Source organism: Haemaphysalis longicornis, unplaced genomic scaffold (genome assembly GCF_048455015.1).
Source record: "Haemaphysalis longicornis isolate Haplotype H1 unplaced genomic scaffold, Haemaphysalis longicornis Haplotype H1 scaffold_2, whole genome shotgun sequence".
NCBI classification, from domain to species: Eukaryota; Metazoa; Arthropoda; class Arachnida; order Ixodida; family Ixodidae; genus Haemaphysalis; species Haemaphysalis longicornis.
The window spans coordinates 287,795,556-287,866,552 of NW_027526295.1; the positions used below are offsets into that span (position 1 = coordinate 287,795,556).

At 48.9% G+C, this 70,997-nt stretch overlaps 3 protein-coding genes across 3 annotated transcripts; 1 reads left to right on the forward strand and 2 right to left on the reverse strand.

Moving 5' to 3' along the window:
* Window positions 1–11,765: 11,765 nt before the first annotated feature.
* Window positions 11,766–15,763, reverse strand: LOC144170828 (uncharacterized). The gene has a single exon (XM_077700845.1). It carries the CDS (start codon window positions 15,559–15,561, stop codon window positions 15,139–15,141), a length of 423 nt encoding a protein of 140 aa, XP_077556971.1. The 5' UTR covers window positions 15,562–15,763; the 3' UTR covers window positions 11,766–15,138.
* Window positions 15,764–15,930: 167 nt separating this feature from the next.
* Window positions 15,931–45,752, forward strand: LOC144170826 (uncharacterized). The gene is made up of 7 exons (XM_077700843.1): window positions 15,931–16,216; window positions 19,831–20,069; window positions 20,764–20,886; window positions 22,014–22,624; window positions 29,276–29,540; window positions 33,540–33,629; window positions 41,506–45,752. The coding sequence occupies exons 2-7, from the start codon at window positions 19,910–19,912 to the stop codon at window positions 41,583–41,585; spliced, it is 1,329 nt and encodes a 442-aa protein (XP_077556969.1). The 5' UTR covers window positions 15,931–16,216; window positions 19,831–19,909; the 3' UTR covers window positions 41,586–45,752.
* A 1,712-nt stretch (window positions 45,753–47,464) lies between these two features.
* LOC144170827 (ATP synthase subunit b, mitochondrial-like) lies at window positions 47,465–48,465 on the reverse strand. The gene has a single exon (XM_077700844.1). It carries the CDS (start codon window positions 48,354–48,356, stop codon window positions 47,553–47,555), a length of 804 nt encoding a protein of 267 aa, XP_077556970.1. The 5' UTR covers window positions 48,357–48,465; the 3' UTR covers window positions 47,465–47,552.
* Between the last annotated feature and the right edge of the window lie 22,532 nt (window positions 48,466–70,997).

Below are 70,997 nucleotides of genomic sequence, written 5' to 3' on the forward strand. Positions count from 1 at the left end.
CAAAGTCACCGCCCAGCAGTGATTAACTTGGTATGCTCCCACAGCGATAACATCCGGAAGCAGTCCCAAAAGAACGAGCGCGCCTAGGAAGTCTTCGACGCGGTATGGCTTTGCGCTCGGGTCAGCGTGCAGAAAGACCGTATTTACATCTGTTAAACCTGTTGGCAATGGACCTTTTTCCAGTACCGGTCCCTCTAGCGGCCGCCATGGCGAACTAAAAATGGCAGTAAGGCGCACCCCCAAGAAAGTTTGGCTTTCGGAGAACTCGTGCACAAAATATCCTGGTCCTGCAGCCCCTCCCGCACTGACCCGTCACCCGCACGTTTCACATGAATGTCACGGTAGCAGGCAAACGTTCTCGTGACTAATCTGCTGTGTTTGACGCGCCCCGCCTTCCCCCCCTTTTCTTTTTTTTTCATTTTTGTAACCCCCTCACTGGCAGCCATGTGCTGGCAGCGTGGTCAGTCTCAAGCGTTTTCACCCCTTTTCTTAGAAGCCATTATTGCATGCACGTACGAACCCACCACGAGGAGTCCAAAGAGAGAGAAAAAAAAAGAAAACGTGGGGGCCGCTCCCTAAGCAGGAAACCGAGGGGCGCGCTTTTGTTTATTTTGCCCGAGGCGCCTGCCAAGAATGGCGGACCGGCAGCCCGCGCATGCGCAGATCGCTACTGGAAAAAGGTCCATTGTGGCAGAACGACTTGCTATTCCTGGGATGCAGAAGCCTAATTCCTGTTACCGCGGCCCACCTGGGCCGCCAAAACCGCCCCTCGAACGGAGCACGACATTCTGCATCCCCACGCAAGCGCAGCCGGAGGAAGAATAACCCAAGCAGCAGAAATTGCCAAGCCCAAGCATGGCAAATCATCAGTGGCCAATGTGTCCGAGCTTGGCAATACCTCGGCCGCCAATATTGGCTGGTGTTTGGGAAAGGTGACAAGCCAACAATTGGCCAAGCCCTGGAAGGCCAATATTGGACAACGCTTGGCAAAGTATCTTGCCATGATAATGCCAATGGGTGGACCCCACGCCATTTTCATGCACATTTTTGGCTTTGTGGCCAGTCCTTATGGCCAATGCTTATTTTATGAGTTGCCTCGCGGCCCGATTTCTGCTTTATACATGCCATTATACAGGAAATTATTTAACGAGTGCGCATTAAATAAATAATGCGCACTCGTTAAATAATTTCCTGTACAATGGCATGTATAAAACAGAAATGGGACCGCGAGGCACAATAAGCGAACTGCATCAACTTTGCGAAGCAATTATACATACGTGACTTGCCAAAAACAATTCAGCAACACAACACACCGGGTCTCTCTGTGTAGCTTTTTTATTATGCACATCAAATATACGAGAAACCTGGCTTAACAGTGGCAAGAATACGAACACAAACACAACAGTCGAGAAAAAATTTTAAAAAGCGCTGCTCATGAAGCGCGAACCGATTATCATTCGTTTAACTGCTTGAGATGCCTACAAAACAGAAGCATTCAGGTAAATGAAAACAGGAAGCTCATTCCCCGTAATTCGCCGACGTGCCAAGATCACAATATGTTGTTGAACAGCACTATTGTAGAATAGCCCAGTTTGGAAAGCTTGTCACTGCTGCATCCGCCACTTGTCCACGGGAAACACTTGTGCGTCGTAGCGCCTGTAATAAATAAAAAAAAAAAGTTCACTATAATGGTCAATTCACGCTGATTACTAAATACAGCACCTATACAAGCCTTACCACATGCCCGTGTCAAAATATTCAGCCTAAAGTTCTACCTTGTTAACACTCGCTATGAAACATAAAACGTACTGCACTTCATTTTTCAATACTGCGTTTTACGGGAGCAGTTACTTGGCTCGTTCTTGAGACAACAGTCCAGAATTTCACCGAAAATGGGCTTCACTCGTATTGCAGTCGCGCAAGGTAATATAAAAAGTCCAGTAGACAAAGCAACACGCCAGCGGTTCCGTGAAATTTAGTTGTGCCTTCGCTCACTTCTGCCCCGTCAGACGCGCAAGACGCGAACGGAACCGACGGAGAAGCCCAGCGGTAGTGTAATTACTTTGTCGCTCGACAATACCTTTACGTTGCTCAAGAAAATAATGAAACGAAATCTTCATTAATAGCTAGAGTTTAATTAGGCCAGCTTAATACATCCGCAACTCTTATACTGCACACGAGTCTTGCTTCAACGCTTGCTGAACGTCGTGAACCTGCAGTGGGAGCACGGCTGCTTGTTCGGAAAACACAAAGCCGGAAAAAGGATAGCTAGAACTGGCGTCACACAATCCGCCTCTTTCACAACCCCACTGCGCATGCGCAATCCCCTAGCGGCCAAGTCCCTAAGCAGTCCAGTAGGGGCAGCAGACGACATTCCCCACAGCTCCCGCACAAGCGGGAAGCGGTCGTGGTTGTATTTACATCGTTTGATTTTTTGTGTGTGCTCGTTGTGCGCGGAACAATGCCCACAAATTGTGCTGCGTTCCGCTGTAACTCGGAGTGCCGAAAAGGGAACGGTGTCGGCTTCTATCGCTTCCCGTCGGCCGCACGCGATCGGCTACGGCGGTTTGCGTCGCTCGCGTCGGCTCGGGTGATGGAAACTTAGGCTTAGCATCCTGGCTGATATTTGATCGCTGCTATCTGTGCAACTGCGAATTACAATCCGCAACACAACTTTTCACTACACTATCATCCCCTTTCTCGCATGTGGAACTCTAAGTTATAACTGCCGTTTGAGTGATCGGTGACCGAAACATCTGCGTAGCCTGTTTCGATGCTTCCGCGCAGGTATCGCCATCTCTCGGCCGCTCGGCGTACCGCGCGCCGCGGCGACCGGTCAACGTAGGCTTGCATCGCGGCAGATATATCTGATCGCCGCTTTTAAAATAAGCCCTGATAACAATCCCTAGCACAATTTTTCACCACACTAATACCTACTTTCTCGCATGTGGAACTTTTTAGCGATCAGATTGATTCAGAAGAGCAGCGACAAGCGCGGTTGCTACCGTGGTCTGCGCCGGTTCGAGCCGCTGAGTGTGCCGAGCTGGCAGGCGCGGCCGGCGTGTGCGCGGACTGTTTCCGAAGGCAGAAAACGATTCACGATTGCTTGCTTTATCCATTTCTTGCGAACAAACGCGCAGTATCCACAAATTAAGCTCAGCGATCTTCGTAGTTGACCATGGAGCAAAAACAGTGGGCGGAGCAACGCCGACGACGTATCTCATGCGCGCATCGGGCCGTCTCAAATTCACGCGTACGCCTAGTCGTGGCGACAGTCGTAACGATCAGTCGCATGCGAATCGCGTGTACCAATCGTACATGTGTCCAGCGCTTAAAGGCATTTTACGAACTGCCGGCCTTTGTTGAGCTGGCGATCGCACTTCATGCCAGACGACTCCAAGTACTGCTCGCTCTGCTGCTCGGACGGCACACGGATCTGTCCGAGATTTCTCTGCCAGCCCTCATTCAGGGATAAGAAGCCGCCTGGTATTATGTGATGACCAGGGGTTGTCATCTTAAGGCGTTATAACACCAACACAGAAGAAAAACTTCGGCTGCTCCTCGCCGTAATGTGGGTTGCCGTAACGAGAACGCAGCCGGAGGAAACGCCGGCAAACCCTACAGCTTCAACTTCCGCTAGGCACGCTAGGTGGCAGCACACCGCAATGAAAGAGGCGGATTGGAAGCACATGTATGTGACCACTTTTTTCTTCGCAAGAACCAACAACACTAAGCAGCACTCGCGAGCGCCAGTTATAAACGACAGCTGAAGTTTTGGCGGGAACGAGTGCGAGCACTCCCGCACCGCGAAAAAATGAAATGGTGACTTACGTTTTCAGCGGCGGCCGTAGCAGGCAAACGATGTTATTACACCAGTCAGGTATACTTCACACAGCCACCGACACCAAAACGCACCTCACAGACACGTACAGGAGTACTACCGCAGTTTCAATGCCACAAAAGAGACGGAGCCGTCGGTGCAGCGCCCGTCCACGGGCCCCGCCGCGGGTTCAAAGAACGCGCAAAGGCACAACGCTGAAGTAGTTCGACGTTCACCGTTGCGTTAGGACACACAAATGACCAATTCCTACTGAACGTTTAACACTCTCTCTCACGCTGTTTTGAATAAGCTGCACTTTAGTTTAAGTACGCTTTGTATCGTGGCACGGTGCTGTGGCTCTTTAGGTAACTACTTTTTGCTGCGTTTTGGCGGTTTTGGCCTGTTCACCGCGCTCTAACCGCCGCGGGCAACGACCGCAGTGCTGCCCTCGAGTGGTGCTGCTTGCGCGCCGGGTGCGCATGTACACACGCAAAATAACGCACACGAGTGCTCTACAGTGAGACTTCATGCAACAATATGCAAGGCTGTCGGCATTTACACCTGCCAATACTTTTTATATAAATGTGCTACTTGACACAAGCTTGAAAATGATTTGGAACTACTTTTTTTGTTGTGCGCTGCGCGTGAAAACAAATTCAAAAACACGCAAACTTCAGTAATATTTTGAGTGAACTTGAGTGGTCATTCAACTAACAAGAACATGCCAAGACGTGCGCAAAGGCACTCATAAATACCTGCGTCACATATAGGCTACTACTCTTCATAAAATTTTATGATCAAAAATTACGTCTGAATGAGCGCGCTGTCCAGTGTGATTTTTTGCGCACCGGCCAATGCGTGTCCTCAAGGCCGGTCGTATAGCGCTCGTTGTCCACGAATGGCTTTTGCGTACAGGCCGGCGTCTGGCCAAGCTATCGGCTGTCCAGTGTGATTTTTTGCGCACCGGCCAATGCGTGTCCTCAAGGCCGGTCGTATAGCGCTCGTTGTCCACGAATGGCTTTTGCGTACAGGCCGGCGTCTGGCCAAGCTATCGGAAGCCAAAGGGAAGCCAAGGGGCGTCCAATGATTGGCTATCGGCCAATGCTGCTTGGGAAGCTATGCCAACACGTGCAGACGGGGAGACAGACAGTGGTTTGGATTTAGCGTCTGGGGAGGCAGAGGGCGCTTTGTGGAGGCGACACGTGAAACAAGAGTGAGGGGAAAGCAGTGAGAGAGATGACGCGTTTTTTCTGCATTTTTTTTTGGAAATGAAGAGTGTTACACGGTTTGCCATTTTCCGCATTTCTTTCATATTTTCCTTGTTTTTTTTTAGTTTTCAAAATTCTGCTTGAACAAATACTTCCATTTTTCGATATTAACGATTGCAGGTGGAACTTCCGCGAAATCAGCATTATGGTGCAAGTGCAGGGCGTTTTTTCATTTTTTGTTTTTGAACTTTTGTTTTACCAATTATATCCAGAGGAACCCCGATAATACGACTTTCAAGGGACCGCGAGAAAGCGTCGCATGACCGGGGTGCGGGTAAATCGCGACAGGTGGGCCAAGAACTTGTTTAAATTACTATTTTTGTGCATTCTCGGGTAACATGCAAACCTTTGGCCGAAATCTCAAATTTAAAAAAAGAGCAACGCCTATGTTGCGCCCCCTCCCCTCCATACGTCCGAGATAGCCCGCCAGCCCCGCGCGTGTGAGATAAGGCCGACATGTTCGAGCAAATTGAGAGTGGAAAAGGCGAGGGTGAAACTGTCAAGGCCAAGCGAAACGAACGATAGTACAAGGCGGAGACACCCTTTTAACGGCGCCGTGCCGTCGCTATTAGATAAAAGTGGTGACATAGCTATTTTCGTTTCCAGCAAGATGCAGCAACAAGAAATTGATAAGATGATTCAAACTGCGCGAGTAAACCGTGTTGCGGAAAAAAATAATTGCGCGGTCTTCCTACAGTACTTGCTCCGGCGGCCAGCGATTGACCCAAAATGGCTTTGCCAACGTATACGTTTCTCTATCTTTGAAAGACAGTGATAAGCAGAGAGCGGAGATATAGGGAGAAAGAGCGTCGTCAAACGAAGCAGCTTGGATTGAGGGGGCGGAGAAAGCGGGTTTTCGGTCATCAGCATGGGGTTGCATCGGGTGTGTTCACGTTCGTCGGCGGCTCGACGGGAGCTTCAAACCCACGGTCCGCCTGCCACCTGAAGTTAGACTTCTCGCGGTTGGCGTACTGCTGCCGCGTGGGGCCGTCGCAGGTTAACTCCCGCTCGCGAATACCCGCCTGCTTGCGTCTGTTCAGTAAGCTGTCTGGTCCGCCTGAGGACCTTTGCACATCACGCAGCGTCAAACAGGAGTTAAAGGGACAGACAACCGATTTTTGTCGCTTATATGTTCTCTAGCTCATATGAAAGCCAGCGTTTTATATAGCCCGGTAACCATAAGCAATTTCTAAACAAACTGGCGGAAATAATTTTAATTTGGCAGCAAACTTCCTGAAAACGGAAGGGTAGCGGTTCGTAGTGTCGAAACTTGGAACTACAATATGTGTCCCTGTCACGTGACCTGCAAACCTAGCAGCTACTGTAACTGCTGAAACGTTTATTTACGTATTGAAAACATTTCAACACAAGTATTTGTATAAGGTTAAATTGTACATGTATTTTTTAGCATTATTTTAAAATTTTTTTAGACACGCCGCCGCCGCCGCTGGGTTGCTCTCAGTGTGGCTAACTGAGCCTCTATGCCCAGAATCAACGGCAGCGTTCAGTAAACAGACCCAGTGAAGGAGCTTTGATGATTCTGCCTGAGGCAGAGGCGTTTGTTCTGCCAAAATATTGGATTTCAGTTTCCAAATACGCCAACGGCAGCTTAAAAAAAAAAAAAAAAAACGTCGCGCCCGGAGAGAATCGAACTTCCCGCCTCCACTACGTGAAGCCAGATTCTACCTATCGTCTATCCCAACAGATGGCGCATTCGTGCAAAATAGACTGTTGCATTAAAAAAACACATACAGGAACAAGAAAGCCTGCGATTCAAACTTTTTTAGCTGGGAACAAGTTTTTAAATATTGTTTTTTATTTCGCAAACAGACAAAAGTATGTTGCCGAGCTACTCTATGTCATGGTTGCCAGCATTAGTTTTCGGAGGGACACATACGGCTCGTAGATAAAAAAATTCGATTTAAAAAGTTCTAGGGCGTTATCAGCAAAACCGTTTCTCGTCAAGGTGCTTTAAGTGATACCCTTTCATTTGGGATAGAGAATATATACTCGAAAAAAATCGGTTGTCTGTCCCTTTAGAATAAAGAAGGTCGGGACAAGGCCGTGAAGCGGTGCAAAATATGGGAAAACACAGGTTTATCCATACCAGGGTCCGTCGTATGAAGCGGACCCCGTGCACCCGAGCGTCATATCATCGGGGTTTTTAATGCATTGTTTATATGGGGAGTTTGCCGGGGCCGCGGTGATCCGTCGTAAGAAGCGGGTCGTCGAAGTCCGGGGGACGTATCAGCGGGGTTCCACTGTGAAACTTCTGCAGAATCTGCATTATTGTGGAAATGCAGGGCGTTACAAGGTTGGCCATTTTCCGCAATTTTTTTTTATATTTTCTCATTTCTTAGTTTTTGGAAATTCTATTCCACCAATTATCTCCATTTAGGCTATGTAACAATGACAGGTGGAACTGCCACGACATCTGCATTATTCTGAAAATGCAGGGAGTTACAGTTTGCCATTTTCCGAAATTTTTTGTCTCTTATTTCGAAGTTTTTCAAAATTTCGTTCGACCAATTATTTTCATTTATGCTATTATAATGATTGGAGGTGGAACTTCCACAAAATCTGCAGTGTTTTGGAACTTCAGAGTGCTACACGGGCCTGGCTGTGGGCGTACTCGACAAAGAATGCTACACATTAAAACATTAATTGCATATACTGCCAACATCACAGTTATCAAGAGATGCCACCTCGCAATACAACAGCGCTATCAAAGGTACACGTGTAATGCATGTGTCGTTATTTTTCTATACATTCTGCTAATTCCCTTGTACAGCTGGTAAAACACACGTCTGTAACACACAGCTTCCGTCCTTTCAGGCCTTGTATAAAGCTCCACTATGGGAGGGAAAGGGGGGGGGGGGGGGGGGTTGTCACTAACTTCCGACTACGATCCGCGCCACCTCCCCGACTGCAGCAGGCAGCGGCGACGCAAGGGCTGACGGAGAGAATGAGTACCGTTTATTGAGATTTATCAGAATTCGAGGCCACTTTCGCCCCGAGATCGGCCTGTAGGTGGCTACAGCCTCGCGCTGCTAGCGTGGATGCTCTGTTGAGTGCAAGCAGGCAAGTGCACATCATGGGCACGCGTCGTGTTTATTTCGCTCATGTTCATACGAAATCCCTAGACAAGCTTGTTATGCTGTAGTTCGGCTCCTCAAAGTTCAAGGTATTGCCCAAAAGCGACAATACACTTGAATTACTACGCTGGAAAGGCGGCGACCTGCTGGGAATCACTGAACAGCTGAAACACCGACAGAAAACCTGTATGCTGTGGTTCGTTGCAAGCACTTTTTCGAGAAAGACTTCAAACAATGAAGGAAAACAGAGATAAGGACAAATCAGGAAGCCCAAATCTTGGGAAATTCAGTTGATGCAAGCAGTTTCAGTCGCTTTCTTTGCTAACATATTGCATAACTGCATTCGTGAAATGCAATTGAAAAACTGCTCCCACATTCTTTAGAGGAGCTCGGAATATTTTGCTCCGTTCGAAAGCCAGCGTAAACTTTCTAATTTTTATGAGTGCAGAGATATAAATGCCCATATTCAAACGGACGTCTCTTGCATGCAGCATAGGTAAAGGGACACCAAAAGGTGGATACAAGTTGGCCTGTACCGATTGGTTACGGTGCTGAGAATCTAAATACACCATTCTCGCAACTAGCAGGCATTGAATAAGACAGGAAACGCGAGAAGTGTGAAAACGAGGGACGACGCCCCGTACGCTTTCGGGTACAACAGTTTATGGCGTCACAAAAGTGGTGAACGGTGAGAGATTATTGGATAAGCATCTTTAGCTGTCGGATGCACTGAAGTAGGATGCACTTAGGTGGTTGATTTTTCGTTTGCAAATATTTTTTCAGACACTAGCCCAACATCTGCTCGGTATAAATATGGCATAAATTTTGTAATAAGAACCAGCCTCTTGTGTCTTTACGCCTTTGTCGCTACAGAATGCTGGCAAGCGGCATTAGAACTTCCCATTAGTGCCCAATCAGGGATACTACCCACACTAAGCAACAGGTTCAAAACACCACTAGGACAAAGCACAATAGTTGCACTACGTTCCGTGGGCCTCCCCAAAAATGGATTAATTCTTGCATTACATTTACAAGTTGTCCCTAAAACATGTTTGCACACTCCTAGCACCAGCTACCAGAAGAAAAAAGAAAATGACAAAATTTGTTGTATCAGCAATTGAAGCAGAACCAATGTACAAGTGAACTGTGCCCCTCTTAGACGACGCCATAAAGGAACATAAATGAAACAAGTGGAGACAGTAAAAAGAGTCTCGTTGAAAGCAGTCCTGGCGCTTTGCTATAGACAACGTTATGACAAGTTCTTCCTTATCACCCCTTCTCTGGGGTCTAGTGTTGTCCCCTGCCATCTTTTTTGCAAGGGCTCTTTTGCTTATGTCCTTGCACAGCAGGCCATATCATCATTAGAAAAAACATAGAGATCTAAGGCTATGAAAAGCAATAAGAGTGACGTCGAACCTGCATATTGTGTGCCGAGTGGTATGTGCATACAGTGCAAAGACTGAAGCACACAGGGCAGAGTATGCGACGGCCCCCACAAAGCTCACCCTGGAACACACCAGCCTTCTGTTTTTCCCTGCAGAAGGTTGGTGCAACTGAGGTTGCCTTCATCACCACATGGTCAGAACACGGCTTCGCTGCTTTAAGACTTGCTCATTTATGGTAATTTCCATACAAAGCATCATGGGCAGCAAGTACAACACTGTGAACTTGACATAACACACGAAAGTTTTCACATTTGTGAAAACACAAATTAGGTGCACAGCACGTACAAGCGGTGCAGTCAGTTTTCCATCATGTTGATTATGACGGGGAAGTGAAATGACAGTTCCACTATCTGAAGTGGAGCAGAGGACTGTAAAAAGAGTCCGGCTGAAGCTGGATGCTTTGCGCACTGCCACCTGTACCTGAAAGGGCTAGCTAACGACACACTGCAGACACAGCAACCATGGTCATAAAATATAAGACCTTGCACACAGCATGGACACTTGCACACACTACTGCAAAAAATGCACCCAACCAGGTCTTCCCCCAGACCACCTGCAGACGCTTGCACCTGTTGCAATGAACCGCTTGGCAGGAGAAAGTGTTCACAGCTTCAGCACAGCTTGCGACGAGCACATTCTCATGCCCACACCTGTGATCCCCACAGTGACTTTCCGAAATGCTTTGTTGCTCAGCCTGAGGCCATAGAACACACGCGTCCACGGACTGCTTTGTGGCACAGCATCGCAGGCCGAGGAATCCGCTATTGTCTGGTCAGTTCCAGCGCACCTGGCATGCCGCAGAGGCTGCCATCTTTGCCGCCCTTCTTTTAACAGCGGAGCGCTGTTGGAGCTTGAGTTTGGTCTGATGGCGCACGTGAGAGTGAGCCTTGTGAGAAGTGTCCAGTGTCATCCCGGCATGCGCGTGGGGTTGCTCCACGTGAGAACAATGAGGGAGGAGACGCCGAGTTCACGAAGCTGGTTGCCACCGGTTCTAGGGCGTGCCATTGCGGTGCACTTTGGGAGAGATGCGAAAGTCTGCAGACAAAACGATCCAGGCCTGCCAGTCATGGAGAACTTTCAGCGGCAAGTTCGGAAATTCACGTGAGGTGCAACAGCTGTGTCTCCGACAAAGGAGAAGGGCCGCCAGCTCTCCAGCCTTGCACCCCTAGTGCAAGGTGTGCCAGCTTTTTCTCTTTGGCCACAGGTTGGGGTTCGCAGTAAGAACATTGCCAGGTAGACGACTTAGTTGTCTGCTCGGCTGCACCGCTGGTGTTGGAATGGTGCTCTCCTCCAGTCAAACACTGACAATGGCGGAACCCACGGAGATAACTGCAGGAATTTTAACCATTTACCCACACATGGGAAGCCTGCGGGGGATGTTGGGAAGGAAGTACAGAGGGTGACATGCAACATGGCATGCAACACAGATTAAATTTCTGTTTAGCAACTTCAAAATGTTCACCTTCAACACAGATTAAAATTGGCACTTTCCTTATTTGACAACAGCTCCTGCACTCAACATTAAGTTCAATAAGCCACCAATGCTGAGCTGTGTGTAGGTGCTACAACAGGGTAAGTTCAACGTAATAAAGTCTGGTACAGAGGGCAACACACTTGTCTATAACACAGGTTTGGTACTTATAGCCTTATTTTGCCTCGGCCGAAAAGCATTTGAAGAAAACTATTGTGTCATTCTGAAGTCTTGACCACATATTTTGGCCTTAACATTTTAAGTGCGAATGCACTTTATAAGCGACCCCAAACCATCCACCGCCGGCGGCGGCGGCGTCCGCAGTGCTCCTCTATATTTAAAAAAGAAACAGCATCCGGCGCCAGGTTTCGATCCGAGGACTATGCGGCCGCAGCGCGACGCTCTGCCGACCAAGCCACGGACGCGAGGCTGATATCAGTGTTAGTGACGCGCCTTATATCTTTAACGCATTCAAACTACGTCGTCAGCGGCGTGCGTTGGCGACTCAGCGGCGTTATAGCGGCTTGATAACTGCGTGGTGTACACGTGATACTACAAACCCGATGGAAGAGATGGAAGAGAAGGCGGCGAGGCGGTGGGCTGCGGGGGCCGAGCGCAAGCGGGCCGACAACCGTGCATTCGCACTTTCCCATTCTCCCCCTCGGGGAAATGCGGGGGAATTTTTTTTTTTGTGAAAAGTTTGAGTCCGCAGTTTTGAGAGGTGACTAGTTGAAGTCGGACTCAGTGTTATAGACAAGGGTGTTGCGCACTGTACTTTGACAAGGGTACCTGTGCTTAACCAAGCAGGAGTCCCAAACCAGGCATTCCGGCCTCCTTGGTGAAATGTGTGCCTGTCCACGTGTTTGGAAAACGTGACCGCCTATACACACACCCTCGCGGCTCTCGCACCAGTGCCATCTACTGGATCGCTTGAAACACTCCTCTTGTTCTCTTGAGCAACAGCTTATATGACGGCTACACTGTCCGGCATCAGTGGCACAAGAGTGGCACAACTGCCCAACTTTTGCCATGATTGGGGATTTTTTCTACTACAGAATGTTTTCTTAGGTCAATTCTCCGCAATTTTTTAGAGAATCCGGGTGGTTTGCTATCTTTCAGGTCGGTTTAGGTGCTGGGCGCAGCTTGATGACACGTTCACTTAGGTAGTTCTTCAATCTGAGCCATGGCGCGGGGGAGGTGCCTGCGTGGTGTGTCCAGGCGCTCATGTTTGTCACTTATGCAGCCCAACCTGCACCCCAGAGGACCCAAAGGATGCAAGGGCAAGACCCTTGCAATTTGATACACAATTTGCCATAATGCAGAAATGTATGAATGCCGCTTGCGACCTCCAAAACACATCAGATTAAGATGAGCGGAACAGGCTTTGAAATAGCTACAAAATGGCATCTCAAGTAAAAACAGTATTGCAGCCGCTTATTAAAACATAGTTTATGCCAGATTTTAATGGCTTAAATTGTTGCCTAGAAAAGAGCAAGTTAAAAGTTCAAATTGGGCTTTACGTGCTGAGGCTACACCTTGGATATGACCAAGGGCTACGGATTAAGACCCCCTCGGGATTTTTAACGTTTGTCAAGACCGTGTACATATTGGCTGTCTTGTTTAGTGGGAGGGAGACAGCAGAAATGAGATGGACACAGCTAGTATTTTCTGCACTGCTGTATGCAACCCCCCCCCCCCCCCCCCCTCTCGCTGAAATTTACGAACTCAGCATGGGTTATGCAAAGCTAACTCTGCCTATCCCTAAATAACGCCTAGCAACAATTACAGCCATGTCTCATTAATATGGTCAACCCGCAATATGGACAAAAGTTTTGGCGACCGGTTTCTCGCCATCCAATTTTGCCCCGTTAATGTAGAAACCTACAGTCCAGACTATGGATGGGTATTTTGGAGATGAGATGGGTACATTGACATTTTTGTCTGGTTATTATGGACACGGGGCATGGAAGACGGCATGGGACGTGGTGACGCCTCAAACAATGGTAACTGCTGGCGGCACGCAGGTATTCTCATCAACAGCCCTGCTATGGAAGACGATCCAATGGATGACCTTCCACCTTTGGTGCTTTGTGAAGCTCTTAGACAGGTTGGTGCAAGAAACCCAGCAGAAGAAGCATTGGCCTTCTTGGAAATAGAGGAAGAGACCAACGCCTGGGAGCTTGTGATAGACGAGCAGATCCTGGAGCTTGTCAGCGGATCCGCTCAACAGCCACATCAACTCCAAGAAATCTCTGCGCCGACAGAAACAGCCAATGAAGAACAAGACCAACCATTACTCGACGTGAAGCTCGCTGTGGCTTGGTTACGGCTATAGCATACCTTGAACAGGAGGGACACGCAGAACGCGCACACAAGTAGTCGACGTGGTGCGCTTTCTGGACACTACATTAGAACCGGAGGCATCAGTGCAAACCCACATCTTGCTTCTTTTGGCTGAATAAACCGTGTTCTTTCTGGAACGATTATTTGCTAATGTTTCTGTTTTTGACCTTGATTCGTTATTCTGGACAACTCACACTATGGACGATTTTTCTGGGGAATGGAGGCGTCCATATCAATGAGACATGACTGCATGTTTCTGTTGCGAGCCTTATGGGGCACTGACGTCTGTTCTTACCATGGTGATAAGCCATTTTACAATGCCCCTGGAAAAAAAAAAAAAAAACACCAAAACAGCTTAAATGTTATGGGAGTATGCCCATGGCATTCCTAATACTTTTTTACACGAAAATTTCCATCAATTCCTCTTGTAGAGTTTTTTTTGTTTCATCATTTTTTTCACTTCTCCCCCTACATGCTTTTTCCCTCGCATTTTCTGCACCCCTCATACAAGAAATTAAATCTTGCATACACCATTGATTCTTTTTAATGGCTTTAAATTTCAATGAGAGAATTGTACAAATGAAAAGTGTGCCTTCAAAATCAAACCAGTGATGTTTTAACAGCAGCTTATACAAGAGAGTTAAAACTAAAGTAACCATGTTGAGAAATACCACACTGTGAGGCACAGAAAATTGTGTGCACTATCCAGCAGTCCTTCACTGATTCACTTTCAATGCTCATTGACTCTCTGGTGCTCAAGCCATTGACAATTTATGCTTACTGCTGCTACGCAGTCGATACCATTGATGAGTTTGCCATTACAAGGCCGCACAAAATGTACCAAAAGCACAGACTGTGGTAAACATTTTCTTCTGTGCAGTGTACATAAGGCCTTTTTTGTGAAAAATGTTATGTCTTCTTGAAGGTTCATGCCTTGATGAACACAGGAATGTTTCAGTGCAACTTCTGCTAAAAAAGCTAATTCCCTACCACACACACATTTACCTAAATAAAAATGTCACTGCATGATCCCATTGAGTAATAGAATATCGCAACTTAATTTCAGCCTTTACGTTTATATCTGCTTGGCGTGGGCAAGATACTTGCTAACGATGTTGCTTCTGAATCTCAGCTGTGCTCACAAAAAGAACACAGTTGAATCATGTTGAACTGGGTTCTAAGCGGCAGTGCAGCAGAACCCAAGCAATATTCAGTTCAATGCACTGAAAGGGGTCATGCGACAGTAGTTTTGACTGCAATACTGGCCACTAAATTGCGCACTGTTCAAGCGTTGGCTCAGAATATTTACAGATATGAACTTATGAATGAAGAAAGCGGTGGTCAACACCTAACTGCGCGTTATAAAAAAGCAGGAAATGACACCGCGACAGACTCGAAACGTCTGACAGGCAAAACATCCATCCGGTAGGATATTTGACTGCACCAAAAAAGTATGGTACCGTCATGCAAAATAGCCTCAAAAATGTAAAAGCTACCACTGCTAACTAAAATCTTTGATACGAAGTAAAAGTAAAACAAACATATTATGTGAACACAAAAGCCTTCACACCAAGTGAATTTGTGACTATAAGATCTTGCTCAAACAATATGTGAACACAAAAGCCTCCAACCTTAGCTAAGTGACGGCTCAAACCCTGAGGAACATTCGCAATTGCATGCCCGCAGCGGAGTGAGCTCAAACGCTCGGTTTACGCAAAGGCGTGTACTTCATGCGCGCCTTCTTCACGACCGGCGCCGTCGGGGCGGCCGGTGGCGGAGCCTCGGAGCCCGGCCGTTTCTCCGCAGGCTTGCCGCCGTCTTGCCCGTCGTCGCCTCCCTTGGTCGCACTCGGCCCGGGGCTCGGGGCAGCCTTCTCTCTGGCTCTGTCGGCACCTTGAGGCCTCTTGGACTGCTTGTCCAGCAAGGACGAGATCACTTCAAGTTCAGACAGCGTCCTGTCAATCAGGCCGCAGAACATATTCACAAACTCCGGCGACTGGTTCTGGTTGCGAAGGGAGTCAATCGCGCTCGGCCACTGCTCCAGCGCGTACAAAGACTTGCGAAAGGAACTGTTTGTCAGTTGCTGCGATTGGGCAGCCGATGCTTCGCCTTCTGCCATTTTAACGGCGCCTACGTTCACTTGTCGACTATCACGACTCAAGCTACCATGACTTCTCTAACTGCAGTCTTTCCGGAACAACACCGTTGCCGCCGTTGCCACATTTGTATTTGTGCCTTTCACACAGGATATCCGTAATCCGTAAATCCATAAATCCGTAAGCTTACATGATGATGCGCATGTTGATTGGAGCATCCGAGCAGGGCGGAAGAAATGGCGTGCTTCTGCCATGAATTAAAAATTTTGTTAGTGAGTCACTTTAACTATATTTATAACTAAATAAATTGTTTTAGTTTAGTCTAAGGAAAGAAACACTGCGTTGAGCGCAAGTTTAAAAAAGTAGTCTGCATTTTTTGCTGAGTGATACGCGCCACGAGAGGGCTTATGATTGGCCTTCTGCTTCAGATTTTATTAATATTTATTATAAACAACTACGCCTCGCATATGTTTGCGCTGCTTGCCCGAAGTTTATAGCTTCTGTTCTACATCAAACAGTGCCGAAAACGAAATGCCAACGTTTGATCTGTTTAGGCGTCACACTGTGTGACCCAGCTTTAGTGGGTGTAAGCGGCCATTTTATATTCGGGGTGTTTTCCTTTTCTGCGGAAAGTTGGTCATCGCCGACTCATCGCGGCCAAAATGACATAACCTTTAGGTAAGTTCAGCTGGTACGTCAGTGTGTCAGTGTTTGAAGCTCATGTCTATGTGCGTCTTGAGAAGCTGCTTTTGGTGTGCGTACTGTGTTTGTAGCTTTTGCGTACGGACGGATTGGCTTCCGCACTGACCGCACACTGCCGCTTAGTCAGAATCGATGAATTCATGATCATCACGAGTTCGATTTAAGTCAGGCAAGTTGAAAAAAAAAACATATATATATAAGGCTCTGTTTGCTACTAGGCTACATTGTAGTTAGAAGAAAAGTGACGGATGGAAACTCAAACCAGAATAGCGGCCCCACTTGCCGGATGTAAATACGTGACATCTTTTCGTGCTTTTACTTCGCCCAAATTGTTCGGATAGCGTTAGGGCGCAAATGTTAATGTGCATACCACTGAGATGCGAGAAATTCAATCTAAGGTTAGAATATACAGCGCAAGAGTCGACGCTTATCTGAAGAAGCGTCGTCTAGTACCTGCCCTCAGTGCCCGATAACACGAATAATGCGTCCCCGGAGGATCGGTCTTGTTAACCGAGCTCTGCTTTCCTTCGCAGACATAGGTATCCTCGTACAAATGACGCTTCGACAGTGCGTGTTCATTCCAGCTAGTAGTCCTCCCTGCCGTTATCAGTGCCGAGTCAACGGCGGAAGTGGCAATGCCGCTGAGCAAACACTCCTGACGCAATCCTGTCCGTCCGTCCCCCTCGGGTCGCCTCGCCGTTGACGCCTCGCGCTCGTTCGCTGCTTCACTGCGAGCTGCCGTTCACTTCGCATTATTGCTGCAGCACACGTGTTGGGGACGCTAGCATGGTTGGCTTGCGCCACCTGCACAAGGAGTTTGCGCAACGCTGCGCCTGCTCCTATGCCTGCGAGGAAGACGGCCTTTCGCGAAACTCGACATGCTTCAGAACCAGAGGCTAAACTCGAATAAGCGGTGCAATTGTTTAATTTTCGACCGAACTGCTTTCTGTGGCTGCAGCTTCATTTTATAAAAAAACACATGACACGGAATACACTTCAGATCTGCGAACGGCCAAGCATGCTTATATGAAGCACGTTTAGCCCTAGCGTTGTTGCTTGCAGTGCACAGTTGACACGTGCTCTTGTGAAACCCATGGGGAAGTATGAGCCCTGTGTTCCTACATAATGAACTGCCGTTCGTGGAGCATCCGGCCGGAAGTGGTGCCCGCGCCGGCTCTGTGCCTCGTGCATGAACCTCTATTGGTGGCGTGTGTGTATGTAGCAAACACCTGGACTGAGCAAGGCATCTGCATACATTTTGGCAAGATGATCCCGCCTCTTCATCGCACTCCTATTTTTCCAAAGGCGCACTAGGGGCGCAACTGAAGGGATGTGGGGGATCGGGAAGAGACCTGGTCTTTATTGGGCTTGTGACAGAGAGCGAGGCCTTGTTTGTGGCAGGGCCGTACGTACTCCCCTGCAAGGGCTTTGAAGCAGCAGGGAGGCCACAGGATCAAGTGCATGAAGACGGAGGCCTCACCACGATGTATAGGGAAAAGAGGCTGTGCACGTAAGACGGGCACACTGCAACCTAAGCTCTGTGGTTTTCTTTTGAGACAGTCTGTTAGAGGACAGCTGCACTCAAAATTTCGGCCTCTTGAAAACCCGGTTTCCGTACAGTCTGCATAAAAAAATTGCAAGATATGGCAGCTCAAATACGTGCACAAATGGCCAGTGAAAATTGTCAATTTTGAAGCCAAAAGTGACAAGACTGTAGCCATTACAGCCAGGCCGAAGTAGCGGTGCAGCCAGCGAACGAGCAAACCTATGCGCAGCTGCTTTGCTCATGCAGCAGCCCGAGAAGAAGCACACCCAGACGAGCTCAACCGCTTCTGGCTGGTCAGAGGACTAAGCAGCAAGCCATCTGGAATGTCACTTCCACTTCATGGCTGCTTGTGTGAGCCGCTGGCAGGGGCACCATCATCTGCGGGTTTATTTTAAATGTTTCTAACTGAAGAACAGCAAAATTCACAGGCTGCCAATTATTTCCCATTTTTGATTTGGTGGTACGTACTGTACGTTCAAAATAAATTTCGCCGAGGTGAAATTTGAGTGCCGTTGGCCTTTTAAATAAACTCTTGCTGTGTCTTTGGGATTGAGGGTGTTTTTTTGTTGTTTTGTTTTCATGAATATAGGCTAGGGTGTGGTGCCTGAGTTTTTCATGTTTTGAGCATGAAAATTGCAAGGACATCGATACTGTGCTTCAAGGGCCGGGGACCCGTCAGGCTGTGCACGCAGCTTTTTTCCTCTGTCCTACCCACTCAAACTGGGCAAAATAAAAAGCCTTAAATGATGCAGTAAACTGAGTGCTTTGGAATTGGGGAGGAAAATAAATGCAAGTGCACTCTCAACTGCTTGATAGGTAAAAAAAAAATGTTTGGAAAATCTGTGGACCACTCTGTAGTCTACAGATTGTGTGTGAACGATAACTCAATGGATTTCCACCCATCCAGGAATGATTCGTGCAGCATGGTGGAATTCTGAGTATACCTTGACAACTTCATCTGCTATGCCCACGAAATAGCTTTAAAGCTCCTTGTGCTAAATAAAATATCATTAAAGCTTCTTGCCCAAAAGGCATTGAAAACTGAATTTTGAATAAATTTTGCATGACTGTACCTACCATTGACTTTCAAGTCATTTATTTAATAATATGTATGCACTTGAAACCAACCAAAGGAATGTATTGTGCAGTTCTATCATTATCTAGTGAAGCTGATTTTGTGTTGTCAATGTTGTTGAACGTAAAACAACTGCCAACTTTTCCTGGCTGCTTTCAAACATTCTTATACCACTGTAATGTCATAATGATATTACATTTTCAACTGATAGTTTTTTGCACAGCTTGTTTGCCTGGTGTCTTGCCCAGTGATTGGAAAAAAGCTCATGTTGTACTGGTGCATAAAAGAAAAAAGATCTTAAGTGTGTGCCGGGCTGTGCCGATTTTGTCACAGGACCGTTTACAAGCATTCTCTTAAACTACGAAAACAAGTGTCTAGGTTACGACATAACCCTTCCAGAATGTTGTTGTTTTTTCTGGAAAAATAAAAATTGAATTGAATTGAATTGAATGTGGAACTTGGGGTGTGAGAAATTTTCTACATATATGAAAGAAAAACTTGTTCCTGTGAGTTAATTGCTGGCGATGAGCCAGACTTTTTGTTTAATTGAAAACAAGGTGTCATCATGCCATCTAAACAGCAAAATAGGAACTGTATGACTACGTACTGTAAAACTGTTTTTTCCAACAGGAAGGTAAAAAGTACACAGCTATGGCTTGCAAGTAACTATGCGCCATAGTAATTCATGTGTGCTTTGAAATTTTCCCAAGATTTGTGCCCTGTACAGCAGCAGCTAATGAGCTGTCATTGGTGCCAAGGTGCTTCCTCTTGCAAGTGCAGACCACCAAAGCTGCGTTTAGTTTGATGAGGGCGGAAGGGTGGAAATCATTTTGAGGCTGATGGTAGCAAGTTTGTCCTCGGGTACACCGGCCGCATTTTGAGCTCCAGATTTCATGGGCACTCATTGCTCGGTTCACTCCAGTGGAGAGCAGCTGTGGCATGCCTGTCCACCCGTCTGTCTCCTTTCAGGTGTTGGTTATAGCCTAGAGGTTGCTCGGAGCTCCATCGCTGCCAGCCCACAAGTGGCGGCCGGTTGTGGCCAGCCAGCATGCCTCCGCCGCCGCCGCCCCCGCCCCCGATGGGGGGCCTGGGCCCACCCAGGCCTGGAGGTCCCCCGCCGGACCGGTCAGCCCTGCTGTCGGAGATCCGCGGCGGCGCCATGCTGAGGAAGGCGGTCACCAATGACCGCAGTGCTCCCATCATCGATGGTGAGGCCCTTCTCGATGAAAGGGGCCACAACAGCCGGACTGGCAGATGGCTCGGGTTGTGGCTGCAAAGGGGGGCGCGTTTGACTGACGGGAAAAATTACTCCACTTTTGCATTGCCACCTCTGTCTGCACCATTTGCGAAGCAAAAGGTTGCTGTAGAGCAGCAGGGAAGCAGCAGACATCTTGCAGTGGATCTGAGGTATGGTGTGGCAGTGGGACTGTTCGTTTTGTGTAGAAGGTCGAACTATGGTGCAGGGGTTTGACGGCTGTTTTGGGCTGCTGATGGTAGGTTGGAGGGGATGTCGCTGACACGGCAGGCTGCTGTGCATAGCTTCATTTACTCCTGGGCTATGTGCAGGTGTCTCTGGAGCAGTAAGGGGCTCTGCTTCCCACGCCTAGTGTGTAGTGCAGGTTGCATCACAGGCCTCTGGAACCAGCAGTTGATTGGCACACATACTGTTGTCGCGGCTGTGCAGACTGCAGCAAAGCTGCCCAAGGATTCTGTTTTGTAGTTGTGGTGCAGACGTGACTGCACAGTACGTCTTATGGAAGAGCCTCTGCTCAGGCTAATGCTGCCATTAACTGAGAAGTGTGTGCTCTCCCCTACAAGGCGCGAGCTGTGCAAATGACATTGTTAAAAGCTGCACTTGCTCCTACAGATCAGTGCTTTCAGCACCTCCATCTCCAATTACAGGTTCCAAGAAAGCAAGCCCTCCGCCATCCAATGGAGCAGGAAAGCTGGCTGCTCCTCCTGGTCTGGCAGGGCTCTTTGCTGGTGGGATGCCGAGGTTACGACCAACAGGAAGTGCCACATCTGGTAGGCCATGCGTTTCTTTTCTTTCTTCCTTCGAGCTTGCTATGGGCCCTGAATACCCCGCTAAAAAAATGCGTGCCAATCTCCCCTGTGAAGGTGGTTCGAAAGCGATGCTGTAAACGACACCCCTAACGATTACCCTTGCGACGCCACTTGCATTCACACACGTGGCTCTACAATGAGTGAAATGAGAGACAAGTGAAAAGCACTTAACCACACCCTTTATTACTGCAAAGAGATATTCTTTGCTAAGGCTAAATGAATGCATCATTCATGAACGGTGGTTGGTTGAGTTGTACTGGCACATGAGTGGAAGCTGTTTTTTTTATAAAATAAAAGGAAGCTCCAAGCCGGTGTTAGACAATCTCACTTTTCCTCCATTTCTGTCGCTGCCGATGGAGGTGGTGAGGTCGGCGGCATAGATCGAGGAGAAGTGCGATGCCATGCGTTGGTGTGAGCTTCTTTTAATTTTTATAACTCCTAGTGCATGCACAAGGCGCACCCACGGCCCCTCCACATGCCGTTGGCCGAGTGCACAGTGGTGCGAGAGGTCGATGATGCTATCACATTGCATTCAGCGAGAACACAGGGGCAAACCAGCAGAGTTGCTCAATGAGTACACTGTCTGTCTCCCACATCTCCGCGTGCGCTCGTAGCTCAATCGGTAAAACAGCAAGCTCTCGCTCCGTTTCTCTATTTGTTCCAGGTTCAATTCCTGGTGGTGCCAGTAACTTCTTTTATTTGTTTGTGGGGGTTTCCTGTTGACACCAACGGTCACGATATAACCCTTGGTGGGTATAGGTAAAAAGCTTCGCTTTAAAAACTGGTCTTCAGTTCCCCTGAACTGTAAAGTGGAAGTCTACTAATTTTAGCAGCTAGCTGATGTGGCTGTCTAAAAAGTTGCTGGATTGCTGGCTGTCTAGGAGGTGCCTGAGCAAAGCATGGTCCTGGCAGTCGCAAGGTAGGAGGAGGTGTTGAAGGAGGCTTTGTCCGTTTGCACTGGGCAGTGGTGAGCAGGTGGCTATGTGTGTGCGTGTGTGCATATTGACTGGAGTGTCGCTGAGTGGTGCCGCACATTGTGGCGTGCATTGTGGCCCTCCGCACAGCCCTCCTTGTTCTCCCGGCTGCAGGAATGGCCCTGTCCGGAGCGCCCCTGCCCAGCTCCCGGCAGCAGCCTGCCTCCTCTAGTCCGGCCCCTGGAGCGCCCCGAGTGGCGGCGCCCCAACATGCGGAGACGCCACCCGTACGCCGGGCCCCCGCACCCTTCCCTGCAGACGTGAGCCCCCGTGGCCCGCCCCCCGCCCCGCCCCCATCGAGCCACAAGCCCAGCCTGAGCGCGCTGTCCCCGGGGGTGGGGGACGCGGCGGCGCCCCCGACCCCGCTAGGCCGCAGCCGGACGGGCCCTCCGCTCCCGAGCAAGCCCCCGGGGGTGACAAGGTCCGCCTCCCAGTCGAGCCTGGGCGGGGGTGCCAAGCGGCCCCTGCGCGCTCCCGCCGTCAAGCCGCCCCCGCCCCCCAAGAGCCCGGCCGTGGTCACCTCGGCCGCCTCCAAGTTTGGCACCCTCGGGGGGCCCCTCCACCCAGGCGGCCGGCTGGCGGCGCCCGCCGCCCTGGCCCGCAGGCAGAGCTTCGGGGCCCCCGACTCGGCCCGGGAGGCGGAGCCGCCCCAGCCCAAGCCCACGGGGCCCCCGCCCCCGCCACGCAACGTCAGCGTGCCCAGCAACCTGCACCAGGCGCACAAGGTGGGCACCGCCTCCTACCTTATCGCTGGCTGCTGCCACAAGATTCCGCTGAAAAGGAATGGATTGACAATTTGTGGATCACAGTTTGGCTCTAAACACAACTAGTTGTAAGCACCGGTACAAATGTAACTGCACAGTGCAGGCAAGTGTTCTTTCTGCCTCATCTCTGTGGCGCTTGGCAAGAACAAGCGTAAGCAAACTCCACAAACTTCTGCCTGAGTATGGTGTTGGTTTTAGGGTAGAAGGAATTTGTGGGCTAGTTTGATTCTGAGCAAACGGAGTCATAATGGATTTTGGTCTGCTGGGCTCCCTGCAGCAGCTTGTGGCAGGCCCACTTTACTACGCTGCTAATGATTACACAGAACACAGCTTGATGATTATACAGAACACAGAGGCATATTTATTTGTACTCCACTGATGCAAGAGTGTGCGAATGAAGTGTGGGGAGGTGCACGGATGTACACTACAGTGTAACAAAAAATGACAACATCCCATCACAGTTCATTTAGCTGGAAAGCCCTTTCCATGACACGCCCTCAGTTAACGGCCTGCAGTCAAACCCTGCAATAATGAAACCCCACGAGTGCGAAGTTCCCGCGGCAAGGAAATATTTTTGGGTCACTGGCGAACGGGCATAGATGCCCATGTATTTCATATCTCGTGGCAACGAAGTGCTTTTGGAAAGTGACCCCACGCTAACGAAATTCGCTGCAAGTTCAGTCGGCATTTTATCTACCCATTTGAGGTTAACAGTGTCCAAAAAGTGCTCAAGTGCATTTTTTTCGGACCCAAGGTGTGTAAACTTTTCCCATAGCACGCTTGCATGGCCGCCGCCATGTTTGTTTATAAAAAGACCATGCAGCCGTAGAGGTAGCCTCACAGTGACACTACCAGGAGGCGACACACGGTGACTCACGGCGTGGCTTTGGCTACGCTAGCCCGCTACCGCTGAATAGCGGGTGTGCGTTTGTTGTCTGGGTGGTGATCGGCATGTTTGCTCTTAGTAAGGTGCCTCCGCCAGCCCAAAAGTGGAAGTTTTTAGCACTACAAGATAAGACAGCCATTATTGCCGAAGTCAGTGGCCCAAGTGAAGGGAGGGAGGATAGCATCAACGAGTTTGGAACAGCCTGCAGCTCACTCTACCATTTTGAAAAGCAAGGATGCCACTCTTTAATGGCGCACGTGCGCAAAACAAAACAGTGACGACTGGGGCCTTTCTGGACATCAACAAAGCGGTGATCACTTAGTTTTGTGATAGGATTGGAACAATGAGGTGCCACTGTCTGGCCAAGGCTTGCATGCTCAGACATACTTGGGGCCGAGAGCCAAGGAGAAAAATGTGCAGAAAAGAAGAACCCGCGGGATGTTTTTGGATGTGTTGGACATGGTCCCGTCATTCTTAGGCACGCACGACGACTAGCAATGAACAACTTCTTGTAATGTGAGAGCTGAGCTGTTAAAGGGACACTGAAGTTAATTTGTCAGACTTCCGTTTTTTCCGCCCACTTACTCTGGGAATGTGAAGTGCGACCTACCGAGGCGGCAACCAGGACAGACTTACCGCCGTGGATCCAAGAAGCAGTGCGCAGTTGTGACAAGGACACCCAACTATCAGCCGTCCAGCAGGTCCTGGCGGCCCTCGAAAAGCAGCACCGGAGCGAAAGCTGCAGGGCGACGCCCTTCCTTATGGGGCAGCGGTGTCCATCCCCGTAGGGAGTAGCGAAGGGGTGGTTCGAGTAGGGGGGACGTCGGGATTGACGAGTGGCTACGTCCGGGCGCAGTGTACACACTGTGTCTGTTGCAGGCATTCAACAAAGTCTTTCTTCCTTCCTTCCTTGCACTGGGTAGAGTGGCTCAAATGAACACACTTTTCATCATTTATCCAGGTGATAAGGCAGTATATATTTTATAAAGCCTGAAAGAAGAAAAACTACCATGCAGTCTGCGGCGGCTGCACCAACTAACCGCAGTGACGTCAGGTAAAGGTGCCCCGATGTACAAGATTAGCATTCAAACAAGTTTCTGTTTCGGTTCTGTGAAACACCATGCTTGACATACGACGTTATCGTCAGATGGGCATTCCCAATATCAATAATCGCCATACCGCACTTCTGTCATGTTGTCGGATGTAAAATGCCTCAGATAAGCCTCCCAGGATGGCTTGGAATCCTAGCAATCATTACCCGAGGACTACGCAGTGGATGAACGGCCTCCGCGTCACCGCAGATGCTCAAATGCCATGCGCTTTTCCCCCATCTTTGGAGCTTGCCTCACACATGCCGGTATCGTAAAAAGCATGTTCGCACCAGGCGAGGGGTCTGCTGATTCTGGCCTGTGCCCACTGCCCGCAAGCAGTCGGTGCTTGCGGGCACCGCTAGCCCGTCAGTTTCGGTCTGCGCACGTTCTGCAAACTCGCTCGTGCACTCCTGCCAACTCTCCCGAGTTGTCCGGGAAAGTTCTGAATTTCGATCACATCTCCCGATTGTATGAATTCTATCTCTAATCTCCCGACAGGTGGTCGCTTAATCGCGCGCATAGTTCGGTGGTGGGGAAGAGCGCTCGCACATACTTTTTGTTACTTGTAACCATGCCGTAGAGTACTGCTAACTATATTCTGGGCACCGCAGTACCGTGGGCACCGTGCAAATGGGAACTGCCTGAATGGTGGTAGCTTATGAAGTCTGGCTCCGAAATGCGCTCGCCACTGTACTGAGCGAAGACGGGGGAAAAGGCATCCCAATGTTTGCGTCCGTCTGTTTATGATAGAAGAACAAGGCAGCTCAAAATAAGCACCCTTAACACTTTCCGATGCCAGTCTCCCAAAAGGTAAACTGGAAAAAAAAAAAAAAAAAAACACCTTTTTTTGCTCGTTGCAATCTTCCGAATTTTTATGTTGCTAGGTTGGCAGGTCTGCTTGTGGAGCAATGAACGTTACGGCCCAAAAATTGTGAATTAAAAAAAAAAAAGGATGTACCCTCGGGGATTCGAACTTGCAACTTGCAAAGTAACACACCTACCGCTCCAGACCACTCGGGCACAAGCTGGCACTGCCCGTGCAGGGGCAATATAAGGTATATAATGTATATGCATCTTGGGGAACAGCGCGAACTAACAGGGACACAATAAGAAAGAAGTGGACAGGACCGCTGCCTGTTATTGTGTCCCTGTTAGTTTGCGCTGTTCCCCAAGATGCAAGTACACCAACTCGCCACCCTGATATAATGTATAACCAGTTTACACTTGTATTTAGTTTTAGCATTTCAAGTAGCTTAAATGACTATTTGTTGTATAGCGCTCGTGCCGTGAGCGTCCCCCAAATTTCCACAATATCTCGCGTCTAACAATTGCATTTCTTAGACGGCAGATGTGTGGTCGTGCTGCTGACCACTGTACTCGTTCACCCAGCACAAAAAAGTGCTTCCTGCACCCTAGTTTTACACTGTGCGGTAAAAGTTTGAGCTGAGTTTCTTTCCTTAGTACCTATGTTGACTTAGCTAACTCTTCTCCTGCCTTCACTTGACCTTATATTTTTCTACTAGCATACCAGTCAGCTTGTGCAGTGCTTGTGTGGAGGGACGTGGACTTGGAGCTTGATACAGTGTATAAACTAACAAACTAAAGGAAGGCACATTCTTCCATTCACAAACGTGTTGTGGCTTAGTTTCAGCTGAGCGAACAAGTTGCAACGACCCGGCGGCAGCCGGTGGACCAAGCACTGGGCTGACTGACTCTGTCGGAAGGTTGGCGAGCCATGCAGTAGCGCAGTCAAGCCAAGTCAGTTTTTCCTGACATCGCATGAAAACGCCACAGAAAATGGACGAGGATGCAGAGAGGAGGACAGCATTTTCAAATTGATTTTTCCACGAAATAGATTCGCGTAAACGCACCCAGAGTGGCCGAAACATGATCTAGGGACTCCGAATCCCGCAATGTTTACAAATCACTTCAGTGTCCCTTTAATTAAGTTGCTGCAAAGTAAGGCTCGCTAAGTAATATAACCAACTTTCAGAAATAAATTTTCGGGTTGTGGCTGATTTTCCTGTCGTTTATGTTTCATTGTCACGGCAACAAAATTCCCGCAAAAGCAGATTCTTTGGCCTGCCCTTGTGGTTTTTGTTATTGCGGGGTTCTACTGTAGTGTCACTGCACACAAACAAATTTCTTACCCTTTGTGTGTGGGAGAGCGAAAACCTCCTCACTGTGTTTTGGGGAGTTTGTTTTTCTGCAGCCCCACATTCGAGAAGAGAAATCGGGAACAAAACAACGATGGCGCTTGCGTGGGGTGTGTAGCTTTGTCTCTAGGGCCAGCTGCAACCTGTTGTCGCTACGTGGGGAGGGCGGCGCCTTTGCGGGAAGTATGAGAGCAAGGCTTGTGGTGCCCAGTGCAGCTCAGTGTGCCACCAGAGCCTGCTGTACTCTGAAAGGAAGCAACGTTTGCTTGGTGGTGGCCCAGCTTCTTAACTCTTTCGCTACCGCCGGAAAATTGACCAATTTTTAGGGGTCCAAGAAAACATTTTTTTTTTCCTGCTAAAGAAATGGTTAGGCACTAATTGCAGGAACACAAAATGCAGATTATTTCACGGCTTTTCCAATAACACCAGTTTTTTAAAGGTTTTTATATATCATAGTTGTGAAAAGTACTATCAAAATCGGAATGTTTGTCAAGTTGTCGAAAAAAAATGATAAAAAGTAGTTATGTATATCAAACCACCGGTAATAGAAAAAAATTAGAATATACATTTTGTAGGGAAACAATTCAAAAACACTCCATAGAAAAAATGTCGACTTGCGCGAAACAGTTTGTCAGATATAAAAAAAAAATGTTAGCACGCCTGGTGCTCGTGTCATGCGGTGAAGCCCAACCTCCAATTCAAAATGTGCAATTTCGGGTGGTTCCCTGGAATAAATCTGGCGGTTTGACATTATCAGAGGCACCAATTTGCCCCCACATAACGTAAAAACATCTTGTCAATGACTGACTTTGCATTTACAGCGAGCACAATATTTGGGACAAGCACGCGATGCGGAAAAAAACATGTATGAAGATGAAAACGGATGCCGTGGCTGATGCTTGTTGTCGTTCACGGTCAGTTATCTCTCAAAACATAAAGTTGAGCTTTATTATCATCTTCTTACTCGCAATTGTAGCCTTGCTCGAAGAAATTAGGTATGATGAGCTAGAATTGTGCCCTGCGATCTTTGGCCGAGTGGCAGTTGCGCGATGAAAAAAATCAGCACAACGAGCTTCTCTATTGCAGTGCCACCTAACATTTTTCAAATGAAACAGTACAAAAACTTATCGGAGACTCTGTCCAAATAGACAGTTCAACTAAGCAGCAACATTAGACACCCGTATATACCCTCGCATGGAAACGAAACTGGAAGGCGAACAGCTGGCAGTGTAAGGCCGGTTTAAAGTGCTGTCCTCTGCGGAACAGATATCTGGCGACTGGGTGTGATCTTTTGACTTGCATCTGAAGTTCTCATCGCAGAAATCGCGTTTGGGTGGGGGGAAATCAGGAGCGGCGTGCTTTGTTCGAGGATCAGTCGCGGACGCTCCAGGCGCCATGGCAGGTAGCCTTGAAGTTGGGTAACTGCGTAGTAGCGCTAAATATGAATTTCGCGATGCAGGAACGAAACCTAAACTGTTGTAAAGTGTTTGCGAATGGCCCTGGGGTAAGTATAACTACCACAGAACTTTGAACAACGTGCGCAAAGGCAATAAAACTGCCTAAAATCATAAAGTAGCTTTGCAACCAGGCACTGCTTGACATTTTCAGCCGATTTCTGGGATTATTACTGTCAGAGCGCGAACCTGATGATTGAAAATACTTTGCTAGTTCACCATTCACGCCCTGATAGCAAAAAACAAACGCTGGTGCAGAGTAATTACGAGTGGCGCGCATTCTTCGTTGGTAGCAGTGACGCGCGATGACCACGCCCCTTTTCCACACCCAGGTGATTCAAAAGCATGTCAAAAATCACGTTTCTGCTGCAAAAATGAAAACAAAACTGATTTTGAAAGGCCATTTTCTAATCTAACTCCAAACAGCTTTACTTGTTCGAGAAACACCTGGAACGCTATGAAAAGGCGCTCCCAAAGTATCGATCAAATTGATCGATTTTGATAGGCGCAGTAGCGAAAGAGTTAATAAAGGATGGAACGTAGCCTAGCAACAAGCTTTATGGCACCCCCCCCCCCTTGTGGTTACTACTCTACTGGGCATGGAGGTGCAATTTTCTGCAATAATCGGCTCTATTCAAGCAGGCCCCTGGGGCTTCAGTCCAGTGTGCACGTGGAAGGGGCCACCGGGGGAACTGCATGTGCAGGAAAGGAGCGAGGAGACGTAGTGGGGTCAGCTAAAAAGCAGGGGACCTATCACGGGGCCAGCAACAACCAGAGCTACAAAGGGAAGGACAGCCTGGTTGACCATGTCGTCGCAAAGGCGAGGGTGGTTCCTCGAAGGTGCGGTGTTTCTGGCAAGTCTTGCAGCAATTTGTGCTCAAGTGCTCGCATGTTGCAATTGCTCCAGTGTGTCGGTGTGGCAGCGTGCACATGTGGTGTTTCCCCTTGGTGTCGGCACCAGGGTGAGGCGGTGTGCCCTTTGTCCATGCACGGAGCTGCAGTGGCTCTCTCTGTGGCCCATGCAGGCGCGCGTGAATCCCCCTGCGCCCCCTGCCCGTGGCCAGGCCCCCATCGGACGGCCACCGCCTCCACCACGGGGCCAGCCGCCCCCACTGCCCACCAGCGCCCCGCCCCCGCTGCCCAGCACGGGGCCCCCGCAGTTGCCCCACAGGGGGGCTCCCCCGCAGCCCCCGCACCAGACGGCCAAGCCCACGGCCCTGGCGGTGCCCTGCCGGCCCTCGCCCACGCCCCCGCAGCGGAGCTCCTCCGTCCGCCACTCCTCCTGCTCAGGTGGGCAGGGCAAGGTGTACCTCCCGGCTTCCGCTGGCCGGGCTAAGGGGATCAGGTTGCCAAAAGGAACCAAAGAAGCGTTTTTTCGGATTGCACGTTGTATATTCTATGCGTTTACAAAGTTTCTCCGTCGAAAAAGATCGCGAAGTGCCAAAGAAAAATATTATTGTCAGCTGAGGTGACAAAATATTTCAGCAGAATGACGAAAAAACGTCAATTTTCGCAGCGCTGTATCTCCGGAACAACAGCACCGGGCGCTGCCATCTCGGTCGCGTTAGATCGGCCGAGTCTTCAACTTCCGCTTTCCGGTCGCTGCTTTCATGAGACAGTTTTAGTTTCACGTGCGTCAGAGTTCACGTACGCAAACGTGAGAAATCTTCGTCGCCCACGCGCATGTTGTTTGAAACCCATATAGTTACACGTACGCGACGCACACCGCGGCACAGTATACCTAGCACCATCTACTAAAAGACACAGACACTGCTGTGGCTGGCTGTAGCCACTCGAATAACCAAGCCAGTCGGAACGTCAAACTGCGTCGCAGCCCCACTCTCCGCACAAACTGCGTTTGTTGTGCCGTAACTGCTGTGGAGATTTGCAGCATGCCGCGCAGTGTGCTGTGCGACCACTACCTACTCGGTCGCTTTTGGGGAAATGAAGGCGCGCCGGTGCCCCGCTCATATTGACAAGGTTGTTTGCAGGGTTTGTCTGCTGCCTGTTTCCCCCTCTGGCAGATCTCGCGCTATGCCACAGGGTTCAGAGCTTTGCATGATCTCGCGGAACTGTTGTTATGACAACGACAAACGCTACTTCGTCAGGCTTAACAGCTGCAAAATCGCCCTTCTATCGGAAAAACAAAAAGTGTTTATCGATTTAAACTTTAGCCGAGGATTAGAATGGGCAAATCAACAGCTTAGAACACGTCATCGCTCCGAGGGATTAGTGACGAAGCTGTTTTTGCTGCGAAGCAGGAGGGCTGGGCGCCGCCATGTTGGTCGACTCTACGTGCGTAAGCAACGTTAACACTGCAACGTAAAGCCTGCTACAAAAGGCACTTTTGCCTGCTCCCAGGACTGTTCCCAAACTCATGTACCTTGTTCCACCTTTGAACTAGTTGGTGTTCATGAAGTGAACTTTTGGATGCATTGCCGTGTTATAAAACGCAGAGTTATTGCTGCGTTTCACAGCGAGCTCGCGCACTTCAGGAATGGAATGACGGACTTGCCAAAAGTTGCGGTGTGCGCTGCATTGGCGCGAAGTGTTCGGGCAGCGGCCGATAGCGGGGTCGGTTGCTATTGCACCTGAGTAATAATAATTGATCTACGCGAAGTGAAATTTAATGGTAAAAGCAAAGTGGCTAAACATAGCAAAGTTACCTAAATTACGATCGTGGTTGTGAACACGTGCGCAATGAACGGCCACCCAGCTTATTTGAGAAACTTTTGTCGTGGCTCTAAACTAGTTTGTACAACGAAGTCTGGGATTGCAAAATTATATTTTCAGTATTAGATTAATTAGGGAAAACGCCGTAAGGTTGCAGCATTTTAAAATTTTTTTAATGGCACATTATTTTTTTTCTATTTTTGTAATGTTCGCAGTTATGTTGTCCATTTTGCAATGCTTTTTGCAATGAGCACGTACATGTGTTCCTAAGCGACCTCAGTTTATATATTGCTAATTTGGCTGCTCGTTCACGCCAATGTCGAGCTTGGTTGTGTTGTGGGGACTCCATGCACTTGCGTACACAGGCAGTAGTTGTGTTCCATAAAAGTATTCTAATCGGTTCCAAACATTTATAACCGTAACAAAAAAGTGGCTAAAGGGTTGCAAAGCGCGGGACATTTTTTAAGGGTGCGTCATGCACTCAACTTCCCCTCCTCCCCCCCAACTACTTTCTAGGAAACGTCTCACGACCCTGGGTTTATCAACTAGACAAGTACACCATAACCGATATTACGAGTGGTTTTGGAAGAGTAGTGTGAGCTTTGGGGCAGCTTTAGGGCAGTGCCTGCCCCGTTGTACGACCCTGCATTTGATTGCACAAAGCAAATATTCCACCCTCGCTTTTTTTCTTGATGGCTTGGAGGCCCTTTCCTCTCTATAAAGGCTCTCCGTTCATTTCCTTATGAGCTCAGTGCTGCCAGTTGCGATATGTGGAGCGTTTGATTGCTGGTAACGGCCCTATATCTCCCTCTGTCTACCCCAAGCCCGCCTGTTGCCTTGTTTAAATCGAAGGAAGAAAACTATGTTTACTCTATATAAAGATATACCAGTTACACAAAATATACACCAGTATTTCCTCCTGTGAAAGTACAGTTGCCTTTTTCTGTAATCAAAGCACGAGTTTAAAATGAACAAATCGTGCCACTGGCTTAGACGATGCATGGACGTTTGGTATGGTAGTTCCACAGTTCAACTAAAAAGTTGCGTTTTGGATTTGCGAATACAATACGCAAACCATGCCACTTAAACAACTGAGCAAAAAGCAACAACAACAAAAAAAAACGCCCTGCCGTGATTTGAACCCACGACTTTGCTTGATGTAGCGCACGTTAACGAGAAGCGTGGTAATAGAGTAAAAAAAAATGCGCTAATTGCAGGAAGCACTAAAAGATGCAGGAAGCACTAATTAACCAAAGGCAGTGCCATGACTGGTCGACGCTGAGCAGATGACGCTTCTCTTCGCTGGAACAGTGGGGGAAACCCGTCCAGTTGCAACATTTCTGCTTCGTGATTGATGTACATGCTGGAAGATGGTGAGCCCACAAACACGCAGGAAAGGGTGGGAACAAGGCATCAAGTTTTGCTACTAAAGTGTGAGCTTTCCGCTGCACGTAAAAATGGTGTAATACTTTGCGCAGGCGACGTTGACCACCCAATCTGGTGATTGTGCTTGTCCATTTAGTGTGTTCGGAACGCCTTTCGGACCCCTTTAAGGGGTAAAAAGCTATAACAAGTGAACAATGATTTAGAAGTTCGTTTTTGAAGTCTACGTGGACTCGCAAATAGTGTTTTTTGTAATTGCAGCAATTGGAAACTGTGTGTGAAAGGATACAAATGTTTTCAAAGGCGTCTGAGAACATCGAATGTCTGGGGCTTAAGGGGCATTTTATTCTACTGCCTTTCAAAAACATTTTGTAGCAGTTAAATGGTAGCGTTTGAGTTAGCGACATTTGGTTCAAATGCCTTCGAAACGACTGTGCAGTAGCAGGGTCTAAAATGACCTCGTCCTCCAAGAACTGCCTGTTCCCCCACTGAGTTTGACCATCGACAGTGGTGGTGGGGCCTGTCAACACGCTCCACGTGCTGTTCGGCTGCTCTGTGGGTGGGGCAACGTTTGTGGGGGTGAGAAGTTGGCCAGAGGTATCGTCCTAGTGGGCTTTGGTGAGGAGGACAGCAGGGAAGATGTTGGGGTGGTGAGTGCTCGATTCCTGGTCCCACCACCACTGCTACCACTGCTCCGCCATTGCAACGAGCGACAGTGACGAGTGTCTTGAACGCTATGCACGCCTGCCTGTTGGGGGAAGCTGGCCTAAGGCGCACAATGCAGTTTGAACCTGAGGTATAGAAACTCGGCTGAGAGATCGCAGTGTGGCCAGTTTGTTTGTCTTGCGCTGTTGCAATCTCATAAACATACTGCGGCAGCACTAAACTCCGCGACAGGCAATGCTCTCGCATTTACACATGGCAAGAGTTTCTTAGGCGGCGGCGTTTTGTCACCTCGGTGCTTGAAGGCATGCCTTCCCGTTCGGGCATCAGGCGAGCACTGTCTCCCTCATTTCCTCACCCAAGTTAGAGCTCAGGCGGCCCAGATGCGAGCTTTGGCTTGGCGGCTGTGGCCGGCCATGTTTGAGCGAAGCCCGGGTGACCGAGTGTCCTGTGCCACGTAGCGAATTTTCCGTGTGGGAGTTCCAAGCACCACCCACCGCGTGTTTGTGCCCACACGCAAGCAAACCTGAGCGGGGAGTTTTTAAGAAGGCGGCTCTGTTCTTGTTGCAGGGTTCGAAAGCCGTTTCACCTTCCATCCCATTGAGCGTGTTCCCGCACCCCACTACGTCGAGACCAAGGACAAGAGGTACCCCAGTAAAGGTGAGCATCGTCTCTCCAGGCCTGGGTTGGACTGTTTGGGCCAATCAGTGACGGGGCATTTGCGATTCATTGGGATGAGGTGCTGAAGCTTTTCTCTGCCTGTGCTCATTGAGCAGTTGATTTAAACTTGGGCCCATAGCAAAGGGGTAAATGGGGTACTGCATTGAGTGTGATGCCTTGAAAGACCACTTGTTATGGAACTGCTTAAAAACAGCACTTTGCTTCTACTGTTTGAGTGGGCTCATTATTAGAGACTTGTACTTAAGGCAAAATGCCCAGTTTTTCCTTGAGTCATTTGAAGCCTGCTTAGAGGGGCCATGATTGCCTCGCCAGAATCATACTGACACCCCTTTTAACGCACACTTCACTCAAATAAGCTATATAATTAGAAAAAAAGGGAATGATCCACGTGACCCACTAGCGCATTTTTCGCAACAGAACCTATGATGTCATATCCCAGCTCTGCAATTAGCTGAGGCCGGCAAAAGCAAAACGCAAATTAGGCAGGGCTTATAAGCTTGCCGAACGACCTATTTGCACTCAAATGTAATGCATATTCATTTTACAGCAGTAAGAATGGTGAGGTAAACAATGAAAGTTACGAAAATACATATGAACATGGAAGTACCGATGCGCACTGGTTTTTGTCGTATCGTACAGCGATACAGCTTTTATCGTACAGTGTAAAACCAAGGTTCGGGAAGCACTTCTTTGCACTGGGTGAAATATCACAGCAGTCAGCAGCACGGCTACAAACCTGCAAACGCTCTTCTGCCTAAGGAATGCAGCTGCTAGAGCTGAGATATTTGTGGAAATTTGGGGGACGCTTGCAAGAATGCTATTCAATAAATGGGCTTCTAAGCTGCTTGGAGTGCCAAGGGTCGGTTGCAATAAAGACCCTTACATGTTGAGCTTTAAAACTTGTTCTGTAGTTTTTGTGAGGCAGCCCTGTCTATATTTTGGTTACATAACTCGGCAGCAAGAAGACCTTTCATATGCCACCCCTTACAAGAAACTTCGTGTGCTGAATGTGAATGTGTGAACATCCAAGTTGTAACAACAATGTTATAAGCATTTCACTCTATTTTTTTATGGTTATGATCATGTCTTCTGAGATGCTTTAATAGAAAATAAATGGTTTTGAATCTCAGCCACATCATCCAGGAAATTACCAGGTGTCCACGTTATGTTACTTTAATCGTGCCAAAACGCTCACACCGATTACTTTTTCTGTCAGTTTACCCGTGTTGCGACCGAAACTGGGCCTTTGCACACTATAGGCGTGTCCTGGTAAATGTCGGTGTTTTTCCGACATCAGAATCAATTGCAGTTTTTTAATTGTTCGTTATTTAAACAAGTGCTCCATTTTTAAGCAAGTGCCCCCTTTTTAACAAGTGGCTGGCGCGGGGTCAGCTGCGGCAGTGGACACATCAAGACAACTCTGTTTTATTACCCTGCTCTTTGATTTTGCTAAAAGAAAAGTTACGCCCGCATAAGTGCGCTTTTTGGCGCGTCCTCACCACAGACACAGCTGCGCAAGCGCTATAGAGTGAAACATCTCAAATAAAAAAGATTAAAACGAGGATTTTTCTTTTAGAATGACGACAAAGGCTGAAAAGTCCCTGGTGTAGCCTTAGAATGCGGACAGGCACTTTTTCATCAAAGCATGAAGCCAGAAAAGCAACAACAGTAGTGGATCTCGCGGCACGGAGACGCGTCTCGAATGCACGATTTCAGCCGCTTATTACTTCGGTACAAACAAAATTACGCAACATGTTTTTCAGCAGCATTGTTGACCATCTTAAGGAGTCTGTTTTGCCCAATTTTGAAGAAAATCGGGACTGGCTTTTTTTTTTATTTACGCATTTTTAGGAAGAGCGCAGCACTCAGTCTTTTTTTTGCATATATTTATATTCTTTCTAGAGAGGTGATATTTTACAGATATGCTTACAAATATCTCATCGACATTATGCATCACTTACAAGTTGGTCACGATTACAGACACACGGAGATAGGGGGCACCAAAGTTAGTGGCAATATGGCGTCTGGCACGAAGGCATAGTTTTTTTCTAATTTTGTTGTTCATGGCAGAAGGCAAAATTTGTTTTGACCTGTTTGTCATTTTGGGGTAGTGTTTGTTTTAAAACAAATTTTAATCAGAATGATCAAACCTTGCCGTGCGCAAAGTTGGAAAAAACTGCTTCCGTCGGAAATCGCGCTTCACCCGGGCCACCTTTGCAAATTTTTTTCTCGCGAATTACGCACGCTAGAAGACAACAAATTGCAGTTTTAAGGTATTCCCTGGCTTGCACGTGACTCATAAAAATATTGGAAAAACAAAAAAAATACGCGTGAACACGCATGTTCGTTCTCTCGTGGAATCACCCTGTGGTGAACTCCCGTTAAGACGAACTCAAAGGGACCATGGTGGTTTGTTAGTCTTGTGAGAAGTTGGTCTTATCGGAAGCCCTCCCCAAAAAATAATCTGCAACACACCCAGGTGCATGCAAATACCTTGCTTCAAGGCGGTGAGTGAAGTTGACTTACAATGAAGGAGAAAAACAAAAAAAGAAATCATTTATTTGAGTGTGCAACTTGATAGAAGACTGTCTTCTAGTGCTCTTGCCTGGTTTTATCTAGTCGAAGCGGTGACGGAGAGCGTACACCCTCTACCTTAAGTGACAGCGCAGCAGAGACAGAGAAGGAAGTCGTCTCCTCTTTCTCGGCGGTTATGCGTGGCACTCGCAACACAAACCGACGCGAACTCGCATGCTCCCGCTGAGAAACAGCATTGATCAGGAAGCTGCTACATTCAAGAACAGGCAGTCTCCGTCGTCGCTTCTTTTTTTGTGCTTTTCTCCTCCTAGTTTTGCGCCTCTCTCCTACAGAGCAGAGCGGCCACAATACTCGCCCTCTTTGGCCCTGCCGGTTGAAGGTGGGAGGAGTGGCAGCTGCATCCGCTCCCTCCCTTCCTCCGTGGCGCGAAGCTGCTCCGCCCTGTGGCTTTCCTTTGCTTTTCTCTCCCTCTGGTCGTGTGAGTGCCCTGCCGCACCCCGCTGAGACTGCCATGTTCGCTACCCGGAATCGCCAGCACTGCTGGTCACCCCGAAAATGGTTCGTCTTGATAAAAGAGTACATGCAAGACTGTTTGTCTTAAGCAAATTTTTTTGAATTGGGCCTGTGGAAAACCAAACAAACATTCCAACGTCGTTCAGCATAAGCGAGAATTCTTCTTAGCTGAGTTTGTCTTAACAGGAGTTTACTGTAGTTACCTGCTTTTCTTTGTTATTGGCTTGGCGTGTGATGTTTTAGCGAATGTAAAAATATGTAAAGCGCAGCCAAATTGACGATAAACATGATTTTTACATAGATTGAAATGAAAACACGCTGTAGTTAGTAAAATAAGGGCTTATTTGTTTTGTTTTTTTTGTAGCTGGAGGTATTGGGGAACATGGTTGTCTGTGATCCTGATGGGCTAAGCGAGCTGTTACAAAATATTTTTAAGTTTCACAATGACCCGTAAAGAGACATCTTAATCGTTTCGTTATTATTTGAAAAGAATAAATTATCAGAACAGTCTGTGAAAGTTGTATACATACGAAAAAACATTTGAACCACATTCTACTTGTAGCTACCCAATGCTTCCAGGCGATTTGCATCGGTATGATCGACCGCGGGGCAAATGCTTTGTTGAGACAACAGTAAGTGCTTCGGCACAATTCTTCACAGAACAATTCTTGGCAAAAACACTCATCAGTGCTCCTAGATTTCGATGCAGCTTGAAACAGCAACGCCAAGGATGCGCATTGTTGTTGCTACTGGCCTGCATCCTTGCACACACTACGCCTGTCAACATGCGATTAGAACCCGCCGCGGTGGCTCAGTGGCTAAGGCGTTGCGCTGCTGGGCACGAGGTGGCGGGATCGATTCCCGGCCGCGGCGGCCGCTTTTCTGATAGAGGCGAAAAGCAAAAACTCCCGTGTGTACGAGATTTCGGCGCACGTTAAAGATCCCCAGGTGGTGAAAATTAATCCGGAGCCTTCCACTACGGCGCGCCTCATCGCCTGCGTTGCGTCGGCGCGTTAAACCCTACAATCAATCAATCAACATGCGATTAGACACAAAATATTCACACAGAGGGGATCGACCTTGAGGTGCACCCAACCGCATGCCGTGTCTAGTCACAGTGGGGGTGCTCGATCCCCTACGCTTATCATCACTGGTTGGGTTATGTTTTTTTACTCTCATGGTGACCACGCCCCGAACTTACTGGAAAATTGTTTGCTCATTCCGGCTGAGTATGACGGCAGTGCATAGTTGTTGAGTGCCACCTTGCAGATGTGCCTGGTGGTACAAGGACGTGGGGGTGTAGTCGATCGTGGCTGGCGACTCAAGAGAAAAAAAAGAGGTTGTGCCATTTTGCAGAAATATTGGCATGGGTAGCATTGCTTATCTCGATACTTCCGTGTAGCAGTGAGGTGAGGTGCTCCCTGCATTGCTGGTTTTAGTTAAGCGGAAAGCCATTGAGCGTGCTGTGGAGCGTGGCCATCGCACTGCCTGCCAACACGGGCAGTGACGATATTCTCCTCCAGTACTGGAGGCGGCACCAGGAAAAGCTGAAGGCCGCCTACAAATCGTGCCGGGCCTTCCTGAGGTAAAAAAATGCAAAGTGTTTGCCTGTTGGCAAGTGACAGGAAGTTGGCAAGGGACAGCAAAATGGATTCCAATTCAGGATAATGTTCAGTAGTTTGTTAAATTGAAGGGCAAGCTTCAATTTCTGCACAGTAGCGAGCATGTACATTTATCGTTATTGCAGGCGTTATTGAAATGGTTTTTCAGTGGCTTATGCGGTAGCTACCTTAAAGGCCAACTGCAACGAAATTTTCGGCTCCGTAAATGCACTATTTTCCGGTAGTATAACCTTAAAAGTTGCTACCTGCAAAATTTGGAGGCCCAAATGTGCTTCGCTGCATCGTAAACGAAGATCAAAAACACTCTTCAAACCGAAACTGGAAAAAAAGGGCGGCCATTACGGACGGACGGAAGTGACGTTACACTCAGGAATCAAGTGGCCGCAGCCGGCGGATTTTCCCACAGCTGCCTGTGAGAAGACTGAGCGCATTCGATCTGTTTCGGGTCGTCTGTTGCTTCAGACATTTAAAACATGCGCGCCGTGGGAAGTTCGTGCAACTATTATTACTTCGTTGTGAGCTGCTGAGACGCGCCTGTAGTCGTCCGGTAAAATGAAAACACAGGCATCGCAAGACGTCGTGGCGAAGCTGGGTGCTCAAAGGCTACGTCTGCTGCAACCCGGGGCTTCCAAGCCGATTCCCCCCAAACTGGCTGTACACAAAAGGCAGTGTTGAGCGCTAGATGGGCGCCGGCACAGCTAATATGCCCTGTGCCGATCGAACCATCCTGTGTTTGTGAGAGAAAAGAAAAAAAAAGCTACCGTGGGAGGGAAATGAAGAAACATGCTGGCAAGGGTGTAGGTTTCAGCGCATGTTGTGAAAGTTCAAATCCAGAATTTTATTATTTTTGTTTACACGGGCAGTTTTGTTCCTGTTAGCAGGGTGCCCACGCCAAATCTTTAGATAATGATGGCATGCAGCGACAAAAGCACTGCGGTGTCTTCACTCGTGGAGCAGTGACCTTCCCCGAGGCTCAGTACTGCGAAGTGTGGCCTCGTTTTTTTTTTCTAACTGGTGAGAGAAATGTTTCCAACAGCGGCTGGTATTTATTTGTTTTTTGACGAAGTAGCTTGAGCTGAATCGGTTCCGTGTAGTGCGCCGCGTGCTGTACTCGTCCGCGCCCCGACCGGCGCGATAAAGCGACAACAGCGCATCACCTCGCGTCAGCGCAGAGCTCTTCGATGCCATCGGCGTACTCGCACCCTCGAAAAGTCGACCGGCCGATCGCGCAGTGGGCCGCACAGCTAGCTGCCGTACTCGTTCACGCCCCGGCCGGCCGTGACAACAGCGTATCGTCTCTCGTCGGCCGCTCTACGTATTGCGCACTCGTTGAGACGCCCGGCCGCCAGCTTGCAGTGCGCCGCACAGCCGCCGTAGTCGTTCGCGTGCCGACGCACCGAGCGGCCGCGACAACAGCGTATCGTCTCGCGTCCCTTCCACGTATTGCGCACTCGTAGAGATGCGCAGCTGCGAGCTTGCAGTGCTCCACACAGCTGCCGTAGTCGTTCAACCGCCGCCGCACCGACCAGCCGCGCCAACAGCGTATTGCCTCACGTAGGCCGTACACGCGTTTCGCGTGCTCATCGAGTCAACCGAGAGCCTGCTGCCGCCGTCGCGACCACGGAATAGGCCGCTGTGCTACTGCCGTATTTGCTCTTTATGTATCGGCAACCCAGCGTTTCTTCAGCTTCTCGCATTACGGCAACCAATTATTCATGCAAGAGGCACGAATTACACTGCTCACTCGCGTGAGGCCGCACGTAAAAGGGCTACAGAGGAGAGGCGACGGTCGCACGGGAGTCCTGACTGGCATGTCACATCCGGGAGTGCGCTGCAGTGGCGACTAGTTGCGGTGACACTCCGCTAGGTGCTGCGTCGGCTGAAGTGGCGTGTTTTCTAACGGTTTTAATAAAAAAAACTGCGCGTTTGTGGAGTTTAAAATTGGGTCACAAGGGACTTTAGAGGTGCATACCACACATTGAAGCACAATTTAGGGCAGGGAAATTTTCGTTGCAGTTGGCCTTTAAGTATTTAGACTAATACTGCGAAGCACTTTATTTTTTCATATTTTGGAACTTGAAAGTTCATGAACTTTAGGGACATGAGAAAACTTTGTTTGAAATTTAAGTTTTCATTCTGTTGCACAGGTTACAACAGGTCCCTCCACTTGGCATCACTGATTCTCAAGAGAAACATCGTTGGAATTGAAGGCTGATTTATGCCTTGACAGAGATGTATTGGCACTTTTTGCCTAAAACAGTTGGTGGCCCCATATAGGAAACCCCCACCGGGCACTGGAAATTTGTAGCTTGGAGCATCCCGTTTCCTTATTTTCTTTGGGCGCTGCTTGAGAAATGGCCGTCTCTTGCCATGCGGCTACCACTTTGAAAGGGCATGCAGAGGGCGCAGCGGGGGAAAACAAAAAACTGCATTGAAAGAATATCTGACACCTGGTGCCATGTGATGCTTCCAGGCTCCAGCAAGTGGAGAGCAGTGGATATGTGGTGGAGAGGTTGCCTTCAGGACTGCATCGCCAGGGCAGATGATTTCGGATGGGCTGCATTTCTGGTCTGTTTTTTTGTGCAAGTGAATGGCTTGCAAGCTGAGCTCTCTTCCTGCATGCAAAGGGGGCTGTTAAAACTGGGAAAAGAAAGGAGAGTATGCCCCTGGTGGGGATACCTGTGCACCAATTTCTTTTTTTCTCACCTCTGGCACCTCGGGAGATTTCCTCCCCAGCACCGATAATGCAGATTTTGCCGGTTAGGTCTGCTCAATCTCTAGTAGGCGACGTTGAGTGTTTTTCTTGCACCTTCCCATCTTTGGCTCCCTCGAATTTCTTTGAACAATTCGCTGAGTGAAGAATGCGGCAACTCTCAGTAAATGGCACTTGCTCGTTTCAGCGTAAGGGTAGCAGCTTGCCTCCAGTGCAGGGGAGAGCCCACTTGGTGGCCCTGAGGAAGTGCAGTGCTGCTCCTACTTGGAAGGGTCCCTTGCCTTTTGCGTTTGCCCTCGTAGTGGGCTTGGAAGCCTCAAAACTTGGGGCGAATTTGCACGCCTTTTACTTTGTGAAACTCGATTGGTGTCAAAAAGCAGGGAGGAAAAAAGGGTGCTGGCAGTGGGGCCTTGCAGTGTGCCCTCTTTGTGGGGCGGCGCCTGCCCGCTGACCCGTGCCTTCCCCGTTGCAGCTGCGCAGAAGCAGAACCATCAACGTCAGGCTCCCCTGCCCCCGATGTCCGGCTTGGTGCCGCACCAGACCCCCGTCTGACCGCAGGCCAGGGGCCCAGGGCACGACGCACGCCCCCCTCCTCCCCCTTCTCGGGGGCTTGGGGACGCCCGACGTTACGTTGGTCCCGCTCGGGTGGAGGGCGCCGGGAAGGGCGCCCGCACAGACGACGGGCCCGGAGCCCGCCAGGGGGATGTGCAGTGCTGCTGGCAGTGTCACTTCTTGCTCTGACATGGACCCCCCCCCCCCTTCTCAATTCTGCTGGGCTGTGCAGCCTTTTTTTTCTGGCCCTCTGTGGGAGGCTTTTTTAGCTTTAGTTTGCTTTCTAGCTGCAGTTGTGGAGCCGGAAGGGCAGCGTGTCGTTTCGTTTTGCCCTTCTGCGTGTGGGTGCTGTGCAGGCATGACAGGATGTGTTGGCTTTCAACAGTTGAGAGTGCGATGCGTGCAGCATGGCACAGCAGCAGTTGGTTGGTTGAGCAGAGACGCCGTCGTCCCAGAAACGGGGCACGTGATTTCCCATTGGCTGCAACACATTCCGTAGCACGGGCCTCTGGAATGAAACAAAGAAAGGGTGCCTGCCTCCGTTACTGGGCAGTGCCTGCAAGTGCGCCTGTTGCCGACATGAACAGGTTTAAATGGCAGCCAGTTCACTGCTCAAAAGTTGCCTGGCTTGAACGTCTCCTCAGGCTTGTGGCCTCTGTGCATGCAACACGGGCAGGAGGGCTCAATGAGACACGGATGCTTTTGCGTTCACTCTGTCGTCTAACAAGTGCTTAGGTGTCCTTATAGTTTGCTTTGTGCTTGAAAAAGGTGTTGCGGCAAAGTTTTTTCTGTGCGACTGTAAAACTACGAGTCAAGGGTTTTGTATTGAAGAGAGCGCACATTCTAATATGAAACCATGCTAACAAAACTGCTATGCTATTTTTGATTTTGTTTTTAGATGAGGCCTTTGTTGTTGTTCTTTATTTTATTGCTTTGTAATTGGTGCAGAGTATGCATGCCCACTTTCTCTCTCTCTCTCTCTCTCTCCTCCCCCCTCCCTTTTGTGTGTGTGGCACATGCTGGACATTTTTACAAGGACCGGGCTGTGCTTTGATGCTGCACCCTGCCTATGTTTCCTCGGTTCAGGTTTTTAAATTTTGATATTGCCACTGGCTGAATGGAAACAGGCGTGGTGTGGAGGCAATGTTTCTAGTGTACATAATGAGCACATTGTGCTGTGGCGGCCACAATCAAGGCACGGGCTCAAAATGCGCATTGTGAGCACAGGTCTGCTCTGTCCCTGTGCTGTACATAATCAGTGTTATGACCAGAACGGCCGTGCCGGTGATTGTCGCAACTCCCGCTGGTGGGGGGAAAAAAAGACAGCAACCACGAAACACGCATGCAATAACTGCAAGAGCTTTGTTCATGTGCCGAGTGATCACTTTCTCTGCTTTTGTTGCTATGGGTAGCCCACCTTGCTGGAGTGGCTCGTTTTTGCACAAACAGATGACATTAATGTGTCGATGCGAGCTAGTTGGTACTTCATCATGGGAACAGGTTAAGCGCCAGGCACAACTGGAGGAAGTAAAACAGACAGGAAAGGGACGCCCCTTTCCTGTCTGTTTTACTTCCTCCAGTTGTGCCTGGCGCTTAACCTGTTCCCAAGATGACATTCCCTGTGCGTAGCTTGCTTACTATTAGCAGTGCTATAGGGGAACCTTGCTGCACGAACAGCTGGGCTAAAATGGTTTCTCCCCCAATATCCGCTTACTTGTGTGTGACCGGATCGCTCAGAGACAGTGGAATCTGTAGCATTGTGTGGAACGTTGCTTCCCATACCACTGGCGCACCAGGAGGATCCTGGTTGTTATTGCACCCTGTGTTAATGTGTCTTTCTGCATTCAGAAATTGCTACTTCGCTCAGCTCTGGGAGTGTGAGTGCAAAGTTTTTGTTCCACGTTCTCCCCTTGTGCGCGCTGAATGGCTATTGCTGCACTGAGCATCTGGGAGGAGCTTTTATCTTGTGTTTTTTGTTGCACTGGGCAGGGCTTTCAGGGCCCCCGCTGTAATTGCGGAGTCACATGGTGGTCACCAGGAAAATGGTTGCACAGTCAGTTTCCGTGGTAGTGCATGGAAGCTCACCTGTGTACGGTCAGTGAGCAAAATTAACAGAAGGAAACATCGCTTTGCAAGCAAAATTGAAAGAAGGAAACATTGCTTTTTACTATTATTAGTGTCCGAGAGCACATTTTATGTTAATTCAGCGAGAAAGCCACAGTTCAGTTTCATGCGGGCATGGAGATTTATTGTTTTTGATGTGTGAAAAAAAACATTATATTGCAAATTGCTCACTACTCTATGCTTAATTGCTACTTACTGCATTTTCATCATTGCCAAAACTTTTATTAACCAGTTGTGCAAGAAGTGTGATGAAAATGAAGTGCCAGTTCTGGAGGTTGCATACTGTTGGACAACGTAAGGCCACAGCATAGTTTTCTGCATACGGTAGCTCAATCAGGTAGAAAATGTGTACAGGCTAAACAGTTGTGTACGTGCTTGGAAGAGGCCTGACAAAATAATTACCTTCTTTAGTCCACAAACGTGATGTTATCATCAATGAATTAGGCATTTCACATTTACTGTACGAGACAATTGCGGGGCGAAGGAGAGGTACGTGCTCTCGTCGGGCAGCGTAGTGCGTTAACATTTTGTCAAGTGTAATTGACAACTTCACGTTTTCTCTAACGTACACACTGTGAGCGCTGAACCTGCACGGGAGCTGTGGCGCAGGAACATTGCACCGTTCACCCAGTGGCAAGCTGGAGAGGTGTGTACGCTGTGCTGCGTTGGTTCATGCAAGGCTGCTGCGGCAGTTTTTCTTCTCCAGGGAGAAGTGATGTGCCTTTCTGGACTCGCATTTCCAAGTGGACCTCACTGTGTGCTGCTGGTGCATTTACCTCCCGTGCAGCCGACTACACCGTCTCTCCTGTTGTCGCCCTTGCACAATTGTCCTGCGCTGTGGCTGTGTTTTTTTTTTGACCCACACACCAAGCAGCACAGTCCCTCGGGCTTTGTCCTGATTCCGTGCTCCAGAAAAACCCACCTGAATTTATTCATTGACAAGACTGCTATCGTCTTCCGCAGTGTTGGACATCTGTGGGCGTGTGCTAGGCAAAAGCCGAGGAGGGCCATGCAGTGTTTGGCTCTGTCATGGCCTCGGAAGGGGGCCACTGTTTTTCGTATCCCGGTTTCACAATGCTGAAGCGTTGGCATCCTTGTGGCGAGGCTTTTGCGATTCAAGGATGCCAAGCCCTGTTGTCGAGGGGCTGCATGCACCCAGTGTGCGGATCTTTTAGTGGAGGGGCCTGCATTTGCACGGGCCACATCAGCCCTTCTCGGGCATACCTGGGCTGCCAAATTTTGAAGAAACAGAAAGTATCCAGGCTAAACTAAAACTCTGTGGAAGTTGGTGTGAAAATTGATTCAGTCGTTTAACCGAGTTGGAACACTTCAAAATTTTAGAAAATTTTGTGTTCACCTTACATGCTATGTAGTTAAACTTGCAAATCTGCCACCACATCTCTTCATGGCTGTTCCTTTTGGGTGATATTTTACTTTTTTTTTAAAGCCATTTTTTGATGGAAGCACTCATTTGAATTTGATACATTATTGTCTTGCACCAAATCAGTTTCTACAGCATGTATACAACACGTTAATTGGTTGTAAGACCTGAAGCATCTTTTCTTGCCCTTGAGATTGCTATTCCCAACACTCTTCACTAGGTCGTGATATGCGTTTGCTTGCTGGCTGTGAGCAGTACACCTGGTATGCAGGTTTGCAGGACAACTGACCTGTTGTTCTTCCAATATTGGCAAAACTATGACAATACAGCAACTCCCATACTCGCGTCTCGAGGTAGTTTCTGAACACTGTTATGCAGCGCGTAAGTCTCTTTGTGCACTGTTAATGCCGTGATGGGCGTTCCCCGGGTTGCAGGAGTGGTTTAACAATGCTTTTGATTTCTGAGTGGCACCACTACAGTAAGATCAGTCGCACCGTGGCTCATGTAGAAACTGGGTTTGGAAACAGATTTGATCTGCTGGCGGAATGAGCCAACCATTCCGCTCAAGTCGTTCGGCCTCCTGCAAATTATGAGGGAGGGCCTGTGTTAAGCAGAGGGTGAGCTCTTTTTCCCCGAGAATAAATATGATTATGAATTGCAAATGTTGTGTGCTTCATTCTGTCCATGTACTGTTTCGATAACAAACCAGAAAATCATTTCAGTGCACGATAAACCCGATATGTTGTGTAAAAGTAGTGAGCTCCAGCAGCTTTTTTTTTAGGTTAAAAGCAGGAGCACCTGTGTGCCAAATGCGAGTGCATGTTAAAGACTTGGCATAAACTATTACAGGGTTCGTACAGGTCCTTGGAAACCCTTGGAATTGAAAATTGAGTTTTCAAGGGCCTTGAAAGCCTGGAATTTTGTCCTTGAAAACCGTTGATTTCTTTGGGCAACAAAGAGGGGACCCGATTACATGTCCACGGTTTCGCGGCTTATATCAGTGTGGCCTTGCACACTCCCCATCCAAAACATGCTTTTTACAATTTAAAGCGAGCTGGGGGTGCAGTAGTGCTGCTTTATACAGCTTTAACAATTTAAAGTGAGCTTGGGAGCGCAAGCGTGCTGCTTTAGGCAATGGCTAGTACGGAACGAAATCCCTGCATCGGATGAGGCATAGGTCCCCTTCCAATTTTCCGTACTGCTTTCTGCATCGCCTCGTCCTGTTTGTTTTACATATCTTCCTGGTGCTGTGCTCTACCATAGCTGTGCCCCACTATGTTTCGGACACTCCACGGTAAAATAAAAATGAGCACAAATAAGCAAGACTGAATGTTGGAACACTGCATCTAGCTCCTAAGCTTCATTGGAATATTTTTTGACTGGTGTGGTGGTGGGCAGAGCCAATAGAATTGTCAATGCCCTCCTCCATTAATCAACACAGACATTTGTGGGATGAAAATGGCAGGGGGTATTAAGTTATGTTCCCCGCTATCCGAGACTGTATTAAGAGCGTTTTCAGAGTTCGGAAAAGTTCAAGATGGCATGGCTTTTGTAAAGCTCCCTCAGCATTATTGGGGGTGGGGGTAAAGTGACCATGCAGCACATTTTTGTGGCAACCCCAAGTAACAATGCCTAGCAGTGACAGTTCCATGTTCACGTAGCCCACAGGTAGTCTTGAGATGTGCTCTAAAATCATGTACGCAGTTTTTTTCTCGCCAAGGACTCAACCCTGGGGTCAGGATCAGCCCCTGCACTGAGCATTGAGCCGTAACTCTGTGTGCCCCTGAATCGGTGCTTGCTCTCCACACCGGTACAGCACACACATGGAGTCTCCTGAAGCAGCTTGGAAGGGAAAAAGCCGTAGGAATATGGTGGGTGTCAGTGTGAAGGCAAACATCATGGACTGTTTCACTGTGCACGCAAGACCTGAACCGTCTATAAGATGGACCGCAGACAAAGCGCTGCAGTGGGGGATACCAGCAGGCACAAAGTCTGGACAGATTTGGTTGGCACCTTGCAGAGGCGGGTCAATGGGAGGTGACTTAGGATCAACTTGCCTATTAAAGACGCTATTGCATGGCTGTTCGAAAAAGAGTGCAATTTCAGTGCCGTAATATGACTGCGCATGACGCGACCTTGTGGGAGAGCTCGCACAAGGCAAGTTGAGGACCACAGTGCAACAAACGAGCGCCACGCAAGGATTTCCCCGAGTGGCGCAGTGAAAGCGCGAAGGATCTGCCGACATGGGCGGAGGCAGCTCCCAGTGACCTGCAAAAGAGAGCGAGTCGGAGGAGAAGCTGCGGATTCGCGGTGCCGACAGTAAGCGCAGGCTTGCGAGAAACCTCGCGCACATGACAGCAAGAGGCAAACCAAGCACTGCCTAACGACGAAGAATTTATTTTCCTCTCGCTGCCCGGCCTCGGTGGTACGCTATGCACTCGTTGAGCGAGTCCTTCTCCTGGCTAGGCTTTGGCCGCCAGGCCCCTGAGGTCCGCTATGCACTTGCTGAGCGAGTCCTTCTCCTGCTGCGGCGTGATGCTCTTGCGGACGCTGTTGACGATCCAGTCGACCATGTGCTTCTGCTGGAGCCTGCGCGTGACGTTCTGCACCTCGAGGTGGTAGTCGAGCCTCTTCTTCACCTCCGAGTACACGGCCATCTGCCGCTTACGGAACTCGGCCTCGAGCTGCAGCGCCACGTTCTCGCGCTTGGCCTCGAACAGGTAGTGCTGGCCCTGGGCTTGCCACTGCGCGTGCTCTTCCGCCTTGATGGCCTCCCGGTTCGCCTGGATGCCGTCCAGCCGGAACTGGTCGATCTCCTGCTCCTCCTTGTCCACCTCCTTCTCCAGGTAGGCCCGCACGCCCGGGCCGAACTTCTTGATCGCATACCACGCCATTATCGCCAGCGTGACGCCCGACACGAACTCGTGCTCCATGATGAGGATCTCCTTCGAGTACAGGTACACCACCAGCCCGGTGCCGAACAGGTAGGGGCCCGTAACTCCCGTCTTCGGGTAGAACGCCTGGAACCACTCGTCGGGAATGAAGCCCATGCGCACCTTGCCCGGGTACAGGGGCCTCTTCAACCGGGGAAAGTTCACCAGGTCCCGCTCGGGCGGCTCGTTGGGGACGTGAAGGATTTCACGGCCATCTTTGGTGAAGCCAGGCTGAGTGCTTGCTGCACAACGCGTCGAGGCTCCTGGCAGCGATATCTTCACCACGGCGGGAAGACGCCGAGGGAAGCGTTGAAGCGCGGCTAGGTGCATCATGCTTCGCGTTTCGAAGGCACGAAAACCGCAATACTTGACCCCGGACGTCCTCTGCAGTAGGGCACGAAACGCGAAGTGGTGTTGGCGATGTCGCTCGCGATGTGACTGAAAAAATAAAAGATGAAAAAGTTTGCAAACAATGATGATGATAATGGTTACTTTCATGTTTGTTTTGGAGAACACAAAAAACTTAAGAATTATTTTTAGGGTTTGATGTGTAGTGGTACACAATTAAATGTTTGCAAAATCTTTAATACTAGAGCTAAGCATAATGTTTTTTTTTGTGTGCGTGGTGATGGTGCAGGATGGTTATGTAACTCAGCATAGAGCTTGCGGGGAGATAATCCAGCTACAAAAGTACGAGACTGAATTATCGCAAAGTTTTGCCGTCGAGGTTTCTCAGTTTCTCGTTCTGTGGTTTCTCTGCGGGCGCTTGATATCCGAGTTCATTGCGCAAAACTCGTGCGCACTGCTGCGACGCGCGGCCGACGCCAGGACCACCAAACAGCGGTCGCGACGAACTGCTGCTGCACGAGCATCAGATGTTTTTTAAGCCTGTGTTTGTGCACCCTACGTCCCCTCCCACGTTTCTCTCGTGGTGAGGTGCTCCAGGCGATCGTTTCTTACGCATTGTATTTCACGTTTTTGTTGTTGACTTGGTTTAGCGGAAAGGCACAATGTTGTGACGTAACCGCTTTCTGAGCGTCCCCAGAGCTCCGGCAATCGTGCTTCGACGGACTTGCCCAACTTGCCTTCGCGCCATTCGGGCTTCCGAAAACGTAAGTGCTCTTTTCCCGACTCGAACTCGGCTTCCTGTGTCGTGCCGATTCTCTCTCGCCTTCGGGTCCACCGCGGCCATCAAGCCCGGGAGGTGGCTGTGCGCAACGCGGACCGCCCGAGCGAAATGTGGCCGCCTCGGCGATATCAACAAATGCTCCCGGTCCGAGTGTGTCTTTATGTGCGCGCGGCGTGCCTCCTTCTACGGCACACATGCGTTTCGGATGGCCAGGGAACGAGTTGGTGTAGCAGCGAAGCGGGTGCTGTCGCAGATGCTGCGCCCCCAGCAGCAGGTGACACCGATCGCGACGCGGCGTTCGATTCTGCTGCGCACGCCTCGTTGAGCGACCAGCGGTGGGCAGCATCCTCCCGCTGAGCAGCTGGGGTGCGCGAGCCGTGCGTGGTGCTACGCTGCGTGCCGTGCTGCGCACTCGAGCCAGGTGTAGCACGCGGCTGGCGTGGCTACACACATGCGCGTGCACATCGCAGCCGAGATAAAGGCCGCGGTCCGAGGGCCGGTCGGCGTACCCCGAACAGCGCGAATGAATCGTGGCCCCGGAGGGCCAGCCCCTGGCTTCTATTTGGGCCACGCGAACAATCAACCGGTTCTTACAGCGGGCGTTTACGCACGGCGCTGGCTCGTCCGGCGCTTCCGGCCGATCCCTCCCCGCCAGCTGAGCACAGTGGCCTGGTAGGAGACCGTCATACTTGCCGGACTGGCGCGCAATGTCGGCGACACACGGGTGCGTTTCCAGGTGCGCTGACAGGTAATTTCGGGTACAGGTGCCTTATAGACACCTCAGCTCAGAAACACCGAAGCGCCTGGCTAACGACGTCAAATTGCAAATGTCGTGCCGATCACCTCCAAAGCAAAGTGTGCTCGCCAGAAAGAAATGCCTGTACGTCGTCGCCGTTCCTACTTCACTGCATTAAAAGTGCTCAGCAGATTCGGGGGAAACGCCTGAAGTCGGTCCATATGCATGCAATTAAAATCTCCGATTCTCGTTGACAAGTCTTTTCGCGGGAATTGGAAAATAAAACGTATGCGAAAATTTTATTAACCAGAGAGGGTAAAAAAGGAGGAAAATATGCACACTCCGTCAGCAACTCACTTCTATTTGGCAACACTAAAGTAGTTGGTCACTTTATGCTGCACTTCTTTTCAACGTCCAAGAGTGAATTACTCTAAAAGGTAAAAAGAGGAGCTGCCGCAATTGTCTTGCCGGACAATGACTTGTACGACAATCCATGTCGTGTCTTAAATCGGTGAAGCCACCCGCCGTCCGCTTCGAAGTTATTCAATGCGCAAGGGGAGTGCTATGTTCTCAACTGCTTTTCGCAGGACTGACCCGTCGACGTTAATCACTGCCGCTCTGACTTCCTTTTTTGAACCATGCAAGCAGGACGTCTTCCGTTTGCTGATGCTCCGCATCTCGCGTTTGTTTTACTCCTTGGCCGAAAACTTGCAGCTCCACTTGAAGTTCCTCTTGCAGAGGGTTGACACTGGTGAACCGAGCTCGCGTACAATTTCCACTTTTAAATTCAAACTGAGCTCCTTGCGTTTCCTCTACCTTGTCACAAGCCTGGCAGCACCATCGCGCACAGCAACAAGGCAGCCCAAGGAGAACATCAGCAACAAAAAGCCTCACAATCATAGCAGCACCGCTGAACACAGCAACAAGGCCGACAGGGAACAAGGAACGCTGCGCGGAACATGGCGAGGAGTCGGGAAGGGGAGTCGCTGCCTGCCCAGAGCATTACGCACCGTACTTGATTATGGTATACATTTCGCTAGATGGAGCGGTGCATCGCCTAACGTAAGTTTGGCGATGCACTGCGGTAGGTCGATTGGCATAAAGAGCACACAGTAAATGAGGCAGTGCAGGGAGCCATGGGATGGGCCTCATTTCAAGTGAGCGAAGCACAGAGCAAAATTTGTTTTGAAGAACGACTTAGAAATATTAATGACCAGAAATGGGCCGCCAGAGTGTTATGGTATCTCTACATGAAAAGCGTGGACACACAGTGGAGGAAAAGAAACGAAAGCTCAGGACAAAGTATGTCAAACCCGGAAACGCAGGGAAAAGGGCCGAGGCAATAAAAAAAAAATGAAGTGAAAGGATCACAGACAACAACCTGGAAAGAAGTCCTTAGATATATGCAGAATCGGGAAGCGGGAGATCACGAGGGAAAAGTTCTTTGATAATACCAAAGGGAGTGCATTGCTTTTCGAAGCCCGGTCGGGTTGCTTGCGGGCATAAACGCTTATCCACGAGCCGGCACAGGAATAACTGCGCAGGTTGCGGCAGGGAGCCAGAAACCATGCGACATACTGTAACGGAGTGCAAAGGTATCCGTCCAGTCCACGGTGAGGCAGACATCCAGCTTCCGGAAGCCCTTGGCTTTAAGGTTAACCGGAAAGAGAATTGGACATCAGTAGAGGTTAGTAAAAGAAGAATGTTCGAAAAAAAAAAAAAAAAAGCCGGGAAGAATCTGGGAAGACATGCGAACAAACAAGTCAGAATAGCACAAACATTCCATAAAGGGTTTTCTTTTCTTTCTTTGGCGAGGTGATTGTACAGTGGCCTTACGACTAAGGTCGCTGTGCTACGCCACCCCGTTACAAAGGGGAAGCCGCTAAGCATCATCGCATCATCATCATTGCACGGAGCGGCCACGCCTAGCTGAGATGTTTTTGCCGCGAAGCCAGCGCGGCCTCAGCGGCTCTGCAACGTTCAGATCGTGGCTTGTTGAATGCGGTTTGAGCTAGTATACCGGAGAATAAACGTAAAACTTTCTAGAAAAATCGGTCAACATCCACTTTCGGGATCGTATTATCCAATTTTCAGCAAAAATGTGATCGTATTAAACGCAAGAACATGCATTATTCCTAAGGAACTTTGGCGGCCAGGAATGAAAAGAAGCAAAAACGTATTCCGAAAAGCGTACTACTACGAAGTCGTATCAACGAGATTCCCCTACAAGTGTATAAATATATATAGTCTGGAAAGATAAAAACTCACACAGAGCGCGAAAAAATAAGGTTAGTGGAGACAGAAAGGAAGTCCGCTTCCTGAAACGTCAGTAAACTTATTTCTATTTTCTACGTCTTTCTCGTGTGTCTTTGTCTCTACTAACCTTATATATATATATATATATATATATATATATATATATATATATATATATATATATATATATATATATATATATATATATATATATATATATATAGAGAGAGAGAGAGAGAGAGAGAGAGAGAGAGAGAAAGAAAGAAATGCCGGCGGCAGTCTACAACGCCAAAGAAGGCACAGGGGAATGGTTAGACTATTTTTTATCGTTAGTGACGTTACATTATTATTTTTTTTATTAATTGCGTGAGAAAGAAAGAAAGAAAGAAAAACGCGCCCAGAGTGGGGACCGAACATCTCGAATGCCTTACTAATTCGGCTATCTGGGCGACTGTGTTCTCCTTCACTATATATATATATATATATATATATATATATATACATACATACATAGAACTTTATTTCACAATAAATTTCACTGTACATTTCGTGCCCGCAGAAGCGTAGTCGCTTGTGAGCGGGTCACGGCAGACTCAGGATGCTCGCTCAGGGGTAACAATACAAGAGGCAACTCTTTTGCCAAAGACAAAACAAAAACGAAAACACCATATACACATAACTATAACAAGATGCACATTCGCACTCATGAAAGTTCACAAAATCTCCAATTTTTGAAGTTCAAACACATGTTGATAAGATATACAGAATATAAACGAATGAGGCAGCAAACTAATGAAACAAATAAAACTACTGAATGGACAGAAGGAGCTGTTCGAAATAGATCACACTGCTTCTACCCGCTAACACACCGTCAACGACACTCAATTACTTTACATAATTTAACCAATGTTTAATTTGAGATTTCGCCTTATTAATTGAGCATAGCCTTTCTATGTCATCGGGCAACTGATTGAAATAAAAATGAACGTAGTATTCTCGGCACCGTTTGCCATAGTTGGTATATATTCTAGGCAATTCGTAACGGTCTGTTTTGCGTAGCACCTTAGGCTTTTTTACTACTTTTTTATATCGAGTACAAAAGAAGTTTCGCAAAAGTACTACTTGATTATACAGATCCACAAAAGAATCCACGCCGGCAATGTACGTTTTTACCCCTTTGTTCAATGTTTCGAGGTCAGTACCATATAATATGTTACTAGATATTCGATCCAATAACTTTTCGATTCTGTGTATTCTGGTTTGTGTGCAGGAACCATAGACTGAAATTCCATATCGCAGAATAGACTGCCCTAGGGCCTTAAAGGGACACTGAAGTGAATTTGTCAAGCTCCCGTTTTTGCCTGCACTGCGTAGACTGGCTCAAATTAGCACACTTTTCATCGTTTATCCGGTTGGCAAATCGGTAATTATTTTACAAAGCGCGAAAGAAGAAAAACTACCATGCGCGGTTTGCGGCGGCCGCACCAACAAAAGCTGTGACGTTGGGAGGAGCGGGCACCGTGATTGGACGATGCCCAAGGTGAGCAACCAAACAAGTTTCGGTTTCGGTTCTGTAAAACACTACCGGTGGCGTTGTTGGATGGGCATTCTCAATAACTCAGTAATCATCGTACCGCGCTTCTGCCATGTTGTCAGCTGTGAAAATGCATAAAGATAAGCCTCCCAGGACGGCTTGGAATCGTAGCATTCACTAGCCGAGGCCTACGCAGTGCATGGACGTCCTCCGCGTACCCGCAGACGCCCAAATGTCATGCGCTTTTCCCCCATATTTGGAGCTTGCCTCACTCATGCCTGTACCGTAAAAAGCGTGTTCGCACCATGCCAAGGGTCTGTTCATTTTGGCCTGTGCCCACTGCCCGCAAGCAGTCGGTGCTTATGGCAACAGCACGCCAACGAGAACTCGCTAGCGCGCCAGTGCCAGCCTGCGCGCGTTCTGTGAACTAGTTCGTAGAGCCATGAACGTTGCGGCCCCCCCAAAAAGGTGAACTCAATGTAGAAAACATCGGCAGAAAACGAAAAAGTTAACTTACAAAAAAAAAAAAAAAAAACACGTACCCGCGGGGACTCGAACTCGTGACTTGCAAAACACTTGCGACAACACACCTAGCGCCCCAGACCACTAAGCCACGAAACCGGCTCAGCCGACCTTGGTAATATAAGGTATATATTGTACAACACGTTTACACTTTTATTTAGTTTTGGCATTTCAAGCAGCTTAGGTGACTATTTGTTGTATTGCGCTCGTGCAGTAAGCGTACCCCGAGTTTCCACAATAGCTCACGTCTAGCAATTGCATTTCGTAGACGGAAAAGCGTTCGCAGATGCGTAGTCGTGCTGCTGACCGCTGTGGTTGTTCGCCCAGCGCAAAAAAGTGCTTCCCGCACCCTAGTTTTACGCTGTACGGTAAAAATATCAGTTGATTTTATTTCCTTAGTACCTATATTGACTTCTCTGACTCTTCTCCCGCCTTCAAGAGGCCTTATATTTTCCTACTGGCGTACCAGTCAGCGAAGCGTCGCATGTGCGCTTGTGCAGCGCTTGTGTGAAGCGACCTTGACTTGGAGCTAGATACAGTGTACAAACAAACCAAGTAAAGAAAGGCACATTCTTCCATTCACAAACGTGTCCTGGCTTCGTTTCAACTAAGCGAACGAATTGCGACCAAGCAATTTTTTTTAACCTCCTGGACTGCGACGACCCGCCGGCGGCCGGCGGACGAAACGCTGGGCCGACTGACTCTGTTGGCCGGGGAGCCGTGCAGTAGCGCCGCAGCCAGTTGCTAGCTCATCCCCTCCTGACGTCACACGAAAACGCCACAGAAAATGGGCGAGCGTAAAGAGAGGAGGACAGCATTTTCGAATTAGTTTTTCTACTAAATAAAATCGCGTAAACGCGTCTAGAGTGGTCGAAACATGGCCTGGGGACTCCGGACTACAATTTGCGCTAGTAATCCCGCAATGTTTACATATCACTTCAGTGTCCCTTTAAAAACCAGCCGGCGCAGGTTGAGAGCGGAACTAAATTTTAGTTTATATAACTGGGCGGACACGGTTCTGAGGCGTTTGATAATGTATTCAACGTGAAGCACCCATGACATGTGCTCGTCAAAATGAAGACCCAGGTATTTCACTGTGGATGAAAGCTGTAGCGGTACGCATGAACAGTCTTTACAATAATCAGAATGCAACACAATAGATCCATTACGTATTATTGTCTTATGCGGGTTTCTAAAGCAAATTAACGTGGTTTTGTTCTTGTTTAAAAATATTTGATTTGTAGCAAACCATCTTACTACTTTGGTTACATCATTTTGAAGTAGCTCTATAAGCCTCATTGTAAGATTCCCGCGACAAGATTAGTGCCGTGTCATCTGCGTACTAAAGGAGTTGGGCATTCAATTGAAGGTGTGCAATATTATTAACGTAAATGTTAAATAAAAGAGGCCTGAGCACGGATCCTTGTGGCACTCCGTATTTAACATGCATGAAGGCGCTATGCACGTTTTTAACACCCACTACTTGAATGCGATCAGCAAAATAACTGGTAAAAAATTTTTGGTATGGACCGCGGAAACCTATATTTTCTAGTTTGTGTAGCATTATGTTTTGGTCGATGGTATCGAATGCTTTAGTTAAATCTAAAAAAAGTCCAATTACTATTTTGTTTTGATCTATATGCTTGTTTATATAGTCGCTGCATTCTTCTAGCAGATCAATAGTACTAAGTCCACTCCTGAAGCCGTATTGCGTTGTACTTATAATAGAAAATCTATCACAGAAAGATGTCATGCTTTTATGAACAAGTTTTTCCATTATAAGGCTTAGAACAGGGATAATTGAAATTGGTCTGTAATTATTCTTGTCCGCCTTCCGGCCAGCTTTATGAATGGGTCTAATCACCGATACCTTCATGCCCTGCGGAATTAGGCCAGTTTACCTAATTAACCGTAGTGATAAAGAAAAGAGCCTAACCACACCCCTATGCCTCCTTTGGCGTTGTAGACTGCTGACCTATCTTTCTGTATTTCCTCAACGAGCCCCTCATTTCCTTACTATATTATTCTGCGAAAGCCTAGCGAGGGTCTCGGTTCTGGCAGCCTTGATGCCTAGGTAGCATAAGAGGGCTTCCAGCCAGTAACCCGCTCATGACAGGCTGTAGACGTTCGAGTCACGCCCCGGGGGTTAAAAAGAAGGTCCCCTTCTCCCCGTGTAGTCAGAGTGGCGCTGGCCACCACCCTCAAGCGTCAGATACACTTCTAGTAAATATAAATAGCCGAGAAAGTGAAGAACACAGTCGCCCAGATAGCCGAATTGGTAAGGCATTCGACATGTAATCGAAAGGCGTGGGTTCAGTCCCCACTCTGGGCGCGTGTTTTTCTTTCTTTCTTCTGTATAATTAAAAAAAAATGTTTACCTAATTAACCGTAGTGATAAAGAAAAGAGCCTAACCACACCCCTATGCCTCCTTTGGCGTTGTAGACTGCTGACCTATCTTTCTGTATTTCCTCAACGAGCCCCTCATTTCCTTACTATATTATTCTGCGAAAGCCTAGCGAGGGTCTCGGTTCTGGCAGCCTTGATGCCTAGGTAGCATAAGAGGGCTTCCAGCCAGTAACCCGCTCATGACAGGCTGTAGACGTTCGAGTCACGCCCCGGGGGTTAAAAAGAAGGTCCCCTTCTCCCCGTGTAGTCAGAGTGGCGCTGGCCACCACCCTCAAGCGTCAGATACACTTCTAGTAAATATAAATAGCCGAGAAAGTGAAGGAGAACACAGTTCCCAGATAGCCGAATTGGTAAGGCATTCGACATGTAATCGAAAGGCGTGGGTTCGGTCCCCACTCTGGGCCTCTGGGCGCGTGTTTTTCTTTCTTTCTTTCTTCTGTATAATTAAAAAAAAATGTTTACCTAATTAACCGTAGTGATAAAGAAAAGAGCCTAACCACACCCCTATGCCTCCTTTGGCGTTGTAGACTGCTGACCTATCTTTCTGTATTTCCTCAACGAGCCCCTCATTTCCTTACTATATATATATATATATATATATATATATATATATATATATAAGGTCGGCAGTCTACAATGCCAAAGGAGGCATAGGGGTGTGGTTAGGCTCTTTTCTTTTTCACTAAGGTTAATTAGGTAAACATTTTTTTTTAATTATACAGAAGAAAGAAAGAAAAACACGCGCCCAGAGTGGGGACCGAACCCACGCCTTTCGATTACATGTCGAATGCCTTACCAATTCGGCTATCTGGGCGACTGTGTTCTCCTTCACTTTCTGGGCTATTTATATTTACTAGAAGTGTATCTGACGCTTGAGGGTGGTAGCCAGCGCCACTCTGACTACACGGGGAGAAGGGGACCTTCTTTTCAACCCCCTGGGCGTGACTCGGACGTCTACAGCCTGTCATGAGCGGGTTACTGGCGGGAAGCCCTCTTATGCTACCTAGGCATCAAGGCTGCCAGAACCGAGACCCTCGCTAGGCTTTCGCAGAATAATATAGTAAGGAGATGAGGGTGTCGAACCGGAACTGAACCGAAAAAAGAAATAACTGTTTCTGGTTCATGCCCAAACGGTTCGACCCTCAGTTGTTAGTTGTTGATATAGCACAGTCACTGCAATTCAGGCTTTTTTTTCTTTCATGTACCATCAACTTCGTACCCGCTCGCGCACTTCGTACCCGCTCGCGCAATGGTACACCATCACGCTCTATGTAAAAACAGGGGAAATGAATGAGCACCAATGTAGCAATGGTCTGTTGATGCTGGAAGCGCGAGCGTAGTGCAAGCTGACCAAACGAAATGTCATTCTTGGCGGCTGGCAAAGGATATAAAACGACTTTGCCCTTCCCTAGCTGCGACTTTATTGGAGCAATCAGGCTGCAGGAGTGCTCCACTGCGCAACAGCGAAGGCCCACACCCGGTGTGCGCAAACTTTTTGCATTTCATAATTTGTTTTAAAGGTCCGACACCTGCAAATTGTTAATACTTGACAAGTGTAACCGCACGGGCTACTCAGTGGCTAAACCGTCTGCTGTTGACCCCAAGTGGCCTCGATCTCCCTTCCCCACGACCGTTTTTCTGAAGTAGATGGAAATCGAGAACGTCCGTGTATCGAGGTTTTGATCCACGTCTAATATCACCAGCTGGGTAAAATAAGTCTGCCGGCCTACAACATAAGCTGCGCCTCAGAGCAGAGATATAGCACGGGGCATCGAATGCGCCAGTTTTTTTTTAAATCTGTTTACACGGAAAATAACAAAAAAAGAAAAGGCGAATCACGTTGTTTTAAAACATTACGCAAAAAGTAAGTAAAACCGAATAAGTAAAAAAAGCACCAAAACGTGGACATTGCTCTATACTTTTCTTTGCCCTGCCTTTCACAACCAAACGTGTCATCAATGCGAAGGAAGTGAGTTCCGTGGTCAGTTTTTGAGGGCAGTAAAGTGGACAAGTTCCGTTTTTTGCAGATACAACTAACAACAGATATGTTAGGGAAAACTGTTAAGGTGCGCACTTAATCCCTTGGCAAGAAACTTCTGTCCTCGACCTTGTCTTGGAAGCAGAAACAGTAATAATGCAGATGACACGTGCAGAAAGGCAGGCCGGTACCTCACACTGTTCCATTCATCCATGGCGATCATCTTTTCGGCTTGTTTTGCAGTTTAGTCTCTTTCAGATCTGCTTTTTTTTTTTCGAAGGTGCACTTGTACTGACTGCCCAACTCGCTACATTACTTCTACTGCTACTCGTTCTGGAGGGGAGTACTGCCGTGGACGAATTAAAGGGCGTCTACCCAAAAAAGTCCCATCTTATGCTCCGCGCGGTAAATGTCCCTTTCATTTTGTAACATCATAATCTGTTATAAGATTCCGCAATGTAGCACACGGAACGATGGCCGGGGGTCAGGCGGTACGATGACATACTGATTGTAATGCACACATACCGAGGGCAGTTAGGCCCGCCTAAGGGAGTTTCGGTTTCGCCATAGATTCCCATTGTCCGATCGAAGTGCGCCATTAGCAAAATGGGTTAGGCATGAAGAAAAGTCATAATTTAAGAATTAGGACCTTCCCACCCGGTGAAAAAGGATGACCTGCGAAGCTGGACCCAGTCCACGGAGTGCACGAAAGAAAGCACGTTTGTTGGTAGTTTTCCGTTGCGCATACTTCCTAGCCAATTAGCTGAATGAAACTAGGGAGGACCCGAGGGTCAGTCTTGCGGACAAAATAGGCGCTGTCTGTTTTGCTCCCGCTTCGTAGGCATCTTATTGTTTGCGCAACACACCAACCCAATCCGATCGACCACTGCGAGGACACCGGACAGGTCGCATCGGGCCGTTTGACGTCCACGTTTAAACCTCCCGCCAGCACAAGAGACATGTCATCAGTAAGAGCATAAAATCTATAGCTTCGCGTGCACCCCCCCCCCCCCCAATTCCGTGCACGCCGAAACCGGTTATGTGCGCGGGCATAGAAGTGAAAGAAACCGTCGAAAATGTCTCTAAAAGCTCTTTAAGCTGAACAAGTAACATTGCCCCACGTCGGCGTTCCAAGCGGGCAAGTTGCCGGTCATCTGGGAGGGATTCGCAGCTACCCGACGAGCTAGAACTAAAGGATGCAACGGCGGCGGCAGCGGCTGCCTATTGTGTTCGCGTTTATTCGCGCTTCTGTTCGGGCCGACGCTTATTCAATTCTCGCTCTTCCTCCAAGCGAACGACATGCGACCATCCCGTGGCGGGTTAAAGCTGGTAGGTTTCGAGTTTTATTCTAGCGGACAAACATGTGTCTGGCCGTTTCCCTCCCCCGTCGTAGACATCTTACTGTCTGTGTAACCGACCAACCCAGATTGAAACCGCTCGATTACGGAAGACAGCTGACAGGACGCATTGAGCCGTGAGGCTTTCACGTTTAAATCTTTAAGACGTTTAAGACAAATACTGCTTCGCAGTAATATTGTGGACAGGGTCGGAGCTTTTATTAGTCGTCGCGAAATGGAACAGAACGTTTGCGGAAGCGCTCCAATGTACGGAAGCATGTGAGGTTTCCGGCGCGGCACCACCAAGCGTGATTCAGTCATTCGCTCCTAACAGTTCATGTTCCCTCCATAGGCTCCATATGTCGCGCTTATTACGACTGGTAGTTCAGAGGAAGTGTGGAAAAGCGGAGAGAAAAAAACGTTATCGATTACAACTGCGGCTCGGAACGCATGCTCAGTCTGCACCCTCGGCGAGCATCGCGTGCCTTGCGAAGGGCACCCGCGAGGACACCAGTACCTGGAAGCTTGAGCGATAAACTTTGCTGCGCAAGTCGTTGAAGTGGATTACTTTAACGGTACACCTTCAGCGTAGTCCGATGCAGAGCCAGAACTGAGGCTGCACAAAATGGAAATTCGCCGCCACTTTGAACTATGTAATTAAAGGGGCCCTGAAAGAGGTTTTACCGACACATGGGTGTTCACATTTTCAGGTAATTCCGTGTCCTTGTAATCACCTCCTTCAAGAATTTTGTTAAAGCGACGAGTATTAGCAGCGTTATTGCACATCAAAACATCGCATTTTCGCCCGCGCCACGATTTTCCCTCGTTTCGTCCACCTCGCACGATGCGAGCGTGAAGGCCCATGATGCCTCGCTTCTCAGTGACGTCTGCAAGAACATCCGGTGGCGCGCGTCGTCCGCCGCGATATTCTCCGCTGCAGGATCGCCTTGGGACGGAGCCGTCTAACTTTCTGCGTTCCGTTTGGGCCGTTTTTTTTTATCATTACATGAATCCAGCACCCGGCTCATGACTGAAAAGCTGATAGAAGGAATGGGGCGGGCCTTTTACGCCTCCACACCACGCAGAAAGATCACGCGAACAGAGAACGACCCTGTCACCGCGCATTCGCGGCGACGGCGTGTCTTGGTGCATATGGGAGTCTAAGATATGTGAGCGAATGACTAAGGAATCGCCTCGAAATTTGGTAGAGTGAGCACGTACATGCGTTCCGAAACAACGCCGGTTTATATACTGTCTAATTGGCCGCTCGTTCGCGCCAATGTCGAGGTTGGTCTTGTTGTGGGGCGCCATGCACGCGCGTAGACAGACAGCTGTAGTATTCCATTCCGTTATTCTGACGGTCATAATTTAAAGCGTTACAAAAAAGAATTGGCTGGCGATTACGATACTCCCTAATGCGATATTTGGGCGCAGCAACAGTGCGCTGAGGCAGCAGTCATTTGTGGGTTCTCTCGACGCCAGCGATGATGAGCCTCTGCGTCGGCGGCACGAAGTACGTCTCAGGAAGGGACCGCGAACTGCCTCTTAGGAAGCGAACGCACATCATCGTCACGCGCACGCCCCCCTCACGTTTTCCCCGAGCGTCGCGCCGTCAAGCGTCTCGTGCGGGCACAGCATACTGCCCCCTCTCCCACCGCACACTTTTGGAGAGCGCTGGCTCGCGCCGCCACGGCGAACCGCCCTCCCCTTCCAATTTTGCGACACTCCCCTCCTTTGCTTTCTTTCATCGTTCGCTTTTTCTTTCACTCGTCGGTCTTGCCATCGTTCACTCAGTAACGGCGATGGCGAGGCGGCTCAGCCCAGAGACGGGCGACGAAGGGCTGCGCCATAAAAAGCAGTCGAAGGGTTCCACGCGCTACGGCACAGGGACGTTTTTAGAGTGAGTTGTGCAATCCATTTCCCTCTCCCGCACCCCCCCCCCCTTACTTTCCGGGAAACCCCTACGCGACCATGTGTTTATCAACTACTAGACAAGTACACCGTAACAGACATTACGAGCGGTCTCGGAAGAGTAGTGCGTTTTGGTGCCGTGCGCGCATGCCTTTTTGTTTGAGTATGCAGATGATAACATAAAAAAATGGCAGCATCTCCACTCCGTGGATGATGGCGAGGGGGCGGAGTACGGGGACTCGAAATGACATCCAAGTTGCGCCCCGAGTGACATCCGATTCGCGCACCAACTGTCATTCGATTTTAGCCGTGAGTTGCACATTTAATTATTCCGTAAATGAAACTGCAACTCACGGCTCAAATCGAATTTCGCTTGATTTTCGCTTGATGATGGTGTGCGCACGGGTGGACGCGGACGGACACTGGGAGGTCCTAAGGTACTCCGCACCGTTACAGGCGAGGGAGTAAGCCGTTTGCCTCTCGGGTGCTGGCTCACGGTCGTAGCTCAATGGGTAGGATGACTGACACTTACTCTGTCTAGTCTGCCAGACGCAGGCTCGAATCCTGCCGGTGCCTGTGGGATTTTTTGCGATTGTAAATGCTATGCGCACGGACGCGAACGGACATTGTGCGGTCCTAAGGTACTCCGCACCTAAAGTACTCCCACCCTCGCTTTTTCCCTTGATGGCCTGGAGCCCCTTTCCTCTCTGTAAAGGCTTTTCGCTCATTTTTCACGTGCTCAGTGCTGCCAATGGACACATGTGGTTGGTTTGCGTGCCTTAATTCCGTGGTCCTACATTTCCTCCCCCCCCCCCCCCCAACCCTGCCTTGTGGCTTGTTTAAGTGGGTGGGATTAAACTATGCTTACTCTATATGAATACATACCAACTTTGCAAGATACACATATCAGTATTTCGTCCTCTGAACGCATAATTGCCTTTTTATATATTATATACAAAACACGAGTTTAAAACTGAACAAATCGTGCCTATGACTTAAACGATGCATTTACGTTTGATATGGTAGTTCCACAGTTCAACCAAAAAGTTTGTTTTGGATTCACGTACCCCGAAGGTGCGATAAATGATGGTGTGCAATATTTTCTTGCAAACCTTACGCTGACTTCCCGCGGCGCGCGCTTATGCCGTTCGGCATGTTCACACGTCTCTTCAAATAGCTTTGATACTTAACTGGGGAAAAAGAACTGCGTGTACAAGGGAAAAAATGGCTGTGGCTTAGCTCCGCTAACCTTGGATATGCAAAGCAAAAGCTTGGCTTAGTCTGGTTGATTCTTGGTTTCGCTTGGTTAACCTTTAGCCCCAATCACACGGAGCGATTTTGCAAGCGACTTGGGGAGCGACGCGACTAGCGACGAACTACTTTTCGCCGCGGACCAAGTCGCTCATCGAATCGCTCGGTTCTGGGTCGCCAGAAACAGTCGCTCGCCTCCCGGAAGTGGCCTGCAGCGACTAACCAATAGGAGAGCCCCTACGTAAGCACGCAACCTCCGGTTTTGGAAGAGAACGGGAGGGAAGATTTTTCAAATCCACGCAGACGACGTTTGCGGTGCAGCGGCAAAGAAAGCTTTGTGTGGCAAAGCTTGTGTACACGCTGAAGCAGAAGCAAGAAGGCTCCCGCACACACTGGGTGAGACCCATGTGGGAAAAACGACGTCAAGAAAGCGAATGCTTCACGGCGTTCATGTTGGAGCCGAGAGATGAGGCGCAGAAGGAAAAGCGTGCGCTATCGCTAACCCAAACCAGTTTTAGAGATGCCATGAAGTGCAAAAAGCAAGGTAGAAAGGCGTAATACTTTTTAGTCATGCTTTTTATGACAAATGAACAAAAAAAGTGTTTGCAAACAACCAGCGTACCAAGCGCGTGTGTGCGGCAACATTGAAATCGCCATCATCAGTCGCTCGAGCAGTCGCTGTCATGTGGTTGCCTCGGCGAGCGACTTCGGTTCGGCGACTGCGAATCCTAGTCGCGTCGCTGGAAAAATCGCTCCATGTGGTTAGCGCTTTTGATTTAGCTGTATTGCCGACCACGTCCCAAAGCCGTTCGGTTCCGTGCAACGCTCACAGAAGGAGGCCGGGCGAACGCGGCGTTCATTCATGGCTAACGCACCGTTCCTCTTCGCTGGGCGCGAAACGAGTCACGTTGTCCGACACGACCAAGCGCCGCATGCATGGGAGGCTGCGGGGGCGGTTGTCTGCCTCGGCCGCAGCGGCGGTGGCGACCGCTGTCGGCGCCCGCAGGCGCCAACAGCAGGCCCGGCGAATCACGCGATGCGCTTTGAGGGGTGTGTCGCCGGTCAAAAGGTCATTTGCGCATCCTTCACGAAATCGCTGGACGAAAGTAGTACAGCTTTGCTTTAAAGGGACAGACAACCGATTTTTTTCGAGTATATATTCTCTATCCTAAATGAAAGGGCATCACTTAAAGCACCTTGACGAGAAACGGTTTTGCTGATAACGCCCTAGAACTGTTTAAATAGAATTTTGTAGATCTGCGAGCAACTCCACCAACGAACACTGCAAAAAATGTGGAGAGGTGGCAAATCTCTTCCACGCATCCTGGAGATGCCCCGTTATATGGCCCCCGGAGAACGCCCACAAACCCAACACACTAGAGACATGGGAGGCAACGTTGGCCCTGGCCAACTCCGCCCTCGGGACTCAGCGAGAGCTGATCCGGAGAGCGAAGATCGGGGCAGCTGAAACTGGGGCCCTGGAAAGAGGGCTCCACTCACTTCTCTAGCCCTACCTTACCCTTCCCTCCTCCCCTTTCCCATCAATAAAGTTTACCGACTGACTGATCTGCGAGCCGTATGTGTCCCTCCAAAAAATGATGCTGGCAACCATGACATGGAGTAGCTCGGCAACATACTTTTGTCTGTATGCGAAATGAAAAACGATATTTAAAAACTTGCCCCCAGCTAAAAAAGCTTGAATCGTAGGCTTTCCTGTTCCGTTATGTGTTTTTTTAATGCAACGGTCTATTGTGCACGAATGCGCCATATGTTGGAATAGACGATATGTTGAATCTGGCTTCACGTTGTGGAGGTGGGACGTTCGATTCTCCCCGGGCGCGACGTTCTTTTTTTTTTTTTTTTAAAGCTGCCGTTGGCGTATTTGGAAACTGAAATCAAATATTTGGCAGAGCAAACGCTTCAGCCTCAGGCAGAATCGTCAAAGCTCCTTCACTGGGTCTGTTTACTGAACGCTGCCGTTGATTCTGGGCGTGGTGGCTCAAGTTAGCCACACTGAGAGCAACCCAGCGGCGACGGGCGGCGTGTCTTTAGAATTTTCAAAATAATGTTTAGAAATACATATACAGTTTAACATTGTACAAATACTTGTGTTAAAAGGTTTTCGATATGTAAATAAATGTTTCAGCAGTTACAGTAGCTGCTAGGTTTGGAGGTCACGTGACAGGGACACATATTGTAGTGCCAAGTTTCGACACTACGAACCGCCACCCCTCCGATTTGAGGAAGTTTGCTGCCAAATTAAAATTATTTCCGCCGATTTGTTTAGAAATTGCTTGTGGTCACCGGGCTATATAAAACGCTGGCTTTCATATGAGCTAGAGAACATATACGCGACAAAATTCGGTTGTCTGTTCCTTTAAAAAATGTGGCCTACGCTCGTTTCGAGGTTATCTCAGCGAACGCCGACTTATCTAATCAGTTACGGCCATCTTAAAGAGATTAGTGCCTGTTGGGCTAGTTCAGTCGCGTTTCTTTTGACGTTTGTTCCGTCCGCCATTTTGTTCCGTTTTATGTAACTTAATCTATGTTTTTCCGTTTCGCAAGCGTTATTCCGGCATTAATCAGTGTTCTTAGCGTATTTGCATACGTAGTTTTCTGTGCTCCAAGCGAAGTGTTTGCCTTCAAATCAGATCTGAAGCTGTTTTTGTTTTTACTGTAAGTTTTATCCCAGTGCGGGATTAGCGAAATGGCCAAGAAATAAAACATTCTTAATTATGCATACGCCCTCGTAGGTGAACAGGCTAAAATTTGGCGAAAAGCACCCCTGCCCCCCCAAGGAGTATTAAAATTAGAAAGAGCGAGTGAGAGGTAGGCGGACGGACAGGCAGATGGATAGCGAGAGGTACACGGACAGATATAAATTCATCGATGGACGTAAACAAACAAATCAGTGTACAAAAACGAATTGACATACACAGTCGACCCCTGATAATTGGAAGTCGCTTAATTGGAATTTTCGTTTAATTGGAAGTGATGTTCTCGTCCCGGCAATTTTGCATGCAATTGGACGGAACAAATCGCTCGATAATTTTAAGCCAAAACGGAATACTCGGCCCCATTGGCATACTGCCGGGGCACCGGGAAAAGGTACCCTCCGCCACACGAGTCCCCGACGAGGGCAGAAGCCACCGACGGGAGACCGCTGCAGACTGGCACTTTCGCAAGCCTGGACGTGCTGAGTAAAATTTGTCCGACTCGATGTGCAGACGCATGCCCATTGTGCCATCAAGAAAGACCTACCCTCTACCGCACCACATGAGAATGCCAAAGCAAACGGCTGTGAAGACGAGATTGGTCTGATTCAGCGGGCGCGCAAAGCACTAAACAAATATTTATAAACGTTTTCCCTCCCTCCCCCATCATATTGGTTAGTTGGAAGTTATTTCGATAAAAAGCCTCGCGGTGGCCGTCATTTCTCGATAAAATTCCAAATTTTGAGCGCCAAAACACCGCCGTGCTGTGCTCAATGTCGGCGCCATCGCAATAGGCCGCGCACAGTGGATGAAGCGTCAGGCCAGTCGAGACTCGCGCCAGCGTCCTTCTCTTTTCAGGTCCTCAACCTTGTTTGTAGCGCACAACGCCGTGGGGGCAGTGTGCTCTTGAGGCTTCGACTTTGGCAACAAGTCTCAACTATCAGGGCAACTCGTGTCGTATACGCTCTAATTGGCCACGACAGTCGAGATACTGAACAAAATCAAGATGGTTAATATTGGGCATCCTCGATTTACCAGTCCTGAACAGTCCGCGGGTAGACCGCGGACTTCGTTCGGGCCGCAAGTCCCATAGGAATACATGTGAAAATCGAGCGCCGGTTCGCGTCTCGAGCAATCCGCGGACGATACGGCACTAATAATCGAGGAGACGCAGTGCGGACTATTAACAACGCTGTTCTGGTGCTTTCGGAAATTTGGTTAAATGGAAGTTTTTTGCGGTACCCATGGACATAGTATAAACGGGAGTCAACTGTATTCGCTTCCACAGGCTCAGTTTCTGAACGTACCATTTTAAATGCAGAGCATTTTAGTAACTCACGATGTCACCCGCGTTGGCGTCCGTAGTCCGCATCACTACGTAGTCTGCACCCTACACTATATAAGGAAATAATACCTTCCGGCGCCAGGTTTCGATCCCACGACTCTGCGGGCGGAACCCAAGGTACACGGCACTTTACCGACTGCTCCACGGAGCCGACACAGAATGGAAGGTTACGCACGCGCCTTATATCCTTGACTCATTCAACCGTCGGCCACAGGTGCGCCCTCTCCCCCGCGTCCTCCTCGCCTTCTCTCCGCTCGCAACACCCTCTCTCGCCGCGTTCGGTTCGCGTTCATGTAGTGGCGCGATTTCGGCGCTATAACACTCTCTCGCGAAGGGCATTGGATTGGATTCGATTGGATTAGATTGGATTGGCTTAGCTTGGCTTGACTTGGATTTGGATTGGGTTGGATTAAAGTGGATTGTGTTGGATTGTGTTGCGTCATAGCCGCGCCACGTTGCGTCGTAGCCTCTCCACGTTGCGTAATAGCCGCAGCAGGGGGTTCACGGCACGTTTCACCATCGACTTCATCGACAATGTCTACGCTGGAAGACAATTACAACAACAACAACCAATACGTAATCCATAAGACTTGCAGGCACGCCCCCCGCGGAAATGCTCTGCATTTGATCGTGCCCCTCGCGAGGGGGATGTTTTTTTTTCTCCCTCGGTTTCGGGAACGATTTTTTCCGGCACCATTTGTACTACCAGAGTCCTTCAATGCTTTACATTGAAGGACTCTGATACTACCTCATCGGCCGATTACGCCCCACCTCTCTGCCGCTACAGGTTGGACTGCGTGATGAGCCATTGCTGTGCTCTCAATGCTATGGGCGACCAAAACTAAAGCCCCTCAATACTGCTCTCAGTCGTGGACGTGGCGGAGGGCAGTTCATCCTCCGCAGGCAAAAAGAAATGAATTTAGTCTGCCATTTGAGGCCGTTATATATTTTCCGGGCTAGACGTTGTTGATAAAAGGTTCCTGCTCGGTCGTCGGACACCGATCTCGGGCAGTTGTTGCGCTGAAGGGATCGTATTAAGACTTGACGTTGGGCTAAGTTGGGCTGCAGGCATATTTAATACTTCGAAAACAGCGCATAGACCAGGACGGAAGTGACAAGCGAAGGCGCTGTCGAACGAACGATTTATTACAAGACAGGAACACTCAAGTGAATTTGTCAAACTTTTGTTTTTGTTTACATTGCATAGACTGGCGCAGATAAATACACTATTAATAGTTTATCCGGTCGATAAAGCAATAGTTCATTTAAAAAGCTTGAAAAAAGAAAAAAAGTAGCATGAAAAATTTACGACGGCCGCAACAACTGAAGTCGCAAACCACATGCAGCGTATTTTCCGCGTTGGGCGCGTCGACGTCGTCCCGCGTAGACTCTAGTGAACGCACGTCGTCACATTGCTCGGGGACGCGCGCTCACGCGCGGGCATCGCTGATTTCTATGCTCGCCTTTAATTGACCATAGAAATTTCTCCTAGTGTACCAGTGAGCGAAGCGTCGGTGTGGCGCTACTTTGACTTCATAGACTTTTGCCAAGCTGGATACATTCTACAAACTAACAAACTAAATGCACATTCTTCCAAGCACAAATCGTGTCGTGGCTTAGTTTGAACTGAGCGAATGAATTGTGCGATTCCTCCAATCTTCTATCTCAAGACTGCCGATAGGGGACCCTTTCTTGGTGCGGAACCCCAGAGCTATCTCAAACTTTCTCTGGACACAACCCTCAGATATTCTGAGCGGCTTATCGGTGACCTCAGGGACATGTATCACTCCCTTTTTCATGCCTTGGTCGTGTAAGCTGTGAGTGCGGCTATCGATACGTTCGGTAACATCGGGTTCCAAATCGAGTTCGAAGCTTTCCTGAAAGTATTAGCGTTCTGCTTGCACAATGTCAAGCTGTACATCAAAAAAAAAAAAAAAAAGTGGGTGTGCATTGGCTCGTCCATTGCTCTTGTGCTCAGTGACTTGCTACTGATGCGTAGGGAAGCGTCATCGGAGGGTCGACGGGTCAACATCCGCACACCCAACGCGCGCCGAGCGCGCCGACGCCCGCGAGGCATTGCTTCGGGGACGACCTGACCCTCGTCTAGGAGAGGCCGGCCCTGTGTGGCCGTAGCCCCCCTCCCTCCGCAGGAACATTCAATAAGCCATTTTCTCTCTCTCTCTCTGCTACTGGCTGTCTTCGACAGGTGTTTGCAATCCGCCCTTCGTAAAGGCCCTTTCGTTACGTCGGTGATTTTCTGGGGCTGTTCGAAGCTCATGATGAATCTTCGAGGCAAGAAACGGAGATTTCGAAGCTATTCCCGACAGTTTTGTCGGCGTTCAACCTGACAAGGCGGGGAAGTTGAGGTTCCTCGATTTAGAACTGACTTTGCGTGCGCCACCTGCCTTGGGAATACGCTCCTGGAACGCAAAAATGTCTTCTGCCGTTCAGCTCAGCCACTCGGAAGTGGTAAAACGTGGCACTGCTGTTGCAGCTATACTGAACTCTGTAATAAGATTGATTGATTTGATTGTAGGGTTTAACGCGCCGACGCAACGCAGGCGATGAGGCGCGCCGTAGTGGAGGGCTCCGGATTAATTTTGACCACCTGGGGATCTTTATTGTGCGCCGAAATCTCGTGTACACGGGCGTTTTTGCTTTTCGCCTCCATCAGAAAAGCGGCCGCCGCGGCCGGGAATCGAACCCGCGACCTCGTGCTCAGCAGCGCAACGCCTTAGCCACTGAGCCACCGCGGCGGGTCTGTAATAAGATCTACACGATGACAAGGAGCGTAGACAGCCATAGCAACAGACTCAGAGAGGGAGGCTCCTTTGTAGCGCAGCTCCGCAGAAAACGTCCTGAAAAGGGTCGACGCTAACTAAACAACGAAACAGTCGCAGGAAGTGTGCCAAGGTAAATAGCGACGAGGGCCCGAGAGCTATAGATGGGCAAAAGCATGAGAACCATTAGTATGTGAAATGGGCGGACTGGGTGGTTTATGGAATGGCCCCTTCACGTGGACTAGTTTACGTAGGCCAGAGTGGCAGATGCATAAATGAGCGCCTTCGGGAAGAGATACGGCCCGTTCGCCACGTGGCGCGCTTCGTCATAGGCCGCTGAGTAATAGGCCGGTTCGTAACAGCGTAACAATCGTCATAGGCCGGTCGACAAATGGGAAAGTTTGTCATTTACGTGCGACAAAAGAAATGTAAGCGTGCTTTTTTTAGTTTTTCGAAGGGAATATGGCCTCAGCGGAATAGATAGGACCTTGAACTACTGAAAGGAGCGAGGCGAGCCGGGCAGGCAAGAAAACGTCTTGGAGGAGGGAACAGGAAGAACGTGAGCCCCCCTCGTCATTATTGTGGCCGCTTTGTGTGTCCTTGAGCACCACACCAGGATGGAACACGAAATTTAACACTGCAGGCTACTGAGAAAGGATCGTGGTTTTAGCCTGGCATGTTTCCTTTCCTTTCTCCTTTCGCCTGTGCATCCGGAGAACGTCAGCAGAGAATGCCAGTTATATAGAGTAGCGTAACGTGGTTCGAATCAAAATATAGATACAGGGCTAACGACCCTATAGACAGAGAAGTGAGGCAGGGACGTAGCGCAATGAAGGAATATATTGGAAGAGGGGCCACGAAGAACAACTCGCGTTCCGTTCTCATAGTTGCGGCCGGCTTGTGCGTCCTTGGACGTTTCCTTGAGCGCCGCACCAGGACGGAAAGACCCTCTGAACATGCACCACAGGTTTGGGAGAGTCCCATGGTTAGAGACTAAATGTTCACTTTTTTTTTTCTTTCCTGTCGGCCATTCATCCCGGTCTCCTCAGCAGTGAGTGCCAATCGGAGGGGCAA

What these genes read in the sequence shown, in the direction of transcription:
- LOC144170827 (XM_077700844.1), bottom strand. Translation starts at nt 48,356, where the DNA reads ATGATGCACCTAGCCGCGCTTCAACGCTTCCCTCGGCGTCTTCCCGCC.
- LOC144170826 (XM_077700843.1), top strand. Translation starts at nt 19,910, where the DNA reads ATGCCTCCGCCGCCGCCGCCCCCGCCCCCGATGGGGGGCCTGGGCCCA. An exon ending in AACAGGAAGTGCCACATCTG is followed by an intron (nt 20,887 to 22,013) that starts GTAGGCCATGCG and finishes TCCCGGCTGCAG; the next exon opens with GAATGGCCCTGTCCGGAGCG. An exon ending in CAAGAGGTACCCCAGTAAAG is followed by an intron (nt 33,630 to 41,505) that starts GTGAGCATCGTC and finishes TCCCCGTTGCAG; the next exon opens with CTGCGCAGAAGCAGAACCAT.
- LOC144170828 (XM_077700845.1), bottom strand. Translation starts at nt 15,561, where the DNA reads ATGGCAGAAGGCGAAGCATCGGCTGCCCAATCGCAGCAACTGACAAAC.